Source organism: Peromyscus eremicus, chromosome 2, assembly GCF_949786415.1.
Source record: "Peromyscus eremicus chromosome 2, PerEre_H2_v1, whole genome shotgun sequence".
Lineage (NCBI taxonomy): Eukaryota > Metazoa > Chordata > Mammalia > Rodentia > Cricetidae > Peromyscus > Peromyscus eremicus.
In genome coordinates, this window is record NC_081417.1 from 26,810,902 (window position 1) to 26,881,769 (window position 70,868).

The 70,868-nt window shown below is 41.5% G+C and overlaps 1 protein-coding gene across 3 annotated transcripts; it reads left to right on the forward strand.

Moving 5' to 3' along the window:
- The first annotated feature begins 28,371 nt into the window (after positions 1 to 28,371).
- On the forward strand, positions 28,372 to 48,416 carry Snx16 (sorting nexin 16). Of its 3 annotated transcripts, XM_059253933.1 has the most exons (10): positions 28,372 to 28,538; positions 29,454 to 29,569; positions 30,148 to 30,394; positions 30,482 to 30,621; positions 33,402 to 33,488; positions 34,465 to 34,613; positions 40,192 to 40,261; positions 46,395 to 46,531; positions 46,980 to 47,099; positions 48,156 to 48,416. In XM_059253933.1, the coding sequence occupies exons 3-10, from the start codon at positions 30,247 to 30,249 to the stop codon at positions 48,265 to 48,267; spliced, it is 963 nt and encodes a 320-aa protein (XP_059109916.1). In that variant the 5' UTR covers positions 28,372 to 28,538; positions 29,454 to 29,569; positions 30,148 to 30,246; the 3' UTR covers positions 48,268 to 48,416. The 3 variants fall into 3 exon arrangements, with proteins under 3 accessions (XP_059109916.1, XP_059109915.1, XP_059109917.1); XM_059253932.1 differs by having other exon boundaries at positions 30,148 to 30,621; XM_059253934.1 differs by lacking the exon at positions 46,980 to 47,099 and having other exon boundaries at positions 30,148 to 30,621.
- The last annotated feature ends 22,452 nt before the right edge of the window (positions 48,417 to 70,868 follow it).

Consider the following 70,868-nt stretch of genomic DNA (forward strand, 5'->3'; position numbering starts at 1 on the left):
CTGGTATTGTAAAATTGGGCCCTACAAGAAGATAAGGTGAGAGACAACGAAGTAGGAAAGGAGAAAGCAGAAGGAATTCAGGAAGGAGGGAGGGAAGGAGAGAATGGATTTGCCTATCTTCCAATGCTAGTATTATTTTGATTTTTGTAAGCATGGCTTTTGTGTTTATTCATAGAATACTAGACTGTGTTAAAGAACATGAACTAAAATCTCTGTGACTTTCTCATGAGTCCATGGGAGCTCCAGTACTGAGCCTTCCACTGCCACACCAATCACAGAGCACATGAGATGCCATTTTCAAGCACTTTCACTGTAAGCATCTAAACTCACTTCCCTGTGACTACAACGGTGCTACTCTGAGCAACCCAGAAGTAACAGTCACTCTACTCCACAACTGATTTCTGTGTGAAATCAACCTAGTCACTTGACAAGAATTCATTGACTGTCTGATATGATCTAGACCCTCATAAGTGTTGTCAGCATAGAAAGATGAACCAAATTAGACAAGTATCTTTCTGGAGTAAAGCAGCCAGTATCTGTGTAGAAGGGGGTAGTAAGTATCAACACATGTACAAAAAATAACATCATTTAAATAATAATCGATGTACTTGAATAGTACAAAAATCAAGGTAAAAATTCATCAAGTGATTTGTAAATCCTGCACTCAGAGAGCTTCAATAATAAATTCTGAACTCAGCTGTGCATTTAATTGCTCTTGCTTACTTTTTCAATAATTCCTTTGAAATCTTACTGGTTCTAACACATTCTTTCACACTGTCTGATCAAGTAGCAAGCACATAAAATTAGAGATGCCTATGTCTGCTTGCTGGCCAGAGCTAGACATATGCATGCTGAGCCACCTAGTGATCACAGGCCTTGCCTTCAAGACTTCCAGCCAAGGTCACCAATCCTAAGCCACAGAGACAGGTCACCCCTGTCCAAATGACTCACCCATAATATCCACAAGCACCAAAAATGACTATTGTAAGGACTAGTATAAAGACTCAATAAAATCAGAATAAGGACAGTGTTGGGAGAGTTGTTTGAAAGGTTAACTGAGGCAATACGAGGTGTTTGGTACAATTCAAAAGCACACTGAAAATTCTAAATAAACAGGTTACATTTCCATGTTATCCCATCGCAAAGCCTGTCCACTTTGCTACATCCAACATCTTTTTGCTGCCTCCCCTTTGCATCTCAAAGGTAGGAAAGTCTGGTCCCAACAGATATGGTGTCACATGCCTGTGATTCCAGCACACATGTGAATGAGTTAAAAAGATGAAGACTTCAAACCATCCTGGGCCACAGAATAAGAAACTGTCTAAAATAAAAACAAAGTCCAACCCCATTCTGAAACTGTACCCCTTGAAGAGTAAGAGAAGTAAAGATTATAGAATCAAACAAGCTCTCATTAAATAAGCATGAACCCTGAAGGTAGACTAACAGATGATAGGATAGACACAGTAGCCACAAGTGGACAAAAAGGACAATTTTCTAACAAGCCTGATTTCTGTTTCCCATTGTCATATAAGCCAGTACATCTCACACACACACACACACACACACACACACACACACACACGAGTTGTCATTTGAAGGGTCCATGGATGTGATAAGAAATCACGCTGATCGGTATTTGGAATAGGAGCTTGAACCTTCCCTCTCTGTGCATGCCTCTATTCCTCCCTCTTTTCATCCCTCTCTCTCTCTGTTTCCCCATCTACCCACTCTATCCCTCCATCCTTTCCATCCTTCACCGAATAGACATTGACTTAGTACTTTGTCCACACCAGGTGCTGTGACTACAAATTATCCATTAGCACAGTCTACATAGTCAGTGGCCTTTATGGCAGAGGAAAGCATGCATGTGTTAGTTAACATTGACTGGATAAAAAAAAAAAAAAAAAAAAAAAAAAAAAAAAAAAAAAAAAAAAAAAAAAAACGTTAAGTGAGTAAATATCCAATCAATGTCTTGTGTAAGCAGAAACACACAGTTTGTTCCACTTCAGTCATTAGCTTTGCAACAAGTCAAATCTTTTTGTTTTTATTATTTTTTAAATAATATCTCACTATGTTACCCAAGCTAACCCAGAGCGCTTATGTTCAGGGACTCCTCTTGTCTCAGCCTGTTGAGCAGCTAGAACTTCAGCCCTGTCCCAGCCTGGCTGACACCACCCTTTCAAAAAAGATTGACTTTTATGTGTATGAATGTTTTGCCTGCATGTGTGTGCGTGCACTATGTGCATGCCTCCTTCCCTCACCAGCAGAGGGCATCATATCCCCTGGAACTGGAGTTACAGACAGTTGTGAGTCACCATGTGGGTGCTGGGAAACAAACCCAGGTCCTCTTCAAGAACAGTAAGCACTCTTAACTGCTGATTCATCTCTCCAGCTCAACACCATCTTTTAATTGATGAATTTAAATATTTCAACTTATGTCCTAGCTTCTACTGCCTCAATTCTTATTTTGTTTCTAAGTCTAGTCTCCACATAGGGACAAAAGGAAATTTGTTTTTAGTAAATTTGAAAAATCAAAAGTGAGGCCTCTGCATCCAGGAAGAAGAGGTAAGTGTGGTTTTCCCTATTGCCTCTGTTAAATAAACAAAATTCCCTGGGTACCATGAGCAAATACAGGAAGAATCAAAGGTAGAAAGAATAACAATAAGACACAAGAAATAAGTCAGAAGAAATTGTCCCAACTTTTCTGTATATCTTATATATCCTGCTAAGTTAAATAACCAAGGGGCCTTTAACTGAGGCTGTCTCCAAACTTTGAATTCTAGCGTCCCAAACTTCAATTGAACTTAGGGGTTTAACAAATAGTTGAGCTTTGGCCAATCACAGGCAGCAACAGATTACACGATGCCCAAATAAAGCAGATAGAGCCAGCTGTGACCTGTCTGTGACAATCTGTGACTTGCTACTTTGCTTCTGTGTTTGGCCTGTGAGAAGCCTGTTATACACAGTGCTGGGAAGTGCTCCCTGAATTTCCTTTGGGTCTCAGTGTTACTTGATTATTATTATTTTTTTTTTTTTTTAGTTCAAATCATTTTAGCTACTCTGACTTTCTCTAAAAGCCCTCGTTTAGCAATCTAAGATTGGGAGTAGATGGAGTTGGCAACCCAGTAACACCAACAACCACAAGTAAAAGTTGAGGAGAAAGATGAAGGAATGAGAAGCCCAAGGGAAAGGAGATGCGGAGCACTCCGGGAGCACTTCTGGCTAATTTCAGACTTCAGTGGAGAAGGAAGCAAGAGTTATCCAAACGTGTGGCCACCTCTACCTCAGTCCCAGTGCATGCTCACTAAGTTGCAAATTCACAGTTATATTCAAATAATGAGACTTTTTGAAAAATATGGCAACTGTAGATGGAAAGACTTTGAAAATTGTAGATTAAAACAACAGCAACAATAATATAATATTTTATATATGCATAAATATAATCATATAGTTCAGTAATCATACTGTGTGGTTATTTTACAACATTAATACATTTTACTTTATTGTCCAATTGATTTCTTTTAGAGTGGCTTGTATTTTTTATTTTGAAAAAATATGCTAGATTTTGCCACTAGGTGGCTCTTCTTATATCTTTTTTTTTCATTTGAAGACCTTTTTTATTTAAATTTTTTCCCATTTTCCATACCAACCACAGTTCTCACTCCCTCTCCTCCTCCTGCTCACTCCTACCTTCCCCCACAACCCCATCCAGTCCTCAGGGAGGGTAAGTCCTCCCATGGGGAGTCAACAAAGTCTGGCATATCAAGTTGAGGCAGGACAAAGCCCCTTACCCTTGTATCAAGGCTGAGCAAGGTATCCCTCCATAGGGAATGGGCTCCAAAAAGCCAGTTCATGCATTAGCGATAAGTCCTGGCCCCACAGCCTATGGCCCCACGAACAGCCCAAGCTACACAATTGTCACCCACATTCAAAGGGCCTAGTTAAGTCCCATGCAGGTTTCCTAGTTGTCAGTCCAGGATCAGTAAGCTCCAACTAGCTCAAGTCAGCTGTCTCTGTGGGCTTCCCCATCATGAACTTGACCTCTTTTCTCATATAATCCCTCCTCCCTCTCTTTGACTAGACTCACAGAGCTCCACCGGTGCTTAGCTGTGGATCTCTGCATCTGCTTCCATCAGTTACTAGATGAAGGTTCTATGATGACAATTAGGTTAGACATTGATCTGATTACAGAAGGCTAGTTCAGGTACCCTCACCACTATTGCTTGGAGTCTTAGCTGGGTTCAACCTTGTGGGTTCCTGGGAATTTCCCTAGCACCAGGTTTCTCCCTAACCTCATAATGGCTCCCCCATCAAGATATCTCTTTCCTTGCTCTCCCTCTCTGTTCCTCCCCCAACTCGACCATCCCATTCCCTCATGTTCTCTTGCCACCTCCCCTTACCTCCTCCCCCTTCCATCCCTATGCTCTCAATTTACTCAGGAGATCTTGTATATGTCCCCTTCCTAGGGGGATCTATGCATGTCTCTCTTAGGGTCCTCCTTGTTACCTAGCTTCTCTGGGGTTGTGGATTTTAGTCTGGTTATCATTTGCTTTACATCTAACATCCACTTATGAGTGTGTACATACCGTGTTTGTCTTTCTGGATCTGGGTTACCTCACTCGCGATGGTTTTTTTCTAGTTCCATCCATTTGCCTGCAAATTCCATGATGTCATTGTTCTTTACTGCTGAGTAGCGCTCCATTGTGTAAATGTACCACATTTTCCTTATCAATTCTTCTTTGGTTGAGGGGCATCTAGGTTGTTTCCAGGTTTTGGCTATTACAAATAATGTTGCTATGAGCATGGCTGAGCAAGTGACCTTGTGGTATGATTGAGAACCCTTTGAGTATATTCCCAAGAGAAGTATAGCTGGATCTTGTGGTAGATTGATTCCCAGTTTTCTGAGAAACCCTCCACACTGACTTCCAAAGTAGCTGTACAAGTTTGCCCTCTCACCAACAAGGGAGGCATTTTCTCCTTGCTCCTCATCCTCAGCAGCATAAATTGTCACTTGTGTTTTTGTTCTTAGCCATTCTGACAGGTGTAAGGTGTAATCTCAAAGTAGTTTTGATTTGCATTTCCCTGATGACTAAGGATGTTGAGCAATTCTTTAAGTTACTTTCAGCCATTTGTGATTCTTCTGTTGAGAATTCTCTGTTTAGGTCTGTACACAATTTTTAATTGGATTATTTGGTATTTTGATGTCTAGTTTCTTGAGTTCTTTATATATTTAGGAGATCAGCCCTCTGTCAGAAATGGGGTTGGTGAAGATCTTTTCCCATTCTGTAGGATGCTGTTTTGTCTTGTTTACTGTGTCCTTTGCCTTACAGAAGCTTCTCAGTTCTAGGAGGTCCCATTTCTTACTTGTCGCTCTCAGTGTCTGTTCCACTGGTGTTATATTTAGGAAGCTGTCTCCTGTGCCAATGCTCTCAAGGCTACTTCCCACTTTCTCTTCTATCGAGTTCAGTGTAACTGGATTTATGTTCAGGTTCTTGATCCACTTGGACTTGAGTTTTGTGCATGGTGATAGATAGGAATCTATTTGCATTCTTCTACACACCACCATCCAGTTATGCCAGCACCACTTGTTGGAGATGCTTTCTTTTTTCCATTGTATATTTTTGGCTTCTTTGTAAAAAATCAGGTGTGTGGATTAATGTCAATGTCTTTGATTCAATTCCATTGATCCACGTGTCTGTTTTTATACCAATACCAAAATGTTTCTATTATTATAGCTCTGTAGTAGAGCTTGAGGTCAGGGATGGTGATGCCTTCAGAGGTTCCTTTATTACACAGGATTGTTTTGGCTATCCTGGCTTTTTCATTTTTTCATATGAAGTTGAGTATTGTTCTTTCAAGGTCTGTGAAGAATTGTGTTCGGATTTTGATGGGGATTGCATTGAATCTGTAGCTTGCTTTTAGTAAGATTGGCATTTTTGCTATGTTGATTCTACCTATTCAAGAGCATAGGGAATCTTTCCATTTTCTGATATCTTCTTCAATTTCTTCCTTCAAAGACTTAAAGTTCTTGTCATACAAGCCTTTCAGTTGTTTGATTAAAGTTATCCCAAGGTATTTTATATTATTTGTGGCTATTGTAAAGGGTGATGCTTTCCTGATTTCTCTTTCAGTTCATTTTTATAATTTGTATATAGGAGAGCTATTGATTTTTTTTTGAGTTAATCTTATATCCTGCCACATTGTTAAAGGTAGTTATCATCTGCAGGAGCTCCCTGGTAGAATTTTTGGGGTCACTTATGTATACTGTCATATCGTCTGGAAATAGCAAAAGTTTGACTTCTTCCTTTCCAATTTGTATCCCATTGATCTCCTTTATTGCTTGTTGTCTTATTGCTCTAGCTAGAACTTCAAGTACTATATTGAATAGATATGGAGAGTGGACAACCTTGTCTTGTTTCTGATTTTAGTGGGATTGTTTTGATTTCTCTCTGTTTAGTTTGATGTTGGCTGTCGGCTTGCTATATATTGTTTTTATTATGTTTGGGTATGTTCCTTGTATTCCTGATCTCTCCAAGACCTTTATCATAAAGGGCTATTGGATTTTGTCAAAGGCTTTTTCAGCATCTAATGAGATGATCATGTGGGGGTTTTTTTCTTTGTTTATATGATGGATTATATTGACAGATTTTCATATGTTGAACCATCCTTACATCCCTGGGATGAAGCCTACTTGATCATGGTGGATGATTTTTTGATATGTTCTTGGATTCGGTTTGCCAGTATTTTCAGTATTTTTGCATCAATGTTCATGAGGGAGATTGGTCTGTAATTCTCTTTCTTTGTTGCATCTTTGTGTGGTTTGGGTATCAGGGTGACTGTAGCCTCATAAAAAGAGTTTGGCAGTGTAACTTCTGTTTCTATTGTGTGGAAGAATTTGAGGAGTATTGGTATTAGTTCTTCTTTGAAAATCTGGTAGAATTCTGCACTGAAATGATCTGGCCTTGGGCTTTTTTTGGTTGGGATACTTTTAATGACTGTTTCTATTTCCTTAGGGGTTATAGGTCTATTTAAATTGTTTATCTGGTCTTGATTTAATTTTAGTAAGTGGTATCCATCCAGATCATTTCTTTTAGATGTTCCATTTTTGTGGAGTACAGGTTTTTGAAGTATGACCAGATGATTCTCTGGATTTCCTCATTGTCTGTTGTTATGTCCACCTTTTCATTTCTGATTTTGTTAATTTGGATATTCTCTCTCTGCCTTTTGGTTAATTTGGATAAGGACTTGTCTATCTTGTTGATTTTCTCAAAGAGCCAACTCTTTGTTTCATTGATTCTTTGTATTGTTCTCTTTGTTTCAATTTTATTGATTTCAGCGCTGAGTTTGATTATTTTCTACTGTCTACTCCTCCTGGGGGTATTTGCTTCTTTTTGTTCTAGAGCTTTCAGGTGTGCTGTTAAGTCACTTGTGTGACATTTCTCCAAATTCTTATTTAGGCAAGTAATGCTATGAACTTTCCTCTTAGCACTGCTTTTATTGTGTCCCATAAGTTTGGGTATGTTGTACATTCATTCTCATTGAATGCTAAGAAGTCTTTAATTTCTTTCTTTATTTGAGAGTTGTTGAGTTTCCCTGAGTGTGTAGGCTTTTTGTAGTTTGTGTTGTTGTTGAACTCTAACGTTAGTCCATGGTGGGCCAGTAAGATACAGGTGACTATTCAAATTTTTTGTATCTACTGATATTTGCCTGTGGTCAAGTTTAGAAAAGGTTCCATGAGGTGCTGAGAAGAAGGTATATTCTTTTGTGTTTGGGTGGACTGTTCTATAGATGTCTATTAGTTCCCTTGTTTCCTACTAAGTTTCTGTCTAGTGGTGAGAGTGGGGTGTTGAAGTCTGAGGTAATGTCTGTATTTGAAGTTGAGGTATGTTTCTTGTATGCAGCAGAAGGATGAATCCTGTTTTCGTATCCATCCTGTTAACCTGTGTCTTTTTATTGGTGAATTGATATTAAGAGATGTTATCAACCAGTGATTTTTATTAATTCCTGTTATCTTTTGGTTTTCATGGTTGGGATGGTAGTGTGTGTCTGTTTCCCTTCTTTGGGTTTTGCTGTAGTGAGGTTGTCCATGGCCTGTGTTTTCATGGATGTAACTGAGTTCTTTGGGTTGGAGTTTTCCTTCTAGTACTTTCTGTAGGGCTGGATTTGTGGATAGGTATTGTTTAAATCTGGTTTTGTCATGAAATACCTTGTTTTCTCCATCTATGTTGATTGAAAGTTTTGCTGGGTATAATTGTCTGGGCTGGCATCTGTGGTCCCTTAGTGTCTGTAAAACATCTGTCCAGGACCTTCTGACTTTCAGAGTCTCCATTGAGAAGTCAGGTGTTATTCTAATAGGTCTGCCTTTATATGTTACTTGGCCTTTTTCCTTTGCAGCTCTTAAAATTCTTTATTTTGTATGTTTAATATTTCGGTTATTATGTGGCAAGGGGACTTTTTTGGGGGTGGGGGTACAGCCTATTTGGTGTTATGTAAGCTTCTTGTACCTTTATAGGCATGTCCTTCTTTAGGTTCAGAAAGTTTTCTTCTGATTTTGTTGAATATATTTTCTGTGCCTTTGAGCTGGGATTCTTCTCCTTCTATCACTATTATTAGGTTTGGTCTTTTCATGGTGTCCCAGATTTCCTGGATGTTTTGTGTTAGGAATTTATTGGATTTAACATTTTCTTTGATCAGTGAATCTATTTCCTCTATCATATCTTCAATGCCTGAGATTCTTTCTTCTATATCTTGTATTCTACTAGAGATGCTTGCATCTATAGTTCCTGTTCACTTCCCCAGTTTTTACATTTCCAGCATTCCCTCGGTTTGCATTTTCTTTATTGTTTCTATTTCAGTTTTCAAGTCTTGAACTGTTTTCTTCACCTGTTTGATTCTTTTTCTTGGCTTTCTTTGATTTCTTTAAGGGATTTATTGATTTCTTCTAATTTTTTGTTTGTCTTTTCCTTGACTTCTTTTTTTAAGATTTATTTATTTATTATATATACAATGTTCTGCCTTCATGTGTCCCTGCAAGCCAGAATATAGCATCAGATTTTATTACAGGTGGTTGTGAGCCATCATGTGGTTGCTGGGAACTGAACTCAGGACCTCTGGAAGAGCAGTCAGTGCTCTTAATCCTTGAGCCATCTCCCCAACCCCTTCCTTGACTCCTTTAGGGAAATTTTTCGTTTCCCCTTTAAGAGCCTCTTTCATCTTTTTAAAGTAATTTTTAAGCTCATGTTCTTGTGTTTCAGCTGCATTGGAAACACATTCAGGTTTGGCTGTTGTAGGATCATTGGGTTCTGGTGGTGCCATACTGCTGTTTAGGTTGTTGAGTGTATCCTTACAGTGGCATTTACTCGTGTTTTATTCCACTGGTGTGGCTTGTGCCTTTGCCTGTTCTTCCAGCTGTTGTGTTTTGAACCTGTAGTCTGCTGTTTTTCCAATTGGTGTGGTTTGCGCCTTTTCCTATGTAGTCTGCTGGGGTTGCTGGGGAGGGTTGGCCATGGAAAGGGTGTTCCAGTGCTTGGGGTTGGGGGTCTTGGTGGGACGATGCCCAGTGGGTGGCTGGTGGGGATTGCACCAGGGAAGTGGAGTTCCTGGCTCTTCTTATATTCTATCGTGTGAACAGCTCAAACAAATTTTTGCCATAGAGAATATATGATTCCTTTAAAGTTTTTTTAAATAAATACACTACTGTTTATTTGAAATAAACAAATATGAATAAATAAGTAGATACTTCCACCATGAATGAAGACAGTTTAAGAAAATTGGGGAAACTCTAAGGGGTGTATATGGATAAGAGAGAGGAAGGCTCTTATAACTCATCTCTTAGAAGATGGTCATGCTCTCATAAAAGCAGGATGATTATAGAAAGGGAAGGGGTCAACAGGGGAAATAGGAAAGAGGACTTGGAGAGGACAATAAATAAGGACAAAGTATGGAAATGCCATCATAAACTCAATGACTTTATATGATAATTTAAGAAGACTAATCAAAAGGAAAGGACCCTCCACATTCCCAAGTAACTAATGCCGAATACAGGACTAAAGCAACTCTGTAGCAGAAGCCATCTAAAACAGGATCTCTCACCACTTACTGGAAAACTGGGATTTCACCTCCAGTTTCACAAAATAGCATACCCTCTATTCAATGTCTGGAGGCATTTGAAATTATTCATTCAAGAGACAGCTTTGTGAAATTGCACCCCTTCCCCCTGGGCTCCATACTAGGGGCAACAGCCATGGCAGCCTTACAGGAGGCAAGGCTGGTCCTAGGAACTCCAGGTAAGGCATTGCCCACTGCCCACAAAACCCCATTAAGCCTGCCTAACAATCCCAGACTGCACACCATCTCCATAACCTGTTCTACAAGTTCTCAAGAAGACTTCTGCTTTACTAGAGGCAATTCCAATAAAATCAGGACCAAGACAAGGTTTTCCATTCTCTCCATACCTATTCAATATAGTACTTGAAGTTCTAGCTAGAGCAATAAGACAACTAAAGGAAATCAAGAGGATACAAATTGGAAATGAAGACGTCAAAGTATCACTAGTCATAAATGACATGATAGTATACATAAGTGGACCAAAAAAATCTATCAGTGAACTTCTATAGCTGATAAACACCTTTAGTCAAGTGGCTAGATACCAAATTAACTTTAAAAAATCAGTAGCCCTCCTACATACTGACAATCAACAGGTTGAGAAAGAAATCAGAGAATCAACATCCTTTACAGTAGCCTCATATAATATAAAATATATTGGGGTAACTCTAACCAAGCAAGCAAAAGATCTGTACAACAAGAACTTCAAGTCTTTGAAGAAATAAATTGAAGAAGATATCAGAAAATGGAAAGATCTCCCATGCTCATGGATCAGTAGGATTAACATAGCAAAAATGGCCTTCTTACCAAAAGCAATCTACAGATTCAATGCAATCCCCATTAAAATTCCAACACAATTATTTACAGACCTTGAAAGAACAATATTCAACTTCATATGGAAAAACAAAAAACTCAGGATAGCTAAAACAGTCCTGAACAATAAAAGGCACCACCATCCCTGATTTCAAGCTCTACTACAGAGCTATAGTAATAAAATCAGCATGATATTGGCATGAAACAGACACATTGATCAATGGAATTGAATAGAAGACCCAGACATAAATCACACACCTCTGGACACCAGATTTTTGACAAAGAAGCCAAAATTGTACAATGGAAAGAAAGAAAACATCTTCAACAAATAGTGCTGGTCTAACTGGGTGTTAGCATGTAGAAGAAGGCAAATAGATCCCTGTCTATCACCCTCCACAAAACAGAAGTCCAAATGGATCAAAGACCTAAACATAAAATCAGATACACTAAACCTTATAGAAAAGAAAGTGGGAAATAATCTCGAATACATTGGCAGAGGAGATAACTTCCTGAACAGAACACTGATAGCACAGATGTAAAGACCGACAATAAATGGGACCTCATGAAATTGAAGTTTCTTTAAGGCAAATAATACCACCAATAGGAAAAAATGGCAGTCTGCAGAATAGGAAAAGATCTTCACCAACCCCACATCCTACAGAGAGCTGATTTCCAAAGCATATAAAGAGCTCAAAAAACTAGACATCAACAAACCAAATGATCCAATTAAAAAAACAGGATACAGATATAAACAGAGAATTCCTAACAGAAGAATCTCAAATGGCCAAGAAACACTTGAGATGTTTGACATCCTCAAGCCATCAGGGAAATGCAATTCAAAACAACTCTGAGATTCCATCTTACACCTGTCAGAATGGCTAAAAACAAAAACACAAGTGACAGTTTATGCTGGAAAGAATGTAGAGGAAAGGGAGCACTCCTCCACTGCTGGTAGGAATGCAAACTTGTACAGCCACTTTGAAAGTCAGTGTGGCGGTTTCTCAGAAAACTGGGAATCTACCACAAGATCCAGTTATACCTCTCTTGGGCATATACTCAAAGGGTGCTCAATCATACCACAAGGTCACTTGCTCAACTATGTTCACAGCAGCTTTATTTATAATAGCCAGAATGTGAAAACAACCTAGATGCCCCTCAACAGAAGAATGGATAAAGAAAATGTGGTACATATACAAAATGGAGTATTACTCACCTGTTAAAAACAAGGACACCAGGAAATTTGAAGGCAAATGGATGGAACTAGAAAAAAAAAAAAACACCCTGAGTGAAGTAACTAAGTCCCAGAAAGACAAACATGGTATGTACTCACTCATAAGTGGATATTAGCTGTAAAATAAGGGATAACTATGCTTCAATCCACAGATCCAGAGAGACTAGGTAACAAGGAGGCTTCATGGGAAGATGCCCGGATCTCCCTGGGAAGGGGAAATAGAAGAGATTTCAAGAGTGTCATGAGGGAGGGTGAGTATGGGAACATGAGTGATCAGGTTCAGAGTGTGGGGATGGAGGGAGAGAGTACTGAGAGAGACTACTGGAAGTGGGGTCATTTAGGGGTCAGGTAAAAACCTGATGCAAGGGAATCTCCCAGGAATCTGCAACGATGACTCCAGCTAAGACTCCTAGCAATAGCAGACACATAGCCTGAACTAGCCATTTCCTGTGACCAGATTGGTGCCTAGCCCAATTGTCATCAGAGAGACTTCATACATCAACTAATGGAAATAGATGCAGACATACAGCCAAACATTAGGTGGAGTTCAGGGAATCCTGCAAAAGAGGGGGATAAAGGATTGTAGATGCCAGAGAGGTCAAAGACATCATAAGAAAACTCACAGAATTCACTAACCTGAGTTCATAGGGGCTCACAGAGACTGAACCTACAACCAGGGGGCCTGCATGGGACTGACCTAGGCACTCTGTATATATGTGACAGTTGTGTAGCTTGGTCTTCTTGTGGGACTCCTACAGTGGAAATAGGGGCTGTTTCTGACTCTGTTACTGACGTTTGGGACATTATTCCTCATAATGGGTCACCTTGCCCAGTCTTAATACAAGGAGAGGAGCTTTGTTCTACTGCAACTGGATATGCTATGTTTTGTTGATATCCCTGGAAGGCCTGACTTTTTATGAATAGAAATGGAGGAGTGGGTGGTGGGGCAGGGTAGAGGTCGGGGGAAGAATGGTAGGAGAGGAGGGAAGGGAAAATGTGGCCAGGACGTAAAATTAATTAATTAATTAATTAGTTAATTAATTAATGTTTAAAAAAAGAAAGAAAGGAACAGCTTTACTAGCATTTGAGGAAAACTGAAAGAACAAAACAGCCATTCATTCCAGCAGGGTATACTTTCCCAGACTATATTTCATCCACAGTAGACAGTAGAGCAGGGAGGGTAATCATTTTAAATCCAGCATCAACCATTTAAACCCAGCACCTACTGGGTGTGGTGGCACACACCTTTAATCCCAGCACTCAAAAGGCACAGACAGATGGATCTGTGAGTTCCAGAATGGCCAGGGCTGTGTAAAGAGATCCTGTCTCAAAAGTAATAATAAAATAAACAAATCAGCACCCACGCTGGCATGCCTGATGAGTAGCATAGAGTGCCATCAAGGGTAGTTAGAAAAAAATGACAGAACTTCAAAGCCATCCTCCCTGTCTCTTACACGTGGAGCCCATTTATTGTTTTTACGAGGACACAAGGAAAAATCGTGTGGTTGCTCTGCCAAGAAGACTCAGCTAAAGGCTCCAAGAATGCTGCTATATGAGCATCAGTTTATAGACATGCAGATGATGGAGTCCACGGAGATCCAAGTCCCCAGTCTCCAAGCCACCTCAGCCATGGCAATGGAAAACAGAACAGAGTTGAGCCTGCCAGGCAAGATATAAAAACAAAATGGTTTTTATTGCCAACTTTATCTGTGGTTAGTCACACACAGACAAACACCACAACCCACACAAAATAAAAGAACCACTTAAAGAGCAGTGTGGCCTACTACAAAGTGAAGTATTATCTACTGAGAAAAGGGTGGCCTTTGAATCTAGAGAGCAGGGTACCAGTCCTCTGTGTTTGCTTTCAAGCACACCTACTATTTCTTGTCTACATTTGGAATTTCTGATGTATCATTTTCAAAGACACTCCATTGGTACCCAAATCTGAAGATGCTGGTGTCACTAATACAAAATGGCACAGTAAAAATGGGACTGGGTTCAGTGGTAGGGTACTATACCCCAGGTTTAATCTCTAGCATCACACCAAAGATAATAATAGAGAATATGTTAACTGCATATAACTTATGTAATCCTTGTGTGGACTTTAAATCATCTCTAGATTACTTACATTTAATAGACAGTTGGTATACTAAAATAATGCTTAGAAAATAATAACAATGGAGAAAGCCAGCTTTCTCCAGAATGGCTTCAAGGACTTTTTTTTTTTTTTTTAGTATATTTTATCTAAGGTTGGTTTAATCCATGAATGAAAGCATGTAGACACTGAGGACTGACTGGAATAGCTGCTATTGAATGATGGCAGCCCCCCCCCTCCCAAGCCCCCTCTCTGCCTTCAGTCTCGTCTCCTTCTATTTACTCTGGACACACCCTGCTGCAATGCTAGTCTCACTCTAGTTTCCCCCCTTATTTTCCTCTTCTTGGTGGTGTTTGGGACTTTTGGTTTCTTTAGGGTCTCATAAGGATGTGATTAAACTCACCACAGAGGATTTAATAATAATAAGCAAATACTTGACACTGAGTGACAACCCCAGTTTCCCCTCCCTGCCTTCTTACCACCCATAAGTAGTTCTAAACCCTTTACCCTTGCTTTCAGAGACTTTATGACCTAGTCCTCCTTTGCCTTTTCCTCCATCCCCAGAAGACAAGCTGTGGGGTTGGCGCTGTCAACTTTTTCTACTTCATTTTACATTACCTTCTAAAATTCAAGTAATTTGAATTGAATCAAATTCCTCAGAATCCAGTATCTGTTGGTACCCCAGCCATAGCTCATGAATCTGTCCCTGAATGTTTGACTGGGTGGAGTAGATCTGAAAAGCAGAATTCTTAAAGATAGTACTGTAACGGTACAGAGTTCCTGTAGAATGTTCCTAAGCATCTCCATCTAATGCTCTTTTTCCCAAAGGTCTCCCACCCTAAGCATCCCACAGATGGTCTGGATTTTGCTCTCTGCTCATGGAGGAATCCCCCACCCATGCAAAATCCTCTGGTACCAGGCTCCCAATTAGGCCTAAACTATTCTGGAGTGGCCTAGGAGAGACAAGCAGCAGATCCAGGCCCAGGACTTCCGTATGCTATCAAAAGGAAATCACACAGAGATTTTCCTGGGAAAACAGACACTCTATGTCTGTTGCTGAGAGGGGAAAATAAGCAAGGGGAAGAAGGGAAGGAGAGAGAGAGAGAGAGAGAGAGAGAGAGAGAGAGAGAGAGAGAGAGAGAGAATCCATGGAATACTAGGTTATCCAAAAGTCCTAGTCAACTCAATGAACATTTGACCTTGAAAATCAAGGATATATAGGAAATTATATGTATTTGTGTAGGCATAATGTGTTGCCTCTAAAGCATGTGACTCCACCAAGCTAGTTTTCATTTCCAGACTGGAAAAATACCACACACACACACACACACACACACACACACACACACACACACACGATCCCTTCACCTCATCCTTCAGGTTGACCTTAGATGTCATTTCCTTCTGGAATCTTCTGCTGCTTCTGCACTCCACAGCCTGGGTTGGTACCCCTCCTCTGTGTGAGCTGCCTGGAGCTTACCAGTTATGCTTGGTGCCTGCTTGGTCTGTCTCCTCCCGACCCCACTATGAGCAGCGTGAAGATAACAATTAATTCCATTTAGGTCATCACTGTTTCACGTACAGTACAGCAGCCATTTGTGTTCAGTAAGTACTGCTGATGGTAAAACAATGAACAAGCTAACATATACAAGGTGACAAGCGGTGAACCTGACATGATCCCCAACTCCACGTAAATTTGTTTCTCTCTTCTTTCTGCTGCTCATGGACCTTATGGCAACTTCCATCTTAGTATCCAGAATGCTTTCATATTTATTAATTTAAATGCCTATCTCTACCCAAATGCTGACTGAGGCCAACAAGTATAAAGTACTCATTTTGATGCAGCCAGGACCCCTGCACACATGCAAAGTGTTGAAGACGTGTAGGCTGACAGAATGAATGGGGAGGCTGACAGGGAAACAATTCCAGTTCAGTATGATAAAGGCCAAAACCACACAAAAGACAAACAGAGTCATTGAAGAAGAAATGCCAGATAAGCTACAAAACACCATTTTAGAGGGAGACAGAGAGAGAGATTTGAAATGTGAGCATTGGTTCAACAAGACAACTCAATGGGCAAAGCCCTTGCAATGCCAGCCTGGAACCTGAGTTCCCTAAAAATCACAGAAGGTGGAAGTGGATAATCAGCTTCACGAAATTGCCTGATGACCTCCACAGGAGCATGATGACACACACACAGTCATGTGTATATACACACACAATAATAATAATAATTAAAATTTTCAAACCTTAAAAATACAAATAAATAAAATATGAGCACCATGAATGGATTTTTTTCAAAGGAAAGGGAAGAAACTGCATGAACCAGGTAAAGAGTAATATTACATGTATAGTAAATGATTCATCTGGGCCTGGAGTAAGGAGAGAGTAAAAGAAATTAGGGATGATGAGGCTAGAAAGGGAGGCAAGACCATATCGTCAAGTTCATGGGTGTAACATAAATAATAATGAATTTTGATAAGATGAATTATAACACAGGTAGATGCTCACTCTAGTAACAAAGGGGATGTACAGTGTCAAGAACTGAGTGTGGCTGGGCATGGTGGCGCACGCCTTTAATCCCAGCACTTAGAAGGCAGAGGCAGAATCTCTGAGAGTTCAAGGCCAGCCTGGTCTACAGAGTGAGTTCCAGGACAGCCAGGACAGTTGCATAGAGAAACCCTATCTTGAAACAAAACAAAACAAAAGAACAACAAAAAAAACTTTGTGTGAGTGACTAAGGATTGTACTTACATTGAAATAGGAGAGAAGGCATCATGGAATATATTTAGTAAACAATTGACAGAGATTGCTCCTGACAAGAAGGAAGGAATGGAAGAAGGGAAATTGATTGATGTAATATCAACTTTTGATTTTGGGTGACCTGGTAGGTAGTAACATTATAGCTGACAAGAAAGAAAGAAAGAAAGAAAGAAAGAAAGAAAGAAAGAAAGAAAGAAAGAAAGAAAGAAAGAAAGAAAGAAAGAAAGAAAGGAAAGAAAGAAAGGAAAGGAAAGAAAGAAAGAAAGAAAGAAAGAAAGAAAGAAAGAAAGAAAGAAAGAAAGAAAGAAAGAGAGAGAGAGAGAGGGAGGGAGGGAGGGAGGGAGGGAGGGAGGGAGGGAGGGAGGGAAGGAAGGAAGGAAGGAAGGAAGGAAGGAAGGAAGGAAGGAAGGAGGGAAGGAAGGAGGGAAGGAAGGGATGTACACCTCCAGGGATAGGAAAGTGACGCTAAAGAATTGATGCCTTTAAAACATGAATGGTCATGCAAGTTGAACCTTCAGCCAACCTTTGGACATAAGCTTGGGCTGCCTTTGCCTTCTTCATAGAGCACAACGCTCTCTGAGAAAGAGAAGGCAGTGGGTGAGGCCAGCTTTACCATTTCTCTAGCTGGGCAGCTGTCTGCAGGCAGGAGTTCTTCATCACTAAGAGCATGATGCTGTCAGCACTTCTACCAGTAGGTGTGAGAGGGACACACATGTCCTCTGCGTGCTCCAGACACTACCTCCCCTGACTTCCTGTGTACAAATGAGCACAGTCTCAATGAAAATGCAAGAAAGCTATTGTTGAGGACAAATCTTCAAAGTTATCACAAGCTCTAGACACTGCATATCTTTACCTGTTCCCTGGAGAATTGTCCAATCTTCGTCCATTAACCTAGGATCCAACTGGTTCCCCCATGATTAATTGCCCTCATGAGTTCACTTTCCCTCCTTAGAGAAGATATTACTGATTGTGCCTCATCATCTGTGGTCTGTGCCCCCTCCTAACAGTTTTCATATTTCACTTCAGGTATCCATCTACATACCCATGAATGTGATGGTTTGAAAGAAAATGGCCTCCTAAGGGAGTGGCACTATTTGGAGGTGGTATGGTCTTGTTGGAGGAAATATGTCACTGTGGAGGTCTCACATATGTGTAGCATGAACTCTAATTGGTCTTAATAATAAAAACCCAGAGTCAGATATTGGGGTAAATGCTGAAAGATCAGAGAAGTAAAGAAGCAGCCAAAGTCACCTCTTACCTCCACAACTCCTCAGACCAGAAACGGCCCAGTCTCCTGTCTCCATCCACCTTATATTCCTCTCTCCACCCCTGTCTCCTTTCTGTACAGACCTCCAGACCTCTATGGTGAACTAATGGCTAGCTCCACCCTCTAATCTTCAGGCAAGCTTTGTTTGTTAGAGTACAAACAAAATATCACCACATATATGCTCAAGCCGTGCCCAGTATTTCAGTTCATTTCCTGTTGCCATGGAATCAAGATGTAAGGACTCTCAGCTCCAGCACCACGTCTGCCTGTATGCTGCCTTGCTTCTCACCATGATGATAATGGACTAAACCTCTCAAATATAAACAAGCCACCCCAATCAAATGTTTTCCTTTATAAGAGTTTCTGTGGTCATAACGTCTCTTCACAGAAACAGAAACCCTAAGACTCCATGCAATATGGGATAAAGTTGACTCAAAGTCTCTAAACATGGGGATAGATCCTGAGTGACATAAGAAGACAAAAGTATTCTGTTCTGACACAGTCACTAATGTATTATTGGGTATACGACAAACAGTTCAACCAGGATAAACAATAGGATTCTTAGTTGGAACACTCTGATAGAATTCCATTCTGATGCCAGAGTATACAGGGAAATGAAACACTGGAAGAGTCCCAGTAGCCGTTCCACACCTACACAGCCAAGCAGACAAACGTCGCAAGCGGAACAGAACCATTAAGGCTTCAACTCACCCTTTCCTGAAACCTCTACCATGTCTGCATTTTCAAGTAATTGAGACCATAGATTTTCTGATTTATATTTCAGCAATAATTTAATATTTGCCCAACACTGTGGTTCAGACTAGCATATGAAAAGGTCTGAAAGAAGCACAGGTTAGGCACATCTCAGGCTGAGTAGGTGGCCATCCTCAGCATAAAGGTGAACCGATGCTGGGTAAACTATTGGCTGCAGTGGGAAAGAAAGAGCCTAAGGGACCCCCTCCCTCCTCTCTCCTCAGGCCTCTTCTGACAGAACCGAGTGGGCTTGGGGATTAGGGCAGTCCTCTGAACTAGCACCCCTCAATATAAGGATCTCAGGGACACTATAGGCCAGGGAGATGGCTCAGCAGGTAAAGATACTTGCTGCCAAGCTGGCAATCTGGGTTTCATTTCCTAGAGCCACATGGTGGAAAGAGAAAAAGTCAACTCCCACAGTTGTGTTTTGACCTCCACGCTCATCAGGGAACAGCAGCACTCGTGTGTGTGTGTGTGTGTGTGTGTGTGTGTGTGTGTGTGTGTGTGTGTTATGTGAGTACCACAGCATGGGTCTGGAAGATCTTGCCTTCTACCATGTCCATCCTGGGGATGGAGTCCAGGTTGGCAGGCTTGTCAGCAAGTGCTTTAAGCCACTGAGCCGTCTTCCTGGCCCTAGATGCGTATCTTTATGTCTAGATCTATGCCTATAACCATTTCTATAGCCAGAGTTGTACCAATATCTATATGTACCTCCACATATATGCCTCTATACAATCTATATTATCTCTATCTGCTTATGTCTATAAAGAGTATGCACATGCAGATGCATAGATAATACTTTTATTAGGTTTATTGTAGTGACAGAGTCATTCATTAATACATTAGTATTCAATAAATATTTGTTGAATGACTGTAAAGAAATCCCTGTAACGTTTTAAGTTCTGGGAAAGGCTAGGTGTTGTGTCTTATATTTACTGTTGTAAAGCTAATATCAACAGAAAATCCAGCATTAAACTTGCTTGTCACTAGGAAATGCATTTTCTCAGTTATTTCAATTTCAGCAGCAGAGTAGAACTGAGGCTCAATGGTGTCGCCCGAAGGCTTTGTCCTGCTTCCCTCTGTCATCCTGGTACTGGCTTCACTTCAGACTGACTCTCCCAGGCTATCAGAATCTGTGTTTCCTCGTTTATGTGCCCTCAGGGGGCCATAAGTCTCTCCTCTTGGTCTTTCTCTTGGCTTGTTTCTTCACATCACTAGGAGGCAAGCACTGTCCAATTTACAAAAGAAAAATGATATTGTAGTAAAGATACTAACTAGCACGTATAAATTCTAGAAAATTGGGACAATATAGCCAGGAGCAACCCTTAGGGCAAACCTCAAAACTCCTGAGCATTCGTCCCTGTATCCCAGATACCTATGAAGAAGGCATCCTCAATGGCTCATCTGATCAGAAGTGCTCATAAGGCCTGAGGAGGCAAGGGCCTTTGGGATGTCCAGCCATGGGCTCAGACCTCCTGTGAGTCATAGGGCAGCAGTGACTTAGACACAAAGAGACTCAGAGAGTGGGCATCCAGGAAGGCCCACTACACGCCTGCTCAAGACTTTTTCCCATATGAGCCACCCACGTGGCACGTAGCTCCCTGGAAAACAAAACTGAAAGGGTTGACTCACCACTCTGCAATGCTTGAGGACTCCAGCTGAAGAGAAGGAAGCTGCTTCGTTATAATTATCAGCTGCCCACTGCTCCATAGATCTCCCTCACGGGGGCGGGGCGGGGGCGGGGGAGGGGGGTCTGCTAGCACGGCTGGCGGAGCTCCAGCTTGCAGCCCTGTGGGGTTGAAGTCAAGAGACAGGGCACATCTAACTCCTGTCAGGGCGAAGGCCACTGTAGAGCCGGCAAGGCGAGCGGGACTCGGCCAGCAGCAAGCCCAATGACAGCAGTCCATCTAACAACAGTGGCAGGCAGCAATAACCAGAACAGGTTCCCTGGAGCACTGGACGGCACCCCCAGGGGTGCTGCAAAAAACGCTAGGAAGGGAAAATTTATGTGGTGGGGATTCCTTAACAAGCAAGCGAAGATTTAGAAGCAGCAGGTACTAATGTTTTTAAAAAAGCAAAAAAAGCATATCTCAGGGGGCATGCGGACCACATTTGTGATTAGAGAAATGCCTGTCACCTTTCCTGGACTGGAAACGACACTAAGAAGGAAAATAGAGGCTTTGCTAATTAGCTTGTTTCCTTTCTTCTCCGAGGACACCTGTGAGACTGCTTGTCTGCAGGCTTGACCTCCAGATTTTTCCAAGACTGTTTTCTTACAGACTTGAAATCTCAGCAATCCAGGACATTTCCCCTCAGAAAAGTTGGCAGTACAACAGAGGACTGCTTCACTTCCTCTGCCACTTTGACTATACTGCTCGGTTTTATTATCTTCCAAGAATATAAGTCTAGCTAAATTCTCAAAACTCATTTCATATACTTATTGACTACCCCTGCACACATAGTCACAGGAACGTGACTTCCATGAGCACAAGGACCTTGCCTATCCTGTTAGTGGATCCTCCAGGCTTAGAGCAATAACCACTGCACATGGCAGCCACTCGACCAGTATAGGTAGATGAAAATTAAGACATGGCTCCTCACAGAGCTTGAAACATTTTATATATGCTCAGATGAAAATTCAGGCGGGGTGACAAACGCCTATAATCCCAGCACACATTTCTACATAATCACCTTTGTCTAGTCCTGCCTGGGGTAGTTGTCTATCTAACTAAGCCCCCAAACTCTACTTCAGAAACACTTTTCATCTGGTAAGCCACTTCCCCATCTTCCAGTTTTCCTGGTTCATTCAATTTTTCAACAAGGAAAATGAAAAAAGTACCATTAGACACACGCCAGAGAATAAGTCAAGATAAAAGCTAAAGGCTGAGGACAGAGCAGGCCCAGGGTAACGGTGGTCTGGAGGGACAAGAATTTTAGGGGCCATAGCTAAGATGGTAAATTAGGTCAGAACTATCTAACGGTTCGTGAGAAAGAAAGAGATGCGAAATCAGTTTTCCCTAGATATTATGTAAATTATACGATTATACAACTCCTGTAACGATGTTAATTTTCAACCAATGTCTGGCCAGTGTGCTGTATGAAAGTCCGATTCCATCCCCAATTCCTGCAGTGATTCATAACTGCATAGTAACGTGGGAATCTGAGAATGCAGGATGGAGGCGGAACTAGGTGGAATACCAACATACCAACAGGTTCACCTTTCAGAATAACATTCCCATCAACACACACACACACACACACACACACACACACACACACACACGGTCTGTAAAGTACCATCTACAGTAACAATGGTGTCTAAGAAATTATTGTGAGAATTAGGGAAATTAATGCAATGTGTTCACTACCTTTATTGAGGCAAGCATTTCCTAATACATACAAATCACCACATAGTATACTTTAAATGTATACAGTTTGTCAGCCTTATTCAATAAAGGAGAGAGAGAGAGAGAGAGAGAGAGAGAGAGAGAGAGAGAGAGAGAGCACTCTAACTAGACATCACTAAAGAAAAAAGAGAGAAAACACAATTAATGTACATGAAACATGAAGCCAATACAGCAGTTCTCTGTAGAGGTTCCCAATATCCATTCATTCAACATATGTCGAAGTACATTATTACTGCTGCTGTCCACACATTTGAAAAGCCGCTGCCTCGATGCCCCGGAAACAGCCGTGGGAGCTACTGTTCCTTTTGTCAGGATTAAGCCCTTCGAAGGCATGATCATTTCAACTCTCACATTAACCGAGTGGAGGACTAGTACTGCACCACATTTATGTGCAATAGTGAGGAAGTCCCTGACGAGACTCCCTGGAAGATGTCCAGCTCCTCTAGGAAACAAGCAACAATCACAGTGTTGACCGACAGGAGCTGGTCCTTCCAAGTCTTAGCTTCTTACCCTATAGGATTTTTAATCCCCTTTTTGGAAGAATGTTTTACCAACTGAGATGTTGAAAATGCTGACACTGTGAGGAACTTAGAGATTTCATTATTTAGTCATATGCCAGGAGCATTTCTCAAAGCAGCTTGAGACCGTCAAAGTGCAATACAGTCTGATTCCCTGGTCTGGTTAAGTTCAGAAGTTTGGCTTCCTGGTTTTCAATTTATTTTTGCTCTCCTAAGGCTTCTCATGGACCTCAGCGCTGCTAACTGGACTATGGTGCTTGTTCTGCCATCCAGTTCTGACTCCAAGTAACATACACTGGAAGTGTGAGTCTGAAGTAGAGCTTACCAGTCCCCTGGCCAGTCCACTGGCTTACAATTAACTACCCTTAGTAATTAGCAGTGTTCATTCTCCTCAACCACAGTTGTTCTGATTTTGTTCTTATAGCTTCCACATGTTTCTTCAAAACAAAATTCCACTGAGAAGGTGTGGCTGTTAGAATCACTAACCAGAAGAATAAAAAACGAAAATGTCATCACTTATTTACATTCATTCATTCGTTCAACTTAGCCCTACAGAACTTAGCTGGAGGTTCTGTCAACCAGTGGAGAAGAAAACCCACCTTTCTTGCCCTGGAGGTGTTTACATTCTGGTCCAAGAGGCTGACACAGAGATAACCTCATCTGATGGAGATGGGTGTAAAGCCACACAGGGGTTGTCAAAAGGAATGTGTGCACTGTTGTAAAGAGTTTGACTGAGCCCCTTAACTGGGATGCAGGACACAGGAAAATCAGAGGCAAAAGCGTCAACAAATCATATAAGAAAAAACCTGAGCACTCAGAGTGTCCAATAATTGGTCCAGCTGGCCTTTGAGGTTCATTTCCTATGACAGGTTTCCAGGAAGTAGCTGATTAATTGATCAGCTGACTGACTGTTCTGGGGGTAAAATAAACTTCATGATAGAGCTCATAGGTCTCTGAACAATATGTGAATTTTGTCTTGCAAATTATAACTAGGAGGTACAAATGTCAAAATGATCTTGTGAAAATGTGAATGTATAAAAAGGGCTAGGTATAAATAAAAAATGTAATTGTGTAGACTACTCCTCATGTAGTGTTAAGGCTCTGTGGGCAGATAGCTATCTAATACATAATCCAGTCCCCAAGGCTGAACAAGTAAGCACTTATGCTACGATATGATGTCAGCCTCCGTTCACGAACCAAGAACAATAAGGTAACAGAGGTGGCTTCCTGAATTCCATCTTGGGTGAGCAGGAGGGCATTACTGATAAGGTCACATTTGAGATCATCTAAAGGACAATCAGACGCTCATCTCTACGTCCAGTGACACCCTACAAACACCCTTCAGTTCTACCAGGCTGTCCCTAACCTCCCCTCAACACCCCACACTTGGTGCAGTGTCTTCTCTCAAGCCTTTCACTGTGTGTAGAGAGACCACCTTCCCTCTTTTAACAATTCCTTCTAGCCCCTGAAGGCCCAATGCAGACATTCCTCATACATAAGATCCATGGAAATCTCCCAAACAACAGCTGTAGCAGCAGCAGCTAACCATCAGAAAGTCAAGGACACCTAGGGAAGGACAGAGTGTGGCTGCACTGGGAGAAGGAGGAAGTATGAATTGGCTGTCTGAGCTCAAGAAAATGGCCAGGATCCTTCTCAGTAAAAGAAAGGCTTTTCCTCATAGAGAGCATTCATGCTCTCAGGTCTAAGACTATGAATCTGATTTTGAGGAAAAATTTGTATCACTTTGATACGTTCCCAGTAGGATGTCCACACAGCATGAAAAATAACCAATGACAGTAGCCATCTCTGTACTAGTCCGAGTATCAGACAACTGTCACTGTGAATGGAAGACTTTGGAGAGGTCACAGATTCGTGGGGATAGATTCAGGTGTCACAGTCGCCACGCTGCTGCTTTGCTGACCTCCCAGCTCTCCAGATATAGATCGCCCGTGGTTCTTTCTCTAGACTCAATGTCTGGACAGTGAAGAAAGAGAGCAAGTGGAGTGTAGATCCTAAAGAGCAAGATGACAGGAATGCCACCTATGAAGAACAAGCATGAACCAGGGAACTCATTTTTTAAAACTTAATGCGGTTATTGCATGGGGTTTTTGTTGTTGTTGTTGTTGTTGTTGTTGTTGTTGTTGTTGTTGTTGTTATAAATTACTGGGGAATTGTTTTCCTACACTATAAACATCAGCTCGCTATATAGAGGCATCAGAGGAACGGACTAATAATGTTCCATTATGAAGGACCTCACTTTATTTTAAAATCATATATTTAAATTATTGTCTGTATATGTTTGTATGTGGTATGCATGATTGCAAGTGTGTTCACACATGTGTGTGCACAAGATGCTTGTACACATGTATGCAGGTCAGGCATGTATCATCCTTCATCCTTGATTTCCTTTTACTGAGGCAGTCTGTCACTGAACCTAGAATTAATCTAGTTGAGGTAGCCTAGATCCAGGGATCCCCCATGTCCACCTCCCAAGAACTGGAATGACACACACACACACACACACACACACACACACACACACACACACTCGCACACACATGTGCATGCATGCATGTGTATACTGGGGATCTGAACTCTGGTCCTCCCACTTGTCCAGCAAGGGCTTTATCCTTTGAGCCATCTCTTCAGCCCAATTCAAATGTTTGTAAGACTTTTCTCGGCATCTGCTATTCATTTTCAGTTTGCCTGTCTTACTTGCACTTTGAGTTTTACACTAAAGAACTAACTTTGACCAGATTTAGGTAAAAAGCTAATATGTTGGGAAAACCCATTGGGCTATTTCATAGAGTTCAAGGAAAGTCAAGAAGGGGGAAGGAACTGATAGATTTTAGAGAAATTGGCAGTGAAACTTTGAGAGACTCCTCACCCCAGATACTCCTTTCACATTAGTTCCTGTGACATCAACCTTATGGATTTCCTCAACTCCACTTCCATTTTAGTTCTCTGGAAAGAGCTCCTGTTGGACACAAGTTAGATCAAATATTCTACTTGAAAAAAAAACCTTTTAATAAAAATATGTATTAATGGGGATATAAGCCTAGCCACTGGAGAAGCCAAATGTACAGAAAATAGAGCAATTTCTTAAAGGGGGAAACCTGCTTAACTAATAAGCCACTTGGGAAAATACCTTTCCATTTCAAATACCTCTTTTCTGATGTAGTTTTACCTCTTATTCCTTCACACCTCACTACCACCTCAGGCTGATAAGAGCCAAACACCTTATGTGACAATATCCTGGGTGAGCTCAAATGCCATTCTCTCTCTCTCTCTCTCTCTCTCTCTCTCTCTGTCTCTCTCTGTCACACACACACACAGACACACAAACACACAGACACACATACACACACACACACATATATATATGTGTGTGTGTGTGTGTGTGTGTCAGAAAAATAATCTTATTCTGTAAGTTGTGAAAACAATTCAGTTCAATTGTGGACTGTAGTAGCTCTTATCTTGACTACACATGATGTTCTTCCTTGGTTACTAAAGCCATTTAGCTATTTCTTGAAAGTAAAATCTAGACATTTATCAATACCAGAAAATATGTGATGTGATGAGTGTGTGTGTGTGTGTGTGTGTGTGTGTGTGTGTGTGTGTGTTCTGTTATGCTCCATTCAATCATCTGTAAAAAAAAATTACTCTTGGTCAAGTCCAACCACCTTGCCAAGATCATCTTTCTTCACATTATGGCACCTGCACACTCTTATTTCTTGAAAGTTTTGATTTCTTTGGCCCTTGTAACCCTGTTCATACTGAGGAAACTATTCCAAGGCTCATTTTTCTTTGTTTTGCTTTTTTCTTCTCCTTATTCAACAACATTACTTGCAGACAAAACTTCCAATTTCATCCTGAAAACTACCTTCCTGTTTTCAAAGAATTCTATTTCATTCATACTTAAAGAGTAGTATTTCTCCAATAAAAAACTACAATTATGTCAGAAATCATATAATCATTTTGGAATTACCGCTATCAATTTGCCCCTTCTTGGTGTTAGGTTTCAACCCTGGGACAAATGGCTGAAGTGTCTGTTGTAATGCCTATTCTTGGTTGTCAGCCTGACTATATTTGGAATCAACTATAATCCAGAAATGGAGGGCACACTTGTGATCCGGATCTTGAGGCAGGAAGACAACATGCCTTTGATCTGGATCTTGAGGCTGGATGACACTCTCCTTTGATCCAGACCGTGAAGCTGGAAGGCACACCTTTAATCTGGGCCACACCTTCTGTCAGAAGCCTATATAAGGACAATGGAAGAGGGAACAGTGTGCTCTTCACCTACTTGCCCTCACAAGTCAGCACATCCATTCCTTCTTGGAGATCCCAGCAGACCAGCTGAGACACCCAGCCGCATGGGACTGAGTAGCTACTAGATTCTTGGACTTTCCATTCATAATGAGCCATTGTTGGACTGCAGCCTGTAAATCATTCCAATAAATTCATATATACATATACATATATATATGGAGAGAAAGAGAGAGAGAGAGAGAGAGAGAGAGAGAGAGAGAGAGAGAGAGAGAGAGATTTTCATTCAATAAGTTCTGTGACTCTAGAGAACCCTGACTTGTTTAACACATCAAATCGGACCTGCTGCACCTGGTTCCCCTTTGTGCCCTCTCCCTTCCCCAGACTGGCCTCTCCTGGGTATCCCTGTGTCTGTCTCTACCTATGCTCTCCCACATATTTATAGTAAACCTTCTCCTCCACCATACCTAGGGGCAGTCATGTTTCCTTTCCTTTTCCTTTTTATTTCTTTTTTCATTCATTCATTCGTTATTGCTCCAAAGCCCTAGAAATCATGAAGTGATCTTTAAATCAGATTGCACAATTCTACTGGTCCTGTAAACGTTGATATATAACCATCAAATAATAGTGTTACTGAAACATTATATGTTTTCAAATGAGCAGACCTAAGCAGCCCAATATTGTTATCACTTGGGATAAATTACTAAGAAATTTAGAAATCTTTGTCAGAGAAAAGTCCTAAATTGCATGGGACGAATACACAATAAAATAGTGTTCTACCTGCCTATTTTTCAAATCACTTTCCATCCATCAAAGAGCTGCTAATTATGGAAAATGACTAATAACCTTTTAGAGCCCCCAAACCAGTGTTAACTACAAGTCCCATGATGCAAAGCTCGAGCCTGAACCTAGGTTACCCACAGTGCCTCCTGGGAATTGAAGTGTTTTTTTGGTCCCCCACTTGGCAAACTAGATGTCGTAGCCCCACTTCTCAGAAAGTCACTTTTAATAATAAAGTCTGTGAAAAACCATCGATTCCCTGCGAGGAAATTAGATTTGTTCTGGCTCCTGCGGAGACGGGGACCAACAACTCGCGTGCGAGCCTCCGGGGGCGGCGGCGAGGTGTGACGTCACTTCCTGGAGCGGCTCCCCTCCCTCCGGTTCGCGGGAACCGGGCTGGGTGTCCGAGCTGGGGCGCAGAGCGGCTGCTCTCGGGCGGAAGGTCACGTGCGCCGGCCCGGGTCCCGGGAAGGAGGCGACCCGCCGCAGTCGCAGAGGAGCCGCCTCCCTGCGGCCGGACGCGCGGGGCCGCTCCGAGGTAGGGCGCGGGGGACACCTGCCGCCGCGACGGCTGGCGGGAGGGTGCGGGGACGCTGCAGGGGTCCCCGCCGCGCCCCCTGGCCGCCCCTGGCCTTCGGTCGCCCCGGAGGGCCGGAGGCGGCGGAGCGGGGTCCGAGGGGTCCGCGCCGACCACACCTCCCCGCCGGGTCCCCCGGGGCCTGCCTTCCGCCGCCACCTCGCTGTCACCCGCCTCACCTGTCCGAGTGAGACAGCTAGCCCTGGAGCATCCTCCTGGGGACACACGGCAGGCGACCCCGCAGAATGCGACACGCCCTCCCTCCGCACCCTCGGCAGGCAGCTCCCGGGTGAAATTCCCCGGGCACACTTAGGCCGCCTTCCGCAGCCCCGGGCCTCAGGTGGCAGATGTCAAAGGCCAGCTCGCGGGCGCTGAGAAGTCATGCTCAGTTATTCTTTCTTTTTTTTTTTGGGGGGGGGGGGTGCGTCTGAAAGAACGCAAGAGGTGAATCAGCAACTCCAGGTTCTTGAATATTCGACTCCAAGGAAGGTTCACTGGCCACGTGAGGTTAAAAAAAAATCCTGTTTCAGCATCTTCCCCAGGGCAGTAGAGTTGAGCAAATGAAGTTGGGCTGGTAGATCCCCCGTTGTGTATAGACCTGTCATTTCTAGTGGTCGGCACCTAAAATTTTAGTTTATGCCTTCAGGATGGAGTGGTAAATGGTAAATCATTACATCTTTATAGTACAAAATTATTCTGACACAACCATCTTTTGGACCCTAGATTATGGAGAATTAATAATCTACAAACTAAAATAAAATTTAATCGTTTAATTTTGACTGTGAATCTTGACCACATCTTCATCAAGATTCATTCACTTGATCAAGTTTACTTTTGATGTATTTGATGCCAAGTTTTATAAAATGTTGCTTTCAGAACACTTGTTGCTGGGTTGGTGGTGCAGGTGTGTATCCCTGCCACCGGAGGCTGCAGGAGAAGATAAAAGTTCAAGCCTATCTGGGCTACTTAGCAGGCTCACAGGCAGCACCTTGGTAAGTTATCCAGACCCTGTCTAAAAATTAAAAACATCATTTTTTAAGAAGAGAGGGGTAGAGTACCTGCCTTAGTATTTCCAAGTCTCTATCAAGATAAAAGAGCACGCCTTAATACATACCACCTAAGTTTCTGGTTGACTATGATTAGCATATTTAAGTCCTTGGTATATAAAAAGGCAATGTGAATGATTTTTCCTTTCTGTTCCTATACTCAACCTGTAGCACTATCAGGATGACAGAACTTCTTATTCTTCCTCTTTGGGGGGAGGGCGGGGTATGTTTGTATGTTAGCATTGAATCCATTTGAAATGAACATTGCAGAAATAAAGGAATTAAAGTAGGCAAAAAAAAAGAATGCTGTGTATTATGAGTGTTAAGAAAAGAAATATAGAATAAGTTCGTTCTCTTCACCTTGCAAACAAGAGTCCACCAAGATAATTTAGATGAAAGGAAGGTGTTAGAAGTATGTCTTTATAAACTAATTGAGTGTCAGAAATTCAAAAGAACATTTTGTTTCTTTTGGATTATGTTCTAGGTAAAAGACTAACGCTTCAGTGTTTCCTTCTCATTTTTAGATAGTGAGTTCCTAAGAAGAAAATAATGAACTGCATATTGGTTGTTCTTTAAGTGTTTGGAGTCAAGAGTACACAGGTCTGTTGCCAAGGCCGAAGAAGATGGCAACCCCCTACGTCCCAGTTCCTATGCCAATAGGAAACTCTGCTTCCAGTTTTACAACCAACAGAAATCAAAGGAGTTCTTCTTTTGGTAGTGTCTCAACAAGCTCAAACTCTTCCAAAGGCCAATTAGAAGACTCAAATACGGGTAATTTTAAGCAGACGAATGTTCAGGATCGGATGGACAGTACATCATCGGTCTGTGGTAGTCCTCTCATTAGGACTAAATTTACAGGTACAGATTCATCCATTGAATATTCTACTAGACCAAGAGACACTGAAGAGCAGCATCCTGACACAGTGAACTGGGAAGATAGACCTTCTACACCTACAATTCTGGGCTATGAAGTTATGGAAGAGCGAGCCAAATTTACCGTAAGTATTGGCTTCTGCTGCATGCCAGTAACAAGTAAAAGACCTGTGTACTTAAGTGCGTCCTGATTAAGGCAAGCCTGTACTTCAAATTCTTGGCCATAAAATTCTGTGGCTATTACCCAATGAGTTCTGCTATGCTTTTGCAAACTCTTATTTTACCACCAGACATACTTCTGTAATTAGCACATAGATAGAAAAAGAACATCATAGAACATTCCATGCTCCCTGACAGTCAGTACCACTTACCCAATATTTTTCTGCTAGCCTTGGTTAATTTTGCCCCTTTTTGTACATGACATAAATGTGGTTATTGAGCACATACTCTTTGGGATCCAGTTTCATTTCAGCATTAGGCTTGTAAGAGTCACCTTTAATCTTGCCTAAGATTTAGGCAAGCTTTTTAGGTAGCTCGTTTTTTATTGCTGATAATGCTTGTTTTTTCAGGTTCTTTCAGACACTACTGCTGTGATCACTTAGTACTGATCACTTGGGAAACACATGTACACGTTTCCATTTGCAGTCTCATGAGGAGTAAAGTTGCTAGTTCAGAGGCCCAGTCTTGGAAGTGAGCCATGCTCTATAGGCGTCATGCCCCTGCAGTGTGGGATTTCCACTCATTCCACACCTTCCTAGTGTGTCACCTTTTTCCTACCTTCTTAATTCATGTATTCTGGTTTATATAAAACGGGAGTTTTCTTAATAACTAATTACATTAAAGCATTCAAAACCTAGCCAGGAAGTGGTGGCGCATGCCTTTAATCCCAGCACTTGGGAGAAAGAGGCAGGTCGATCTCGAAGTTCAAGACCAACCTGGTTTACAGAACAAGTTCCAGGACATCCAGGGCTACACCAAGAAACCCTGTCTCAAAAAACAAAAACAAACATTCAAAACCTTTTTGGCTATTTGAATATTCTCTTATACATCTCCATTTTGCAGTTTTCTGCATTCTAGACACAAGTCCTTTTTCAGATACATGTGTTGTAACTGTTTTCACCTTTCCTTAGTGCATGCGATAAACATAGCCTTAACATGGCCCAGTTTGTTATTCTCTTTTATTACTAATACTCTTCCCTCTTGTCTCTTCTTTTAAGATGGGGTCTCACTGTGTAACCTGGGCTTTTCTCAGACGTTCCATTCTACTGCCTCTGCTTCTCAAATGCTAGGATTGGACATGTCTACCACACTTGGCTCTGGCTAGCACTTTTTTATAATCTTTGCCTCCTCTAATGTTGTAAAGGTGTTGTCTGTGTTTTTGTCCAGCAGTTTTTTGTTAGATCTTTCACATTTATATCAGCAGACCATCCAGGAGTGATTCTCATGTCCATGTTATGATGAAAGGCCAAGCCATTTGTATTTTTCTACAAAATCTCTTAATTAGGCTTTTATTTAAACGCGCTCTTCATTTCCTATGTTGCTTATGACATAATTAATAAAGGTGAATCTCCTATGCTCCATTTTTCTGTCTTTACCAGTTCCACAACCCTAGTTAGTACAGTGTTTAATAGGCCTTGATCCCCAGTAGTTTCAGCACTCCAGCTCTGTTGTTTCTCGGGATGACCTTTGCTGTTCTCTGCTCTGTGCACTGGGTTTGTTAGATCTACAAGTCACTGGAGAGACCCTTCACCTTCACAGTACTGTCTTCAGCTATCTGAGGAACCCACTGATTAAGTCTTTAATTCCTCCTAATAATGTTTTGTAGTTGCTGGTGGGGGTCTTGTGGTCAGATTTGTCTGGTACAGCTGTTTCATACTCTTTGAAGAGATCTGTAGTTATTTGTTTTCTATTTATTAACTACTATTTACAAAATCTGTCCAGTTTTAATATTTTTAGGTTTTGTTTTGGTTTGCTTGTTTGTTTTTTAGTGTTTTGAGACAGGGTTTCTCTATGTAGCCCTGGCTGTCCCTGGAACTCACTGTGTAGACCAGGCTGGCCTTGCATTCATACAGATCTGTCGGTTTCTGCCTCCCAATTGTTGAGATTATAGGCAGGGGCCACCACACCCCACCTAGTTTACATTCTTTAATATTGTGTGTTTATGTATATTGGCCTGTATGTGTTTACCATTAACCCTGCTAAAGTCACATTAAGTTGAAGAGTTTATTTTTGGATTTTCTTGCAGTAAAGTTTTTATGTTTACTCTAATGTTTCATGCTGTTAACTTCTGCCTGGAGGAGAGGACCTCCAAGGAAAACTGTTGACATCATTTTTGAAGAAACAGTCTAGGATAGGATGCAGGTATCATACCACTGGGATAAGATGTGAATCTGTGTGAAACCATCATTTAGAACGTTTCACCAATTATAACCTGATGGCTGTTTCTTTATATTGACCTACCCATTTTAAGAAAGAATGTGTACTCATTAAGAGTCTGCTACGGTGTGAGTGTTTTTGTCCGCCGAGAGCCACAGGTTGAAGCCTAACCTCCACGATGATGCTACTAAGAGGTAGGACCGAGCTGGTGAGATGGCTCAGTGAGACGGCCTTAGCTCATTCCTAGGACTCTCATGGTAGAAGGAGACAGCAGTTCCTGGATGTTGCTATCGATGTCCACACATGTACTGTGGCATTTTATCTTGGTCATATTTTTAAAAATTATTTTGGTGTCTCCCATCTCCATATATTTGATTATCTAAATGACTTTATATTTCTTGCATGAAAATTGCTTGATATATCAAGTTTTCAGAAATGTTTGACCTCTTTTCTTTGTCTTCCTTCTCTTTCTCCCCCTCCCCTCTCTCAATATCACTTTTCCTGTATCGATCCCTTTCTCTCTTTCTAGGTATATAAAATACTAGTAAAGAAAACCCCAGAAGAAAGCTGGGTAGTTTTCAGAAGGTACACCGACTTCTCTAGGCTTAATGACAAAGTAAGTAGTCAATAAATCCCAAGCTGCCTCTGAGTTGTGAGTTATTAATCTGTTCCCTGTGTCTTTGTGGGTTCATAAGAAAATCAGATTTCATTTCACTATAATAATCTTCAGTGTCATCTCCATGGTTAGCTGCATATTTATGAAAAATTGTTCTAATATAAATATGAAATACTTAATATTTCATATATAATTATATAACCTGAAAAGTTTGAAGAAAATCTACTTAACATCACTTATAATTAAAGGAAAGTGAACAAAAATATGTAATGTTAGTATTAGTTCTATTGCTACCTACACTGTTAAAACTATTAGTGGCCTGGGATGGGGTGTGGGTGCTTTTTAGGGCCAGACAAGCTCACAGTCAGTCTTTTGGCCAGCCTGGACTCTTATCTGGTGTCTCTGGGGAAGAATCAGCTTCCAGACTCATTCAGGTTTTGGTCAGAGTTGAGTTTCTTGATGTTGTAGGGACAAGGCCCTTGTTGGATTATTGCCTGTGAGCCAGAGATCATTCTTAGGGCGTGGATCCATTCTTGATGTGATTCCTCCATCTTCCAAGCTGCAGCCCAACTTTTTTGGTGTTTTTTTTTTTTTTTTCCCCCAATGTCTGGTCCAAAGATAGATAATGCACCAGAGAAGATATGCAAATAGCCAGTTATATAGTATTTAACAGTATTTATGAAATCAGAAATGCAGATTACAGCTGCAGTTAAATCCTACTCCTTTCCCCAGGATGGCTAACAAGAGAAAGTGGAAAATACCATGTGCAGGCACTGGTGTGGAGCAGCAACTGGAGTGTCTGCGTGCACAGCTCTGGAGGCATCAAGACGCAATGCAGAAAAAGGCTTAGCTGGTTTAGTTGTCTTAATGTTTGGTGAATAATTTCACATAGTCAGTGGTACAGAACAGTACTCAATTCCTGTAATTGAGTTTAACGGTTTTGGTTTTTTTTTCCCCCTCTCTCTCTCTTTTTCAGTTAAAAGAGATGTTTCCAGGCTTTCGATTAGCACTTCCTCCTAAACGCTGGTTTAAAGATAATTACAATGCAGACTTTTTAGAAGATAGACAATTAGGATTACAAGCATTTCTCCAAAACTTAGTAGCCCACAAGGACATTGCTAACTGGTATGTAACAAATTAAAATAAGAGATTATAAAATTATTTCAAAACCCAGTTTAAACTGAAGAATAAATTTAGGGCCAACTTCATATCAGAACATAATGGAGGGTGGGAATTGAACTAGTTCTCCCAAATAAATCTCTGCATGGAATTTTCTTGCTTTCTTTCAATTGAGGATTTTATTTAGCATTTTGTTTGTATTAAAGCTTTAAACATGAAGGGAAATTTTCAGTGTACACTGTCCTCAAACTATCCAGCATGTTAGCAATCATTTAGCCAAAATAGCTCACATAATATTCAACTTTTGGTTAATGTAACAATAATTTTAAGGCTAATATTTTTGTATTTCTCCAAAGTAATATAAAAATTAGGAAGTTAGATTAATTCATATAGTAAAGTAAAATTTCTGGAAACATTGAACAGTGTATGAAAAGGATCAACTTTTTTTGCTTTTGAATATAAGAAAATCTCTTAATGAATTATCATATTTGAAGGATTTACATTATTAGAAAAATTAGAACTGTTTTGAAAAACTACAGAGAGCATTTTCAGTGAACAGTAGCATACGGTACATGTCTGAGCTGTTTGCAGTTTTTCAAATAATGGTGGAAAGTAACCAAGAACCCCTCTATCTCTTTTTCTTTCTCTCACTCCATCTTTGCATGTCGCCTTCAACCCTGCGTGAGCCCTGCATGCTCTACCTGAGCATCTGCTCCTCGGTGTGTGCTGCCTCAGCTTAAGAGTCGTCTTCAGACAGTTTTCCCCCAACTTCAGCATTAGTATCTACCCAGACCTACAGCTTTTCACACATCCCTCACTGCTCTAACCCCTTATCTTTCAGGACCACTCAAACTCGTCCCCTTTTCCTGTGGCACGGCCCTCTCCATCCTAGTACAAGCAGCTCCCTGCCATAATTACAGTAGTTTCCTGCTCATCTTCCTCTCCTCATCCCCTCTTCCTTCTATAGCTCACTATGGCCTGATGGTTTTGTGGTGCACTTTGATGAGATTATTCTGGTCCCAGCCTACTTGACTGTCTTTCAGCCATGGATTTGTTACTTCTCCATTCATCCATTCTCTGTACATCAGCTGTATCCATCTCCTCTTTATCTAACATTATCATGCCTCTTGGTCTTCAAGTATATTGCTTCCTAGAAAGGCAGTATTTCAAACTACGCCACTGTAACTCCTATACATCCCAAAAATTTCGACACAAACTTCACTTCATTGGCTTTCTTGACTAGCCCTTTGCCTCTCTACTACAGAAAATAAGGTCTCTCCTTCCTCAGAGTATTTGTAGGAGCCCTTCGATGGTTTGAAAGTTGTCTCCTAGTACTTTAAGACACCTGTGGTTGTAATGAACTTCTCTACTTCTAGGTAGGATGATACTTACTCACTTTGTACCTGTCTTAAGAATTGAGAAGATAACACTTTAGTCATTACCAGTATAATTTAATTTCATGACGTCTCAGTTTTAAAAGGCTGATTGGTACTTGACATTCATCACATTTTGGTTTGCACAGTATATTTGTGATTATTTGGTTTTGTTTCTTTCACCAGATTGTTAGATCTAGTTATGTGGTTATTTCATTTACTGTGCAATGTCTATGCTTAGCGCAGTGCTGACTCAGTCAGCTCTCAGTATCTCTTGAATAAATGTATGGCAAACCTGTTAGTATTCTGTTAGAAAAGAGAAGTTTGTACAAATGAGACAGAATATTTGTGTGTGTGCATATATAAATATAAATATATATATACACATATATATATATATATATATATATATATATATATATATATATACACACACACATATTTTTCAAAATCCAAAAGAAGAAAGATTATCATTAATGCCAGGACAGAAAAAGCAGTAACAAGAACTAGTAAGAACTAGAATCATAGAAAAGGCCTTTGAAATTTATCTTACACTGTACCGTAAAGGAACACTGTAATGAGGAAATCTATACATGCTTTCTCCTGCCCCATATTCAGTAAGCCTGATGTCTTTGTACTGAAAATATGCTAAAGTATACTCTATGGACCACTTTAAGTAACTTGGTTTACAATTTGAATTTTAAGTAGCAAAATGTAACTTACTCAGATGCATCGTTTTTAGAATTACCAGTACTAGATTTCAATCATTAAAAATTAGGCATTGCAGCCAAGTATGGTACAGAAGCCTGGACTACCTGCCCTAGGAAGGTAAAGGCCAGAAGACTGTGAGTTTGAGGCCAGCCTGGGCTACCTACAAAGGTCATCTCAAAAAACAAAATAGATGAAATAAAATAGATCAAATCTACTTATCAGGAAAAAGAAGAAGAAGAAAGATGTAGGTCAGTAAAGAACATATGCCTTGTTTTTGCATCGTCTCTCCACCTTTCAGGACTGTTTCTTCTATAAACAGAAGTGCCTGCTTCTCAGCCTGTCAGAGGCTCAGTTCCTTGCAGCAGTTCTGCTGTCGATGGTACCATTCCTGTGGTGCTCCATGTATGGGATGACCATGGTCTCCTCCATCCCAAGTCACACAGTAGAGGGAAAAGGAATTCACTGTTCAAAGACTTCATTGTGTTTGAAAATATAGGCAAGAAGAGTCTTTCACTTTTTATGCTGAAAAGAGAACAGAGGACGTTCCTCCCAAGGGAAAAAGGAACAGACAAAACTTCTACACCTCTTTACGAAACCCTACTTGCAGATCTCTACAGAGAACTGTATGGTGGTTTACCAGAGACTTTCAGCACACAGGAAATGAGGCATGGGGATCTCAATTTCCAGACCAGCCTGCCCTACACAAGAGATACTGTTTGTCTGACTTGGGGGTGCTGGAGTGTTGGCTCAGGGGTTAACGGCACTGACTGCTTTTCCAAAGGACCCAGTTTCAAGTTCCAGCACCCACCACATGGCAGCTCACAACCATGTGTAATTCCAGCCCCAAGAGGATCTGACACCCTCTTCTCTTCCCCAGGAACACTGTGTGCGTGTAGAGCAAACACACACAGGCACACTCCCATACACAGCAAAATAGCAAAAAACTAAAATTGAGTGTGTCTTTATACGTGTCAATAATCGCTCACGTGTTAAGTCAGTCTTCACTTTCCCTTCTGGTGGATTGTGTGCACTCTCTGATAGCCGGTGCGCCTTACCACACAGCTGTCCACATCACACAGCTGTCCTCATCACACAGCTGTCCTCATCACACAGCTGGAGGCAGCGCTTAGGACTGTTAGAGTTACTCCAGCTGTGACAAGGCAAGAGTGGAGGAAAGATGAAAGGAAATTAAAAAATCCTAGTTTAAAGTACTGAGGATATTGTTTTCAGGTCTATTTGTAAAACACAAAGGAAAAACAAATTGAAACACTATTTCCATGATAGCAGGAATTATTAGAAATTTTACCCTTTCAACACATTTTTATTTAGAGCTTATTGTATGAAAGTATGGCCACACAAAGATGAAATAGGTGCTGGTCCTGTATTAAATCTAAGTGAGGAAATGTGCCCCAGAAGTGATAATAGAAAGAAATATATCTTTTCACTGAGGAAATGTCAGAACTTATGACTGGATGACATTTGAGCTGGTCTCTAAAGAATTAATGATATTTGGACCATGTTTGAGAAAGTGAAGAAGGATTTGCCAGATGAAAGAGAATTTTGTAATCAAACTGCAGAAGTAAAGCCTATGGGTCATATGCTGGGAACATCGTGGTATTTGGTTTGTCAAAGTGAAGTACAGTTATTTGCACAGTCTCATAGTCAAAACACAGCTGTTTTATGCTGTCTCCTACACTGAGATCATTTCACCATCACACCTTAACAGTGTTTAACTCTTCTCTGTTTTCACAAGTATTTCACATCCCATTTCCAGTGACTCACTGATATCTAACTGAAGGGACTTCATAGAAAGAGTGAGTAGGTGGGGTTATAATTCCTACTCCAGAAGACTCTTCTGCTCTGTGCTGTTAGACCAGTTGCAGTATTCTCAGCACCGGAACTTGATAGTCATGCATGCAGATGGAGTGTGTTCAGAGGGAAGTGTCCTACAAAGAAGCATTTGACTAAACCAAGACATAAGACAAAAAAAATTTCAGATAGAAAGGGACACACACACATTTATACTCAGAAGACACATTTAATGTCCTTCTCTACCACTTATACTTTGTTACACTATAATGGTCGTTTTTCTGTCTAGACTTTGATAGCCTTTCTGAGATAGAGAAATAGGTATATTGCCTTGCAGAGCTGCTGCAAGTGTGAAAGCGGTGTGATGCCGTGTGAAAGTGGTAGTGCATTGGCATTGCATCTAGGAAATGAAGCATAGAGGAAGTGGAGTAACAGCCTTACTGCTTGGTGTTGTCGAGTAAAAGACCTGGGATTACCCTGGCTGGTCAGAGAGCTGAAGGAAGACCCCTATGTAGAAGCCTTGGGGAGACAAGTCACCACTTAGTAAAGGAAGTAACTGATTCACCCACAGGTGGTTTCTGTAAAAAACCGAAGTAGAACGGCCCCTGTTGTTGCCTGAAGCTTAGGAGAGACAGAAAGTGTAGCAGGTGGTTCTACATCACGCCGAAGCTCTGCCATGATCATGGACATTTGTCTTTCCTCAGCCTCCCTGAGCATGTGTCTTTCCCCTGTATTGTAAAGACTTGACAGTCTAGGATCTGCTTGCCATCAGCTTCCTTGCTCTGTCTTTGGACTTCCTGTTAGTGTCTTAATACTACTTTTTTATATTCCTATTTTTCTTTTTGAAGAGCTCTCAATATCCACCCTATCTCTTCATGATTACACAGCCTTGTTATTAGAAACCTCTCAGGACTAATATACCCCAAGGCCCATTCTCTTCGATGCAGGGTGGCATCTCCTTTATGTAGTGTATCAATTAGTCATGTTCCTGTCTTTTACAAGGAAAAAACATGTAAGCTGCACATATATGTCGTTATCTCTCAGGCCCAGAATCGCTGTTAGGAAGAGGGGAGTGTTTTATTGTGAGGACGTTGATGATCCACCTTCTTAACCCAATGTTGATGGAAAGTATATACTTCATTATATAAAACATTTAGTAATTAAGAGATGTTCAGAATTTTTCTCTTAATATCTGGGGGAAAATATATATATAAATCATAAAGTAAACATAGTAAGGGCAGTCTTTAAGGTATTTCAGAGTAAAGACTTTTTAGAAGTGTTCCGTGGAGGAGAGAATAAATAAGAGTTGCTTTCCTTCATAGCAAGGTGTCAACTGTTCAGCTACTGGTACTGATGCTTCTCGGAAGGTCAGAGGGAGGTTCACTACTCAGGTTGCTGCTCTCTACCGTTATTCTGAATTGTGTTTATTGCGTCTTATGGTTTGTGTAACAGTAAACTTGCAATTTTTATTTACATTTGTAAGATCCTATGGATAGCATAATACCTTTGTATCTTTTGTAATTTGATATTTGCATGTGGCTACTTACGTGAAGACACATACATAAATTGCTTTTGTTTGTATTGTCTACAAATTTCTTGCCGTACACACTGTATAGCTTCAATGTGCCTTTTGTTTTCTGCTGTCTTGTAAAGTTATTTGTATGCCAGCTAATTTTTTTACCTTTGAAAAGCCTTGCAGTGAGAGAATTTCTTTGTCTGGATGATCCGCCAGGTCCATTTGATAGCCTAGAAGAAAGCAGGGTAAGTCCTCTATTACATGTCACGTGAAAGAGGAATAAATAATACAGTACAATTACTACATTGTTTCTTGATGGACCAGCAGACAGCAAAATATTATCAGTTCAAGTTAGAGTGGTTTTGCTACAGGCAGCTTTTAATGTTTGAATCAAAGGTTTCTTTCATTGAAATACATGGTCCTAGTTTAGTGAAAAGATGAAAATTCATTCATGGCATGTAATAAATAAAAATCTAAAATTAAGTCCTTTCTACTATATTTCTACTGCTTAAAAAAATTAATAAAATGCTACAGGGCTTTACTTCATTTGGCAGTATGATTTTATGGTGATCATTCCTTTTCTGAGGTATCCAAGTGAGGAACCTACTGTTAGATTCAAATTGAACTGATCTTCAGAGGTAGATGGGATTGTCTTGTTAGCAATTCAGCTTGTGTTTGATGGTACTCAAATTACAATAATTGACACATTAAAGTGGCCCATTTCTTGAAGCAATAGGCTAGATTTACAAAACAGATTTGGTAATAATAGATTAGCTGGAATTTTATGCAAGTTTACCCCCAAATGTTTAATGGCATTTAAATGAAACAGATTTAATTGGTAGGCTTGTAGTTTTGTTCAGCTAAACTGTAGCACTTCTTTGTGTTGGGGTAAATGCTGTAGCTTTTAAAAACAGCTTTGTTGAAAGAAAGCCTTCAAAAGCTTTAGTCATTCGTTCTTTTGTCATTTCATTGTTAAATATATAGTGTAGTAGTTTTTAATATTTATACATCTGTGGTACCAGCACCATAATCCAGTTTTAGAGTATTCACATTACCGCAAACATTTTAGTCTGCACTCCCAGCCCAAGACAATCCGTAATCTGCTTCCATTCCCTATAAATTTGCCTTTTCTGTTTGTTTTATATATATAGTGTTTATATCTATAATCCACGTACATAATCTTTCATGTATATGATGTGCATGATAGTTTACATATTTTAATCTTTTCTGCCTTCCTTCACTTAGTGTGTTTACAGGCTATTCCATTTTATAGCCTCAGTTTTTATGCCTCTGTCATTTTTAATGTGTGCACCAACTTACTGTTTCCCCCATCCCCAGCTGAATGATGCTTAGAGTGTTGGCAGTTTTGTACCATCCTAACTCACACTACGGACAACTTCTTCTAAACCCTGGTACATGTATGCTTTCCTCTCTCTTAAGGTGTTTTCTGGGAAAGGAATTATTTTCTTGTGAAGCATCCCAACATCTAACTTGAAAGAAACTTTTTTGAACTAATGGACTATTTTACTGAGTAGTTTCCAGAACACTGGTAGTTTGGGAGAGTTTCTGTTTCTCCATTCCCTCACAAACATTTAACATTGTATACTTCCTTTTCCCCCAGATTGTTTTTCTTTCTTCCCTTCCTAGGATGGGTCATTTCATTGCCTTCTCTGTCAGTCTAAATGAAAAGTCAGCCTTTCCCTTGAGTGCCATTCCCATTGTATGATGGATACCTTTGCTCTGTTTGGAAGAGCTCTGTCTTTGACTTTTACTAATCTGATTGTGATGCATCACCATGCGGCCTCTGTGTTCTTCACACTCCTCTTCACTGAGCTTCCTGGGCTGCTGCTTTACCTCAGATGTGGAGGTTTCTTAAGAAGGCCATTATCTCCTCAAGTAGTTTTCAAGCCCCTCTTCCCTTCTCCCTGGGTCTCCTTGTAATTTTCATTTTGTTGCATAACTCTGAAGTGTTGTTGATTTTTCTCCAATTAATTTTACTCGGTTATTTTTTTTTCTTTGTTTGCAAGATTGGATTATTTTTATTGGTTTGTCTTTGAATTCAGGGATTCACAGTTCTGTCTTGTCAGATCTGCCAGTGAGTATTTCTTACTGATTTGTTTTAAATTTTAGTCCTTGTACTTTTAATTCCAGAATTTTCATTTGCTTCTATTTATCCTTCTTATTAAGATTCACTATTTAGTGAAAAATAAATACACCTTTAGTTTTTTTGGTTTTAGTATATCTAATATACAAGCTGCTTCAAAAATCATTTGTTCTGTATGCCGTTATTTGAGGTCATTGAGAGACAGCTTCTGTTAACGGTTGTTTTTCCCAGTTGTGCTTGGTTTTGGGGGGTTTGTCTGTCTGTTTTCTATTGTTTTGTTAAATACTAGACAGTCAGGATGTGTTTGGCAGCCTTGATCTGGTTTCTGTTCTGTAGATGGTTGTTATTGGTCTCCTCATTTATTAGCTGTGATATTTGTCTCTGCAGCGTCTGTAGTCCCTGGGTTTGGGCTCATTTTGTTATTTTGATCTAGAATGTGTTTGGAAAGTTAAGTTCCATTTTAGGTGGATCTATTGTACTACAGAATAGTTGGCATTACTACTTTTTAGTTCATAAAGCTCATGATTTCTATTCCTTTCAAAAGTGTTCTGCCTTCCTACAAGACAGTTCTTAAACATTTTTAATTTTTACATTTTTCCTTTTTACAAAAACTAAATATTTTTAATTCAAAATATGCACTGGTTGAGTTGGGAAAGAGTGAAGCTGGTTTGAGTTAAGATTTTTGAAAGTCCACACTATTGTATTAGGGACTGGATAATTCTTTGGCAAAGGGAGCTGACCAGTTCATTGCCAAATTGGTTGGGAAAACTAGTTGAATAAATCGCTATAGCTATATTGAACCTATACATTCAACAAGGCAGTGTGAAATGTAGCTCCTAGAAATTTTTCTGTAAAATTAATGTATTTTCTTAAAGCTATATTTGAAAATGAATATTTGTTTAGATAAAAAACTTGAAAAAAATCCACACTGACTCTTCTATTTCAAAACAAAAGAGACTATAGTGGCTTACAGCACCAGCTTGTAGACTTCCTTCAGCAGCTTCTTATTAAAGAAAATGTATAAAACGACAATAATAAACTTCTTTTCAGCTTAAATTAAACTATTCAAAAGATAAGGCTCAATCCAATAAGTCTTATTTCTGCTTTTTCAATGTGCACCCTACTATCTATTGTTTGTTTATTGGTTTTTTAAGACAGGGTTTCTATGTGTAACAGCCCTGGATGTCCTGGAACTCTGTAGACCAGGCTAACCTTGAACTCACAGAGATCTGCCTGCCTCTGCCTCCCAAGTTCTTGATTAAAGGCGTGAGCTACCACACCCATCTTACCTGCACCCTGTTAAAGGGAAACATGTCTGTGCCTCCAAGTGTATGTACTAGAGAGGAAACTCAGATTGGGGATATTAACTTGGTCTGCCACCTTGGGCAGAACCATACCTCTGTGGAAATAACATCATTAGACGAAATGGGGTTGGGCGTACTAACAATAAACCAGTTGTGATTAGAAGTGAGTAATGAGAACCGGGTACTGTGGCACATACCAGTCATCCCAGCACCAGTGGGAGCAGCAGTGCTGGGTTTGACTCATATAAAGACCAATTCTCAACAATCAAGAGTTGTGTTGTGGATTTAAGTTTTTTAAAGGAAAAATTATGACTACAAATAATTAAAACCTAAATCCTTAGACTTTCTACCCCCAACTTAGATACTCTGCAGCTTAGGAACTTAATTTTTCTTGTTCCCAAGTTTGAGAAAACCAGAAAGGCAAGTGAAGAACACCCATGAGTTGTATGACATGTTTTCTAGAAGCTGCTGCTAGTCACAGAAGATTGCATACATCACATTCATCATCATTTAATGTTACAAGTCATTCAGACCGGTTTTGTTTTGGTTGTTTTCTAAGAGCACAAACCATTTGGAGGTCTCATTAATAGGTAAATAGTTCCATCAGCATATTTCTAATGATTATTCTGAAAACGTAGTCTCTAGGGACATTTTTCCTAAGATAATGCTCCCTTGTGGAGATAGGTTTTCATCCTGGAAGAAACCCAAGGGTTTACAGGAAGCTTATTTGTAGGGGTGGAACTATCTGATACTGTGTGTTTTACTCTTCTATTGGTGAAATTATTAAGTCCACTCCACGTAGTTAAAAGGGAGGTTTATTTTGTGGGGTAACTTACAAGTGAAGGGATAGTTTATAGGGTCTGGGAAAGGTGTAGCGCAGTCCGGCTGTTCTCTGGAGAACTCTGCTCAGTTCTACCTTCAGCATCCAGGGTCCAGGAACCAAGAGAGCTGGTGCATCCGGATCTCAGGTCTTCAGCGTCCTCTCTCAGCCCCGCCTTGTAGGCGTGACCATTACCGAAGCCTCAGTGGGGGTTGAAACTTCCAGGTCACAGCTGGAATGGCTGCCCACTACACTCTTCAGCTTCCCACCATTTGTTCTGCCAGTGGACACAGCAGCAGTGTGTTTCCAAGTGCTTCCTGTCGTCACTCACCTATAGTGATATTAGCCTTTTGATTTTAGGCTGATTTTCTTGGTTACCAGCTGCCTTTTCTAGATTAATGGCTACATAGGGCTCTTATACAGCTGCCCGTTACCATACTTCATCGTATTTCCTGTGATTTTTATTTTACTACACTCCAGGACACAAATGTAATCTTCAAATTATATTCTGAGAGTAAAACTTGCTTTTCACACCATGCTTTAATTGACTTAGCTTTTCTTTATGGGTGACTACTCATCCCAATACCACTTATTAAAGTGTCCACCATCCATCACTAGTTAAAAGTTCTCCTGTCTCATGAATCATTCATCTTGTCTGTTTGTAGCCGGTCAGTTCTATTTCAGTTAGTTATCTCCTGACAGTTCTGTATAGTTCATTCTAGTATCTGGAGAAGCTTAGGGTCCCAAGAGCAGAGGTTCTCACCATTTTTGTTTGTTTGTTTGTTTGTTTGTTTGTTTGTTTGTTTTCAAGGTTGGCTTTTCTTCCATGTGAATTTTATAATCAACTCATGAATTCCTTGAAAATCCTATTGCATTTTACTTGGGAATACCCTTCAGTAAAGGTTTCGTTTCTTTTTCTCCTTTAACTTCCAAGACATCATTAACTTTCAATCATTCTGTTAGTAATTGCTGTTTTATAATCTAAATTTTTGTGATTGAATTGTTGGGTTTTGTATGTTTATTTTCCATCCTTACTATATCTTTGTAGATCCTTTTGAATTGCCTATATAGCTAATTGTTTCCTTACAATACTAATATCCACAGTTTTCCCCTACTCATCCTTAATATTGTGCATGGCATTTTCCTGTATTATTGTGCTTGCTAATATATCCTTGGAGCTAAATCAAAACCATCATAGTGGGCATACTTTACCATTCTTCCTAACCTTAAAGAAACCCTGTATCATTGTGAGATGTTTTCCGTAAGCTGTTGATAGTTGTGGTTTCTCACTTGTTATTGTCTCTTTTTGTGAATTAGGAAGTTATTTCTACTAGTTTGCTAGGGTATAGGGTATATGTATCTGTGTCCTACTGGTTGTTTTATTTACATATGTAAGGATAACTTTGTGAGGGGTCTTTAATCAGCACGAAATATATTCATACATTTTCAAATTATAAGGAATTATTTGTGAGAGAAAATGTCATTTTTTAATTGCTGAGTATAGATGATAATGATTTTGTATCAAATTGCTGAGTGTATTGTTTTCCTTTCTATCTATCTCTTGTTGAATCTGGTGTCAGGATTATTCTAGTTTCCTAAGCTCAGGATCATTCCTTTTTCTCTTCTCCTGAGCCACTTGAATACAGTTAATGACTTTTATTACATGAGTCTTCTTAGAACTTGCCTGGAAGACTAATTTGACTGATAATTCCTCTAGTTTATCAGAATATATTAACTGACTCTATCGTTTCTACTAAATGGCTGTAGTTTATTCAGATTATTTATTCTGGGGAAAGGCGGGGTTTTTTTTATAGAAATTGACAACTTTTATAATTTTAAAAAATAAAACCATGTAATACTATTCTTCATTTTCTTACATGATATTCTGTTACTTTATCTGTAATCACATATCTACTTTCAGAGTTTGCTACTGTAGGTATTCTCAAGGAAGAGAATTTACAGGTACCCTTGTGCATGGGAACTGAGTGCCAATTAGCAGTAATCTAAAAAGATAAACACCAAGAACAAATGGTTTGGGTTTTTACACCTATTTCTTTGCTATCTGTGTTCCTGACTCTTTAGTAATGTTTTCTGAGAAAGGTACTGCTTCAGTACATAATTTTTTCTCTGCCTGCATGTTCTCTGTAAAGGCATTCTGTGAGACTTTGGAAGAGACTAACTACCATTTACAGAGAGAACTGCTGGAAAAGCAGAAAGAGGTAGAATCCCTGAAGAAACTGCTCGGGGAAAAGCAGCTTCACATAGACGCACTGGAGAACAGAATGAGGTGGGTCGTGACACTTCTGCCTGTAGTCTGGGCTCAGTGTCCTTTCGATTTGAATGCAACTCTAAGAGTCCTGGGCTCTTGGCCTGCGCCCTTGTAAGCTGATTGGATGTAGGAGGCTGAACATTTGAGGATGAGAAGCCGCAGAAAGATAAAGCTGTAGCTGATGAAAAGTTAAGTGTTTTCATGTTGCCGACATGACATGATACACTAACTTGTGACTACAAAAGCTGGAGTTTGCCTCCCTAGCAGTATATACTGAATGCATGTGGGAAGGATTCTGAATGATTACAGCTGCTGATTTACTGTCGGTCCTCGGTTAGCAGTTTACTAGCCACTTGACTGCATGGACTTAGCGGCTGGAGGCTATGAATGCTGCATGTTTTTGTGACAGTGACGGCACACCTGTCTTGCTCAGAAGAAATAACTTTGTGTTGTAACGTACTTTTAGAACACTGTCCTTAGAACCTGACGCATCACTGTATGTAGCAGGAGCAGAAGGTGGACAGATCCTAAGGGTGGAGTCCTCTGTACTTCAAATCAACCGGGATGTCTTGGATGAAGACTCTAGGTATATAATTGTCGTGGTTAGGGTTACTGTGGCTGTGGTGAAACACCATGACCAAAAGCTACTTGGGGAGGAAAAGGTTTATTTGGCTCACCTGTTCATCATCGAAGGGAGTCAAGACAGGAACTCAAACAGGGCAGGAACCTGCAGCAGGAGCTGATGCAGAGGCCATGGAGTGGAGCTGCTTACTGGGTTGCTTCCTTAGGCTTGCTCAGCTTGCTTCCTTATAGAACCCAGGACCACCATTCCAGAGGTGACACTACCCACAGGGGCCTGGGCACTTCGCTGTGATCACTAATTAGGAAAATGCCTTACAGGCTTGCCTACAGCCCAGTTTTATGGAAGCATTTTCTTAATTGAGGTTCCTCCTCTCAGATGACTAGTTTATGTCAAGTTGACATAAACTATCCAGCACAGTAATGTTTAGTTTACTACAGCCTGCTCATTTAAATCCAAAGAGTGTTCTTTATGAACTTTGTATTACTGTATCATGAATCTGCTCATCAAGAAAAGAAAGATATTAAAGTACCCTAGTTTCTCCCTAAGAAGTGAGTTTGCTGGACCACCAGCCTTTCCTAGTTGGCAAACTCTAGGCCAGTCTGAGACTTTGTCTTGGGAAATTAGGTGGAGGCTGGTGAGGTGGCTCATTGAGTAAAGGTGTTTGCCGCCAAGCCCAGCAACCGACATCCAATTCCTTGGTCCCACCTCAGTGGAAGGAGAAAACCAACTCCCTTGAGTTTTTCTCTGACTTCACACACGTGCTGGGGCGCGCGCGTGTCCACACACACACACACACACACACACACACACTGTAAATAAATGAATGGAACTTTTAAGTGGATAGCATCTAAGGAATGACACCTCAAGTTTACCTTTGATCACCATAAGCATGTGTGTACATGTACATGCACACACAAAGACACAAATAATTTCTGGTTGAATATGTAATTGCTTTACAGTAAATGTATAAGTAGCTCTTCTGTGGAGAGAGAACAGTAAAGTGAGAGCATGTATCTGTCCCCTTGTCCATCTCACTAACATGATCCTCTTTCTTTCCAGAGCTAATAATAAGGCACACTTCAACTCCAGAGAAGCCAGAAGTGTGGCGGCAGCGGCGGCAATCACAGACATAGAAGTCGCACAGTTGGCGTACAGTGTTGAAGATGACTGACACTGTGACAGCTCCCGCCATTCTGACATCTCAGCAGATTTGCGGCAGAGTGGCAGATCCCACCGCAAAGACTGAACCGGAAGAGAGCAAGAGTGCACGTGTACAAAGTTTACATAAAGTCTCTTTAAGTTATTGGAAGAAGAACTGTATTCCCTGCTGCTTTGAACTGTCTTTTGTCCAGCATTGTATTTACTACACTGAAAAACAACAACAACAGACTAGTTAGAATTGTTATCAGGGCCCATATTCTTAAATACTTTACATAAATTATTACAGTGTCTTGCCTGTATATTGCTCCAAACTACTGTGTGCGTGTGTGTATGTGTGTGCTTGTCTTAAAATCACCAGTTATAGTAGGTGAAAACTAATTGCATGTTAGACTCTGGGTAATGTTTCTATCTCAGACATGATACAGGATTAAGTCAGTGAACACCGTAGGGAAGATGAAGATGAATCCAGTGTGAAATGTTGCTGTGTCTATCATCTCTAAATAAAAATGGCTTATTTGAAATGTTAACACTATTTAAAAGATGACTTTCTAGAGCCAAAGATAATGTGCTTTGAAGAGCTGTAATTAGATAGGCAAGCAATAAAATAGCCTTGATTTAAATGATGATTATTAATGTCAAGCTACTTACTGGAAGTGTCCTGATTTATTAATATCTTATATGTGGGTATTTTCTGCATAATCTTCAACTCAATTCTCTACCCATAGATTCAGTGGGGTTTGCCTCATTCAGAACACTACCTCTTTTTGCTAATCAAGGCATAGTCTTTTCAAAATATATTACACTTTTGAGGCAAGTGAGTTACAGAAAAAGAAAACAAAATAAATAACCATATATATTGCAAAATTCCCAAGTAGCTTGACTCCTGGTGTTCCATTTGTATTTCTATGTATGTGAAGATGTTATGCTGTATTATGGCTGATTTTGTTTATAATGTATTTAGCCAACTGATGCACTTTATGATAATTAAACTCTTGTGCCAAGTTCAACTGGTGAGTTTCTTTAGTAAGTGGAGTTAGCTGGAAGAATGATGTAGTGTCTTTACTGTTATTATAGAAGTCGGAGCCAGCCTTGTGAAATATTTATGCTTATTTCAGCTCTGTGTATAGTTGTGAAAATGACTTGTTTCATCCTGACAGTGTGAACCTGTATATTTTCTATTTCCACTGTTTGCATATTTTTATTATTACTGCTCTTTTGAGACAGGGTTTCTCTGTGTAACCGCCTTTTCTGTCCCAGAACTCGCTCTGTACACCAGGCAGGCCTCAAACTCAAAGAAATCCTCCTGCCTCTGCCTCTTGAGTGCTGGGATTAAAAGGTATGCACCACTAATGCCCGGCTGCAAATTATTTTTAATGTGCATTGTAATCACAATAATATCTTGAAATCCCAGTTGGTATTGGGCTACATAAGCTTTCTAAAATCTGAAAGAACCTCCTGGAGAAATGGAATAACATTTTCATTTCTCCTTTATAATCTAAAATGGTATCAGTATCTTAAGATAGATATCAAGATGCAATTGTTTAAAATTCTGCTGACATAAGTCATTACATGCAATGACTCTTGTTAACCTTTGATCTTACAAGGAAAATACTTTTTATTAGAATACTAAAATTAAGTCTTTGTCAGAATACAAAGATATGCTCTGAATCAGAACAGTTTCCACAAAGAGTGTTTAAAATGTGCTTACTTATCCTTGGAGATAGAAAAGAAAATAATAAATTAGTCTGCTCATTCGTGTTAAGCTATTGTAGGCTTTGCAAAAAGCTCGAAAAGACTAATCACTTAAAGTACTCAATACCATTTGACCACAATGATGTTTGCAAATGCATTGTGTTAAAGTATTCCATGTCTGCTTTAAAGGGAACTCCATACAAAAAATCCAGCTTCTCAGATTATTAAAGTTCTAAATGGCTGAGAAAGCCTGTCTTTTAGGTAAACTACTATTATTTATATTTAGAGGCTACATTTTTTACTTTCACAATACATTTTACTCACAAGTATTATCCCCATTTAATAAATGAATTTTCTATTACAAGAGCAGCTGTGTTGCTCAGATGTTGATTACCTGTGCTTTCCCTATCCTCCCTGTTCCCTACAGCTTCCATAAGTCAAATTCCATGTAAGAGCTGTGTTTCACATGAATGGAATGAGCTGATGATTCTTTTTAAGTTTGTGCTTGATAGCCTTGGTATTCTGTACTGTCTTTGTTAATAGTTGCCAAACCTTTTAAAGTAACCAATATTCACTTAAAAATTGGAATGTAGCTGAAACAAAAGGTACTTGTGAATAATCTTACAGCTTCAACTTAAGAATCATGCCACTGATTGCAAAAAGCTCAATTGCTCTCCCTCAGAAACACACCTTAAGGTTAGATCAATGAGTTTGGGTCATACATTTTAGATGCTGGCAATCAGGCCCTTGACCAAAGGACAATATAAAGTTAGGACCATGGGTTGACCACAGTCTCAAATGAGACATACGTTACCTACCAGTTGCTTTTGTCGTTTACACAGATCTGTGTCATCTCTACACAAAGCAAAGAGCAAAGCAGCCAGGGTATGCGTGAGAAGTGAAATGGAATGCTTTGTAATAGATCCTACTGAGGATAAGTTGAGTCTTGCTATGATGTTTCTAGCTGAAGTAATTGTTACCAAGAGGTAGCAGTACTTCACATAGTACTAAAGTCCTTTGAAAAAATGCAACCCAGGTCCCTCCATGGACTCCTGAGTCGGTCTTCCCATCCAAGTTTGTTTCTTTAGACAGCAGCCATTGTCCATGAGCTAAGTCAAAATGGTGAGTGTTTATTTGCACCCCCAGGTATATGTCAGGGATAGCTCTGCATGAAGGTCCAGAAAGGCCATTGCATGAATCTGGAGGGTAAAGCCCAGATTGTGTTGCCGACCCTAAGATGTTGGAGATGCCAGGGTTGTGGGTTACTTGCCAAGGAAAGCTGCAGACTGGATGCAGACAAAGCTGAAAGGAGTTGGAGATGGGAAAAGCACTTTGTCACCAGACATGGAGATGCAGAATTTGGAGTTTGCCCTGCTGGTTTTTGGGCTTGCTCTGGTCCAGTATTTCCTCACTATGCTCTCTTTCCACCCTTTTAGAATGCTAATGGATGTTCTGTGCCACTGTATGTAGGAAGTAATTGTAAGGTTTATTCTGTGTCATTGCATACTGGAAGTGGGTGATCTGCTTTTTTGTTTTGATTTTACAGGGGTTACAGTTAGGAGATTGTCTTGAATCTAGAAGAGACTTTGAACATTGAACTTTTTAAACAGTGTTGAGACTGTTATCGACTATGGGAACTTTTGAAGTTGGACTGACTGCAATTTTGCATTATGATACAGCTACAAGCCTAGGAAGGCCAGGAACTGGAATGTGGTGGTTGGGATAAGAATGGCCCCCATAGGCTCATATGTTTGAATGCTGCTTCACCAGGGAGTGGAACCCTTTGATAGGACCAGAAGAATTAGAGGGTATGGCCTTGTTGGAGGAAGTGTGTCACTGGGGTGGGCTTTGAGGTTTCAAAAGCTCATGCCAGGCCCAGTCTTTTTCTCTCCCCACTTGTGGATCATGGTGTACTCTCAGCTGCTTTCCAACACCATGCTTGCCACTGTGTTCCCTGCCATGATGATAATGGACTGACCTCTGAACTGTAAGCAAGCCCCCAATTAAATGCTTCTTTTTTATAAGAGTTGCCTTGGTCATGGTGTCTCTACACAGCAATAGACACTCCTTTCTCCAGACAAAGTATGTATGATATAGAAAAAATATATGTAACAAGTCTCAGGTTGCTATAGTAAAAGCCACAAACTGGATGGCATAAACAAATTTATTTTCTCATAGGTATGGAGACAAGATATTCAAGCTTGAGGAGCTAGCAGGGTAGGATTCATGTATGTTCAAGGGATCACTTGCTTTGCTCAAGCATTGAGCATGCATCCTGATGCCTCTTTTTTGTTGTTGTTTTTGACAAGTTTGTATGTGATACAGTGAATTATGATCATATTCACCTCCCATTACCCTCTTTTATCCTCCCATTGATGGTCCCCTTCTTCCCAACTTGTCAGCTCATCTCCAGTCTTTTTCTTTTTCTTATCTAATTGCTTGTGGTCATGGTCTTTATCACCGAGAGAAACCCAACTAGGACACATGCCAACTGTTCACTTGCTGCCTGCCTGCTCTCCAGCCTGGCAGACCCCAGTGCCCCCCACCTTACTACATCCCTGGACCATGCTGAAGGACCAATCTCTATGCAGGTGTCTCCCTCTCAAGTCTAATCGAATTATCCTCTGAAAGCATCCTCGCAGCTTCCCACCTCCCAAGCTTACCATCTGCCTTTTCATTGTCTAGTTCACTTGCCTTCCTCCACAGCTGCTTCGGGAAGCAGAGCTTTTCCCATCTCCCTCTGTTCTTTGCCCTGTACCTTGTGCTTAGAAAGGCATCTATCACACAATGCGTATTCAGTTGTTATGGAATGACTGACACCATGAAACCTGAAACTGGATTATTGGAGAAATTAAAAGTCAAAAGCAAGAAATATTTGAAAAGGAAACTTCAGTCCCGAGGGCTGTTACTCTTTAGTCTCATGCTGTGTTGACTGAGAAGGTGGTGGCAGCTCAGACCCACAATCCTGGTTCACTGGAACGTGCTAGGTATTGTTACTGGGCAGTCCAGGTGAAGCTCTCTCGACAGATGCAGTTATCCCAAATAAAGGGGCAAGGCCTGACTTGATAGAACTGAGGTCAGATTAACTGAGAGATACTCGACCTCTCCTTTGTATCTCTCACCCATGCAATGCTGGTCTAGAAGGTGTTAGAGACCCATATGTTAGCAGAACTGAACTAAAGATCAGAAAGACAAGACTCCACATATGCCGTGGTGATGAGTGTCCTGGAAATAATGCCTATAGGGCCCAGGTGTCTCATCCAGTTAATTTGTTTTTCTTTCTTCAAGTAATTGGTTATCACAGAAGATCATGTTTTCCTTCCAGAGAAAAGCAATAATAGCACAGTGCCACACAGTTTCATCTTTGCTTATTTTAATAAAACTTAGTACAGAAAACAAAGTGTAAGAAAAAGACACTCAAATACAGTATGTTTGATCTCATAGTCAGAAGTTCAAGAGAGCCGTGGCCACAGGGTAGGGCGGGTGGCTGCCGGGTTCTGTGAAGGCGTTTCCACTGTAGTGTGTGGGCATGAGCCCTGCATACCTGGTGGACCTAATATGACAACATCCGACTGTCAAAGATGTTTACCGCAGTCTTTCCAGCTGAAAGCATATGCACGGTATGTGAAGTTCGTCTCAGGATGAACAACACACTGTTCACAAGTACTTCAACACCAAGTTCCCGTGTGGACAGGACCATCAGGTTACTGCTGACACACGAGCCTCCTGCATTGACACTTTCCGAGAAGTCACACTGCCAGACAGGAGGAACGGTGCTCATAGTACAGAAAGAAGCAGGCTACGAGCAGCAGGATCTCACCGGCAGAGGTTGAAAGCTATCTGTTCGTGCCTCTCTGCACAAGAAGATCAATAGTCAAACAATGGCTGTAGTATTTTCCGTGAATTATGAAGGAATCTTTTTCTTCTTTTCACATGACTATCTGCCTTAGTTAGGGTTTTCATTGCTGTGAAGAGATACCATGACCACGGCAACTCTTATAAAGGAAGCATTTAATTGGGGTTTAATTTTAATTGGGGTCACTTACAGTTTCAGGGGTTTAATCTATTATGATCATGAAGGGGAGCCTCACAGTGTGCAGGCAGATGTGGTGCTAGAGCTGAGAGTCCTTACATCTTGACTCAGAGGCAACAGGAAGTCAACTGACTCACTGGGCAGTATCCTGAGTATATGAAACCTCAAAGCCCACCCCCACAGTGACACACTTCCTCCAACAAGGCCATACCCACTCCAACAAAGCCTCACCTAATAGTGCTACTACCTATGAGATTATGGGATTGTGGGGGCCAATTACATTCAAACTACCACACTATCTTTTCTCATTTTTCCTAAAGTAAGCATATATTAATTGGTAGCTTTAAAAAAACTTTTATGTGTATGGGTGTTTTGCCTGCATGTATGTCCATGCACATGTGTATGCTTGGTGCCTGTTGAGGTCAGATGCCCTGGAACTGGAGTTACTGACAGTAGCAAGCCATCATGTGGGTGCTAGGAACTGAACCTGGGTCCTCTGAAAGAGCAGAAAGTGCCCTTCGTCACTGAGCCATCTCTCCAGCCTCTGTTAAGCTGTAATTAAAAAAAAAATTTCTAAACAAATAATATACTAATTAATTTAAGCTAGTAATAACTAATGTATATGTAAATATTGCCCTACCATCTATTTCATTTTTAGGAAATTCAGCTAGTCTCCTATAAAAATATGTTGCTACCCAAATTATAGTATTGACCAGTCTAAATGAATCATGAGCAAACTACTCCCCCTAAGCTACAATATGGCAGCTTCTTCTGCACAGGTAGAATGCAGTGTTCATTCTCCTGCACTGAACACCACCCTCAATGGCCACTCAGAAATGTCTCTATGAACATAAAATACAATAGGACTTTATTAAACCAGTTCTGGTGATCAGACCCAATGTTAGTCATTAGCCATGTTATTCTAATCATCTACCCTGCATTTCAATTCCGGGGTTTAAATAAGAACTATCCAGTTTACAAATAGTTTCTGTTCTAACTGGTTTCCAAACTATGCATTCAATAGGTGGTAGTTATCAAATTAAAATGATTTTTAAATCTATAAAATATTGGATGTTTGTGCATTGTTTGAAATGGAATAAAAACAACATTGAATTGGTAATTTACAAGAATAATGCAGTCATATTTTTATCTGGAAACTTGAAGGAAATAGTTTAGTTGGAGCTGAAAGGTAAGTGGACACTTGATGAATTTCAGTGACTCAGGCCAAACACATAGCATAGACACAGGCTGAAAATCTGCTAAAACTGGACAGCTGACCACCTAACCAAACGCACCAAAAACATGGCAGAAGATTGATCCCTGAGGACACCAGTCAATGAGGACAGAGCTATCTGAATCTTCTGTGGGTCCGCATGGGAGGTCCTCTCAGGGTTGGTGGTCCTTGCAGTGCATATTGGATAATGGTATGCCAAAGTCACAGGAACAAAGAAAGCCCTGGCTCCTACTTTCCTGCTGTTTGTGCCATAGACCTGGCAGGGCCATCACAGCCCTGAAAGGCCTGTCCGATGCACAGTGGACACTGTTCAGTTGTTTAGTCTAGCCATCACTAGCTCTGATATTTTGTTTTGTTTTGAGAGAAAAAATATTGTTTAGGATCATGGAGGGTTGTTTTTATAATATATGAACACCTTTTGGGTCAAAGCAAGACCTTGTTGTCTGCACTGAAAGATAAACTAAGACACTGAGAACTGTTCTTCATTCCAGCTGGATGAACTACTCACCTAACGGCTGACCTTACTTACACGGATACATAAACTTTGTAGCTGGGCTATCCCAGAACTCTCTATGTAGACCAGACTGTCCTAGAACCTGTGATGAGTCTCCTGCCTCTGCCTCTGAGTGCTAAGATTACAGATGTGTGCCATCACACCCAGCCTAAACTGGAAAAGGGTTTCTGGCACAGCTGACAAAGGAAGGAATGTGGACTTGCCTCTACTTGAATTAACTGAAGAATGTGCAGTCGAGAAGGGGAAGAAAATGTCCCAACACCATGTGGACTCAAGCATCTCAGATGACAGAAAGATGACCGGGGAACAAAGGCAGCTAGAGCTAAACCAGACGAGGACAGTCTGGTAGACTCGTGTTCTGCGATGTTCCAGGCCTCCATTCTTCACCTGTGTCTGCACTGTGCTCCAAGAAGATAACAGCTCATTTGCTAGGACCTTGGAGGATTGTTTTTATATGTGAGCAATTTTAGGGACAAAGCAAGACCTTTGTTATCTGCAAAAGACATAAACAAAGTAAGACACTGAGAACTGTCTTTCATTTTTCAGCTGGATGAGAACTACTCACCTGAGTGCTGTTCTTACCTACAGGAACACGTAAACAGAAGGTCTGTCCAAACGCCTGAGCTACCTTCCCAGTGCTTTTGTCTGCCAAATGCTTCAGAGTTTGCAACAGGTCTTCCAGCTGCAGAGCCTCTCATGCTTAACCCTACCTCTTGATCTCTTCTAGTTAAGATTGTGCTTCAAAATTATATAGACCGAAGCTCACATTTAGGTTCTGCTTCTTATCAAAGAGGCACCTTCATTTGCTTTCCTGAGCATCTGCAATCGTGTGTAAAGGAGGACTTGGATAGGGTCTACAATGTGCCCAGCAGCATGCTTACAGTCCTTACAGTAGTCTCAGGACCCATCATCACTGACGCTGGGAAGTGGGGACGTCCTGACCATGCTGAGCAGGGTGCTGGCTTCTGTGTTAGGTGATGGTATTATTCTCATCAGACATTTGTGTTTCCCCAGTCTGCTCCACTGTGCTCCCAGAAGGTAACAGCTCCCTGAGAGTCAGGAGCTAAGCAAAGGATGCCACCTAAAGTGATGAGCCAGCCTATTCTACATTCATGGGCCTGCTTCAAGATGCTGGGGCCTCACATTGTCACCAATTGTTTCTAAAGCACCCAACTAGACAATAATGGGAGCTTAACCTTTTCAACCTCATCTCCTATTACTTGTCAGAGTCACAGGCCGCAGTGGCCCACTCCTGCTTCTTGAGTGTTCTGAGCACATCCTCAGAACCTTCAAGCACTATTTTCTCCGTATTTCCTCTCTATAGGGAATGTCTAGACACAGCCAAGGAAATTCCAAATTCCCACCTTCATGTTTCATTATATGATGTTATGAATTGTTTTTATAAGCACTGAAGATTAAAATAAACTTTCCCCATAAATGTATCAGGTTTACAGAGGGATTACTTATGGGTGCACAGAAATCAGAAAACAAAAGGTAACCTGTTCAGGATCAAGTTTCAGTTCCCTCTACGTTTTTCTTGGAAGCTTTCTTTTCCTTTTGGCTCAGTCTTCTCTTTCAACTCTGTCAAGGGAATAATAGTGATTCTGTTTGCTGTCAAGACAAAGATACCATACACAGAAGGCACTTCTAAATTTTCAAGGTACAAAATGGTCACCATGATAAAACAATGCTCGTTGAAGGCTGATTCCTCCCATAATTGCATAGGTTAAAAGTGACCATTGCTTGGACCCCCTTTCCATACTTTTCTCCACCAGCTTTCTTCTAAACTTTAGAAAGTTAACTTGAATTGTGATTAAGGTCCCCTCCCATTCACCTCTCCACCCCGAGATCCCCACCTTTTTCCATGGCGTTCTGGAACAGAGGACAGGAGAAGCACCATGTTCACCGGCATGTATCCAGTTCCTGTGTATGAATACAGATGTGTACATGCCACCCTGCCCACATGGAGGTCAGAAGACAACCTCACCTGTCTGTCCTCACCTTCCACCTGTTTGAGACAGAGTCTCTTTGTTATATAAGCTGCATTCACCAGGCCAAGTGGCCAACACACTTCCCTGCTGTTTCTGCCTCCTGTCTCAGCACAGGAGTGCTGGGATTGCGGATGCACACTACCACAGCCTGCTTCATGTGAGCGGAATGCAGGTTCTCACACTTGTATAGCAAGCGCTTTATCCACTGAGCCAGCTCCCCAGTTCCATAGCCCAATATCGTTTACTCTCTGATCTACAAAGATTTCTGGCTGCATGGCAGGACATGTCTTTGACTTGTGCTACAATGGACAGAGACCTTCATAACACTAATACTTCTCCTGTCTCTGCATATGAGTGGTCACCACCAGTCCTCAGCTCTAAACCTGCTTTGTCCCATCTGTCATGTGCTGTTCCTCCCAGAGTGCCCAGGAAGTACCACTACAGTACCATGTTCCTCTTACAGCCTACTTGCCACCTTGAGTTGCATTCATTCATCTAGGTCTGTCCACAATGGTGGGTATGGTGATATTTTATTTGTATTAAAATGTTATTTGTATGTTAATAAATAAAGTTGCCTGGGGGTCAGAGCTATTAGCAAGCCATAGGAAAGCAGGGCCGTGGTGGCGTACGCTTGTAATCTCAGCACTTGGTAGGCAGAGCTAGGTAAGTCTCTGTGTGTTCAAGGAAACAGCCAGTATTGGATACACATGTCTTTAATCTTAATACCAATCATAGAAAACCTGGAGGTCTATACAGACAGGCCGTGACGAGGTGGTCATGTGGTTGGGTTTACAACCAATGAGAAGGCAGAACAGAAACTCTATATAAAGACTTTAACACAGGGGGCTGGAGAGATGGCTCAGAGGTTAAGAGCACTGGCTGTTCTTCTAGAGGTCCTGAGTTCAATTCCCAGCAACCATATGGTGGCTCACAACCATCTGTAATGAGATCTGGCTCCCTCTTCTGGCCTGCAGGGATACATGCAAACAGAATACTGTATATATAATAAGTAAATAAATAAATCTTTAAAAAAAAAAAAAAAAAAAGACTTTAACACAGGAAGTAGCTCTGGTTCGGAGAGGTAGGACCACCACAGGAGGAAGGGTAAGGTTTTAACTCTTAGCTCTGACCTCTTGGCTTTCTTCTTTGCATTGGTTCTGTGTTTCTTATTTAATAAGATGGTTGGTTACATCTACAGGTGAGCTCTAAGGAGCCCTTCACCTGTCCTAGGAACAGGTCGGGACACACTCTGCAGAAGCTCAATACATACTTGTTATCTATGAACAATCCTGAAAAGAGCACTTAGAAATAGACTCTTTGAGGGCTGGAGAGATGGCTCAGTGGTTAAGAGCACTGACTGCTCTTCCAGAGGACCTAGGTTCAATTCGCAGCACCCACATGGCAGCTCACAATGATCTGCAACTCAGTTCCAAGGGATCTGGCATCCTCATACAGACATACGTGCAGACAAAACACCAATGTAGCCGGGTGGTGGTGGCGGCGGCGGCGGCGGCGGCGGCGGCGGCGGCGGCGGCGGCGCACGCCTTTAATCCCAGCACTCGGGAGGCAGAGCCAGGCGGATCTCTGTGAGTTCGAGGCCAGCCTGGGCTACCAAGTGAGTTCCAGGAAAAGGTGCAAAGCTACACAGAGAAACCCTGTCTCGAAAAACAAAAAACAAACAAACAAACAAACAAAAATGTATACAAAATAAAAAGCAAATACTTAAATTAAAACAGAAATAGACTATTTGGAGCCAAATGGAAGGTGTATACCTACCTGTAAGCTAGATTTAGGAGTCTGAGGCAGAAGGGTCACAAGTTCATGCCCAGCCTATGATACATAATGAGTCTCTGACTCAAAAGAAAATAAATAATAAAGAAGTAGTATTTGTGACCCTTAGGCCCCAGCCAATCAATACTTTCTAATCCACTCACAAGTAATAGAACCTAGAAGCTTAATAACCAAAAGTACTTCAGAAAGCAGCTGGACATAGATCCTTCCTGGAAGCTGCCACTTCCATGGATGCTGTGGATGCCAGGAATTCAGGAAGCTCTCCCAGGTTCACAGTAGGGCAGCAGTTTGCAGACCAACTCCACCTAGTTGATTCCAGCCTGAAACCTTATGCCCAAGGGAACCTTCCAAATCTTCCAATCCCACCTGCTCATTTTACAAATGAAGCCTCAACCCAGGAAGGTGATGTAAGACAGAGTGAGAGACACAGCATGATGGAAAACAAGGCTCCTTCGTAATGCTCATGTGTGAGTGCCCCAACAAGACCACCAAGGAGCCAACTTCCGATGCAAAAACAATAGGTTTCCTTTATTCCAGCCTAGACACCACGTTACAGCAGATGAAAGAGGGAAGGTCCTGAGCACTCACTTCAAGGGGTTTATATAGGAAAGGTTTACGTGATTCTTTATTCTCTATGAATTTCTCCTGCATAGAGAGATTATGTCTGGGAAGCTTTCATGGAAGACGGATCATCACAGTTGAAGGGGCCAGAGTACCTAGGGGTGCTCCCCTCTGAGCTCCAGATCAGGCACAGACCACACCCAAACACCAATTTCCAAGCACAAATCAAATGCAAAAAGATCCTTTTCTGTTGTTGTTTTAACTTAATGTTTTTGTTGGTTATTTGGAAATTTCACATAATGCACCCTGATCCCACTCACTTCCCATTCCCCCCAGATCCACCCGCCACCTTTATGACCTCCCTCAAAACAAAGGAAGAAAAAGAAAAAAAAATACCAAGTCCAATTTGCGTTGCCCATACACTCACTGGAGCATGGTCAAACTCCCAGTGGCCAGCCCCTTAAAGAAAACTGAGTCCTTCTCCCGCCCCATCCCCACCGGAAGCCATCAAAGAGATCCTTAATTAAGCAAAGCAAAGAGACAAGGTGGCTAAATCTGAATTGCAAATAGCTTTGCGAGTGTTAATTTTATGAGGGAAAAAGGGGGGTCTGTGTTAGAACGAGCTAGGACGTGTTGGTAAATTCTGATTGGGTATTTTAATTAGTGTAGTCAAAAATAATGATTTTGATTGCTGGACCTTGGTGTTTTGATAGTTGGACCTTGGTGATCAGTCGCAGAAATGAGCCAGTGGCCAGTTAAGGGAATAGGCCTTGTTGCCTAGCTTTAGGAATGAAATCTAAAGGTTTAGCAAGGGGCAGAGGTAAAAGGCAAAACCTGTCAGGGCCATGTTTGCCGTGTTTGGGCCTGTGTTTGCCACAGTCCGGCTCCATAGAGCCCTTCAGCTGTGGTCTGTGAAACACACTTTCACCAGAGCCAGGGAGGGCATAGCGTTCTCCATCTTGGTCCTGATCCCTGGATTCTATGTCTTCTTCATAGGCTAAATTGAGTGTTTTGAATAACATTTTAATACCACCAACCAAGGCAACCTGAGGTAGCTGCAGACACACCTGAGCCGCCTACCTCCTGGCAGGCTGAAAATACTGCCCCACCCAACACTGCCCGTGAAGTCTCTGGCCCCACAGCCACGGGAGGAAGAAGTACCAGAGCCCCTGGAGCAAGTGCTACCTCCTTAAGTCAGGATCACACCACAGATGCTGGGCTCAGCTAGAGGAAGGACAGGAGCCCAAGGGTCTGCAGGTAAAGCGGGCGTCTACCCTGCCCAGAGCTCAAGCAAGACAGGCTGTGATTCCTTGAAGGAATCATAACCCCTTTGGAAGCTTCTCTCCTGCACTGGCTAGTTTTATGTCAACTTGACACAGGCCGGCATCATCGGAGAGGTCTACAGTCATTTGAGAAACTGTTAGATCTGACTGCAGGAAAGCATTTTCTTAATTAGTGATTGATGGGGGAAGAGTCCAGCCCATTGTGGGTGGGGACATCCCTGGATAGTGGTCCTGGGTTCTACAAGAAAGCAGGCTGAGCAAGCCAGTAAGCAGCGCTCCTTCATGACTTCTGCCTCAGCTCCAGCCTCCAGGGTCCTGCCCTGACTTTCTTCTATGATGAACAGTCACACGAATGTGTAAGCAAAATAAACCCTTTCCTCCCCAAGCTGCTTTTGGCCATGGTGTTTCATCACAGCAACGGTAACCCTAACTGAGACCTCTTCCCCCGCCACCCCTGGATCTCTGCTTTCACCTTCAGAATCCGCTCAGTTCCACCGCAGGTTCCATGAAGGATGCTGGCCCTTGCCTCCTTAGCTTCAGCAGCTAAAAGTGAGGCCGATGCTCATCTTCATTCTCTGTGTTCTAGAACATGGCGGAGGAGCACGGGCCCCTGCAGACCCGAAGGAACCCACCAGATGCGGATTCAGGGAGCCACAGCCCCATGAATCCTGACACATGGGGACAGCCAGGACAAACTATTTTTACCCACCAAACTTCAGAGTTTATTTCAGGGCTGCCCAGGCCCCTTGCACTCGGAACGGAAGCATCGCAGCCAATGGTCATGGTAACTTAGTGTGGTTCTCCTTGCTCTAGAGAGGTTTCCTCTTCCTAGTCACAGAATCCATAGTGAGAAGAAAAAGCCACACAGAGTGCGTGGCTGCTTTAGAAATCACAGAACATTGATTTTAAACTCTCCTTCCCTAGACTCTTCCCTGGTACAGTTTCTCCCACAGGGCCAGTGTGACTTGGTCACATTTAACCTGTTTCTGCAACTTCCCTCACTCCAGAGGGAAGAAGCTCGCCTTTCTACCCCTGCATGGCTACCACCTAATAGGATGCCTGGCACACACTAGGAGTTCATTAGGAATCCATGCTTAGAGACGCTGGGAGATATTCCTGTATAGATTGTCGCATGCTTTAATTAATGACAAGAAGTCCTCCACACTCATGCCAGCTCAAAATACTGAACAGAATTATACATGAACCGACTCACAAAGCAAGTGCTGGGTCTGCTTAACTCCCAAATGTCCCATCCTTTGTGCGTGGCTTTGCAGATGTGATGAAATCAAAGGCCTTGGGAGGAGACTACCCTTGACTGTCTGGGTAGCCCCGTGAACCTCTTTTGAAGCAGAGCGCCATCTCCTGGCTATGATCATAAGCTGCAACGTGGTGGCTTTGAAGGCAGAGGAAGGGGCCGGAACACCCGGAAACATTCCCCCAGGAGATCACAGCCCTACTCCACGCCTTCATTGTAGCCTTCTGAGACCCTTGAGTGTCTGACTTCCGGCCTGTAAGATTTAAGGTGTCTCATTGCAAGCCCCCGTATCCTGTGACGATCGGTTAGGTTTATCAGCCACTGGAAACGCACAGAGCCCCAATCCCTGCCCCTCCACAAGCCAGAGTGGGGCTCTCGGAACCTCCACTTCCTCCTTAACAGGAATAGACAACGGACGCTCGAGTAAGTGGATTCCTGCGAGGATGAAAGGCAAGGCTGTGGGACACAGTGCAATGCCTGGACCCTCCCTGTAAGGAAGGCAGTGGTTCCGGCCCTCAGGCTACAGTCCTGAGGTCCTGTCACGAGGTCCTGCCCCTGCAGCGAAGAGGAGTCCGAGCCCCAGGCACCCGAGACTGCTGGTTAGGGTAACCTCTATTCTGATCAAGGTTACTGAGTCTTCTGTAAATTCCTTCCCTAAGCATAGGTATCATATCCCAGTCACTGCGGTCCCAGCCGTCTATAGTAGAAGGTGGGGACGCACCCCCCCCCCAAGTCCCAAATGTCCCTGCCACCTGCGGCCTGACCCCAACCGTCCTGAGGAGAGAAGAAAGAACGCAAACTCCCAAACACTGTAGGCTCTCAGAGACTCCGTTAAACCATATGGTCTGCCCTATTGCCTCGTTTTGAAGCAACTATTTTCATTTACAAAAACCAATTAGTAAAATACAAACTGTTATCAATTTTCTGCAATTAGAGACAGATTTTCGTCAGTGCGCCTTCCTCGCATTTACGACGGGCTTAGAGCGCCGCCTCGTGGCTACTGCGAGTAACAGCACAGGATGACATTCTGCAAAGAAAACTCCCAAGGGGGAATCCGGCTGGCTATGGATTGAAAATCCCAAGGTCTCAGATGACTGATCAGCTCGTATTTCATGGACTTGCCTGACCTAAGGGAGATACATCCCAAGATTTATCTTAGATGACTGACCGATTACCCCAGTTAAGAATGGAACCAGCTGAATCAGTGTGTTCGTTCACTGCATTTACCTCTCAAATAATTTCAACAGTGGATTTTATTCAGAGACTCTCTTGGCAAATTCTTCTCTTTACCATCCGAAGAGAACATAAAATCGGTCCTGCGTGTATCTGTGACCAAAATACCTGAAGGGAAATATTAAAGGGAAAAAACGTATTTTGGCTTCTGCTTTCAGAGCTTTGAGATGGAAGTTCTCGGTTCTGTTTATTCTGAGCTAGTGATGAAGTAGGATAGCAAGAACATGTACAAGAGGAGCAATTCACCTCGTCGGGAAGGAAAGCAGCCAAGTAAGACTGAACCTTCAACGTCTAACCTCTGCCATCTACTTTCCACAAATAACCTACCTAACGGTTCCAGAATCTTCCTGAGAATCAAGAATACACTATATGAACCCATGGGGGAATATATCATATCCAAGCCATAATTTCTTTTTTTACCCTGACTTTTAAAAATCTTTATTTATTTATTATGTATTCTGCCTATAAGCCAGAAGAGGGCACCAGATCTCACTACAGATGGTTGTGAGCCACCATGTGGTGGCTGGGAATTGAACTCACGACCTCTGGAAGGGCAGCTAGTGCTCTTAACCTCTGAGCCAGCTCTCCAGCCCCTACCCTGACTTTCTTTATTTAAAAAAAAGATAATATTTAATATACACGATGCTGAGTTGTTATGTGTGTTTTTAACTTTAATAAATTTTCAATTTACTCATTTCTATTATTTTACTGTTATATTAGATATTTTCCTTGTTGAACAGTCAAATCCCTGACAAAAGTGACTTAGGAAAGGAAGACTTGATGCTGGCTCTACTTGAGGGTCCACTCTTCCATGGAGAGAAGTCATGGTAGTGGGGTTGGATTTGCTGTTCACGGTGTGCCTGGAGCCAGGATGCAGAAAGGGGTGGATGCTGCAGTCCTCCATGGAGAGAAGTCGTGGTACTGGGGTCTGGTTTGTCCACGTTGTACCTGCAGTCAGGATGCAGAAAGGGGTGGCTGTTGCTGCTCTGTTTGCTTCCTCCTTGGTATGTAGTCCACAATCCCACCCCATGGAGTGGTGTGTCCACATCCAGGGGTAGGCCTTTCTACCTCAGCCTAGTCTAGAAACTCCCTCACAGACATGCCCGCTCTGTCGAAGTGGCAATTTGTATTAAACATCACACCTAATTTTCGTGGGATACCAGCCAAGGGATATTGGTGTGTGTCTATTTCTAACAAGCCTATTCTGCCCCAGAATCACTCCCGTATTGTCTGACTATTTTCTGACATTCTCTTTGTTCCTTTGCAAAACTTTACTTATTCTTTAGCTTCAACTAGTCGGTTAAAAATGTTATATATGATTACCATTTGTCATCTTAGTCTGAAAATATGCAACTTGCTGGCCATCTGGACTAGAAACCCCTCCCTCTGACCTCCTTCAGACCCACTGACACTCTCTCTGTTCCCCTTTGTACCACTTTGTCGTCAGGATCCTACATAAAGTCTACCTCTCTAACAATTGTTCTCTATCTATGCAATGCTTTTAATGTCATAAAATGAAAATTTGTCATTTAATATTTCATTGGCTAGGGAAATATATATTATACAAACTGAAATCAAAACTTATACCGTAGCAACTATAATCATAGCAAATAGAGTAGACTTTAAACCAAAAGTTGTTAAGTGGGCTGGAGAGATGGCTCAGAGGTTAAGAGCCAGTGGCTGTTCTTCCAGAGGTCCTGAGTTCAATTCTCAGCAACCATCTAAAATGAGATCTGGTGCCCTCTTCTGGCGCGCAGGCATACATGCAGGCAGAACGTCTTTTTTTAAAAAGCTGTTAAGGCAATCAAAGAATATATTACATTGATAAAAGGGTCAATTAAACAAGATACAACAATTGAAAGCATGCGTGGCCCAACCCAAAACCTTGCAAATACATAAAACAAACATTAAATGTAAAACGGTCAGAAGACACCAATGTAATAGTAATGGAGAACTTCCACACTCTGCTTTCTTCAATGGACAGATCACCCAGACAAGAAAACTGAATGAAGCCGGGCGGTGGTGGCGCACGCCTTTAATCCCAGCACTTGGGAGGCAGAGCCAGGAGGATCTCTGTGAGTTCGAGGCCAGCCTGGTCTACCAAGTGAGCTCCAGGAAAGGCACAAAGCTACACAGAGAAACCCTGTCTCGAAAAAACCAAAAAAAAAAAAAGAAAACTGAATGAAAAAACGTGTGAATTGACCCATGTTTCAGAACACAAGGACCTAGAAGATATTTATAGAACATTGTATGCATCGGCTACAGAATAAGCTTTCTTCTTACTAGCCCATAGGAGAGATCCTATGTTGATCTCACTATCCAAGAGAGATTCTATGTTAGGCCTCAGATCAAGTTAACAGATGTTTAAAAACTGAAGTCATTCCAAATGTATGGATTCGGGGGTTGAGATGACGAGTCAATACCAATAAAAGGAAACAAAGCACACAGACACAGGGAAAATAGACAGCGTGCCCTAAGTGATTGATCAAGCATGGGAGACAGCAAAAGGAAAATTTAAAAACTGAAGTGAATGAAAACAGAACCACACCAGCACACCGTGCTGTGGCAAACAGCAAAAGCCAGGCTGAGAGAGAAGCTTTACAGGGAAAGGCATAGAGCTCTCATGTCATTGACCATGTGATTCAAAGACGTGGAGAGTCAAAAAACAAACAGAACTCTGAGTGAGTAGACAGAATGAATCGTAGACTAAGGCAGAAACGAGCCCTGTTAAACGTGTGCTGTCCTCCTCCTAACCAACACCCACTGGCTTCAAGAAAAGCAGAGCCCAAAGCTTAAGAAACTACAGGTCAATGAAGAAAACAGTGGAAAAGAAAAGCAAAACTGATAAATCTTTAGCTAGACTAACCAACAATAAAATGGGGAAAACCCAAATAAATCAGACACAGTTGGCTGTATCTGCGTCTGTTCCCTGTGCCTTTTCTTGGGCTGTTTTCGTGTTTCATTTGTCCTATTCTGATGTGTTGGTTTTGTTTCATTTACTATATTATATTTTAGTTTATTTTATCTTTATCCCCCAGAAGCCTGGTTGTTTTCTAATGAGAGACAGAAAGGGGGTGGATCTGGATGGGGGGGTGGGAGGAATGAGAGGAGAGAGGGGAACGTTAATCAATATAGTGGATGAAAAAATCTATTTTCAATCAGAGGACCAAGGAACAGAGTTGAAAAGGAGACATTACAACCAACACTACAGGAATAATAAAGATCAAAGGGAGCTACTATAAACTAAAAAACTATATTTTAAAAAAACTAGAAAATCTAGAACAAATGGAGAAGTTCTTGAATGGTTATGAGCTGCCAATATAAACTAAAAGAAATAAAAAAGTTACATTGGTCAAGTGTGTATAATGGAATTGAAGGAATTAAAAATCTCTCATCTGACACATGCTTTTAATCCCAGCACTTGGCAGCAATGGAGGGCCTCTATAAAATGCTCTGAAAGACACAATATGCAGAAACAAGAATGCCACAGACTATAACCCACAGCACTGAACAGCGACAGGGAAGCAGAGAATCGTCCTTCCCGGGGTGGATTCGAACACAAGCTGGAAAGGGACTCTCCAGAAGTGAATACAGCAGAAACACAATTTTGAAAGCAGAATCACGCTTCATGAAGCAGATGCTGGGAACCACCGGGTGCCTGCCAGTCTATCACTTGTTCTGTTGGAGAAAGAGGGAGCAGATTCTGAACTCTAATTAAAGCAATTCTGCAGGAGGGGCAGCCACCAGACCTGGAAAACCACAGAACCACGTGAACATCCCACGGGAGCCTGCAGACAGCTCTAGGTCTGGAAAGACCAGCACATCCAGCCGGAAAGGCAAACAGGAAGATGGGGCTGGTCGCTTAGAGAACCTAGAGGTTGATGCTCATGCAGGGGAAGCTGACCGCCCAGCACAGGAAGAAAGCAGCTGGAAACTACCGTGGGGCAGCACTCCAGTGGAGGACTAGATAACTGCTAAGGGACAGCTGACCTTCCCCCACTGACTTCTGGGCAGAAATTCAATCCAACAGGAACCCCTCTGAGACACGGCACACATAAGGAATCTGATCGAACAGGTTTGGACTGGAGACACCAACAACAGCCCTCCCATTAGCGTTGGCTCTGGAACGCCTCTCAAGGGAGCGACCGATACAGCGCCCATCCCAGGAAGAATCTCCTTTATTTTCGTTTTTCATTCTTTGCTCTTTCGTAACCACATTTTTTAAAGCTTCTGTAAGGCTTAAGTTCCGATTGTTTGGTTTCTGTGCCTCTTCTACTGTGTCCTCTCTACTGTTTCTTACCTAAAATCCATGTGGTTTCCCTCTCATACCCACCTGGAATTCTCTTTCACATTAACCCCACAAATTCGAGGAGCAAGACCACCGACCCAAATCATGGCCAAATTAATTAAAAGCAAGCTTTACTCGTGTGCACAGGCTGTCTCCCCCTAGGGGGCTCAAGAGATCAACATTGATGTGGGAAGGATAAGGTTTTTACAGCTCAGGAGTAAGCAGGTTCCAAACGCTGGATTTGGCGGGTAAATAAGCAAGTGTGGGGGGGGGGGAGTAGGGGGACAGGACACATCAGTCACAGAAGCAGAACATAAGCATAACACGTTGGTCATAACCACCTTCTGAAACTAAGGCATGGTTGCAAAGCGGTTATAACAAGGTATAACTTAAAGTAAGAGCTGTGGAAGCTATGAAAGGGGGGAGACACCAATAATGACATCATGGCGAATTCAATAACTTCTCAATAGTGAGCCAGGAAAGGGAAAGCCAGGAGTTAGGGCTAAGAAAACACGAGAAAGCAAGCAATAAGGGCAAGAAGGAGGAGGGTTTCAAAACAATGCCCAGCGCACGGTCATGTCATCCGTGTTTAACATATGCACATTGCATGGACACATATATGCACGGAATGTGGCCCAAGACCTTCAGAGGATATCTGAAATCATGGGCAGACCAAACCCTGTACAAACATGTTTACATGTGCTTATATACATATAGAGAGCTTATATATTAGACACAGTAAGGACTAAATGGAATCATCCCAACACCATAATACAATAAAATTACATGTACCAGTACTCTTACCCTTTGAGTACATTATTAAGTAAAATAAGGGTTACTTGGTCACAAGTACTGTAATACTGTGACAGTCTGATAATCAAGAAGGCCATTAATTCGTTATTAGGCAGGTAGCATATACAGTGTGGACCCACAGTACAAAATACAAGTCCCATCCCAAGCCAGATGCATAAGGAAGCATAGGATTCCATCAGCAGACTGAGAACAGCACACAACTTACGATTCTGCTTTCTAATTTTTTTTTTTCCTTTGCTGTGTTCAGGTTGTAGTTATCCACAGGTAATGGGAGCCGTGGAAATCAAAACTGAGGGTGAGGTGGAACTTCTGCAGTCAAAATAATAACTACACACATGTCAGCATTCCACAGAGAAGCCTGAATGACGTTTCCCGCTACCGAAAGGGACCGGTTACTCTCCTGCATCATCATAATAGATATATCTCCAGCCTTCAGAAGTGTGTCAGCACCAGAAGCAGAGGATTCCTGTGTGCATGAAGTTTGAGCATGTGCTTTCCGAGTGACACTCTCCTGCTTTGTCCTGGCTTCACACTCTTCACGTTTCCCAGCTTGTTTTCTTCTGAAAAAAAAAAAAAAAAAAAAATAGCTCAAGTGTTCTATATGTAATGTGATAAAACTTCTAGTAAGCCAAGAAACAAATGATGTAAAGTGAGTGTGGAGTTGGGGAAGGATTCCAACTATTTTAAGAAGCACTTTCTCCAAGAGAACCATTCAGGTCCATCCTAAATTGAGGAGATGGGAGAAAGGAAGTGGAGAGAGGAGACAGAAATTGACGAACACATCATCAGTTTATTTCCCGGAGCTGTACTATAATGGTTCCTTATTAGTCTTAGTGTCTCTTGCTTTACTCTTGCTATTGCTTTTCCATACTGTCTAATTTGTTTACCAAGACAGATGCCATTGTGATGTTTAAACTGTTTGCTACTTCAATTTCCACTAAGTAAGCTGGTTCCCTGACTCCGTTTTCCAAGTAGGAAAATGCTACGTTAAAACGGAACTGTTCTCCACTGCAGACTGGACAATTACGGCGGTAGTTGGCATGCTGAAGTTTCAGGCAGGCAGTGGCGTTCCCTCTTCGGCAGGCAAGGTCACCGTGATTACAGCACTTTATCATCCCCCATCTTGCTGTCTCATTTGGGGGTCCAGATGGCTGATCCAGAGGTAACTACATGAGCCAAGTTTGGTCAGTCCGATGTCCTGACACTGGAATAAGACTCCTGGAGAGAATACCTGCTCAGATGATGACAGTGAGTTGTTCCCTGCAGTTGGCCACTGTGCGAGCTTTCTGTCAGCTGTGGCTGCCCGGGGCTCCAGGCCTCTCTGTTCCAGCGTGTTCTTTCCATTTGCATTTTGAGACTCTCCTTTGATTCTCCTCACTAGCCGGGGCGTGTTTTTTTTGGTTTTTTGTTTTGTTTATTATTATTATTATTATCTTGAGTGTATTTCGTATAAAACAAAAGCCTGAGGTCTACCACTCTGATCCTTGATAAAGGATTTACTATTGTAGTAAATGTCCCAGAATGTGTAACTTTAGAGAGTTTTGTTATGCTAAGAATGCTTTGCCACAGAAGCCCAATCTGTCCTCTGTCCTTTGAATTAAGACAGTCTGCCTTTATCAATCCTTCCTTTCACTTTGATTCATTTATTTCACTCCATATTGTCAACAGCAGTGGCATTAAGATTCACTTCAAAGTATTTTTGGTTCTTTACAGTGTAGTTTCTTTCTTTTCTTTCTGTTTTTGTATTTTAGCATTTTAGTGCCTCAACTCATACATTACCTGTACACTGGATGATAGAGAGGAGCTGGTCTTGCCCAGAACTAACCAATGGAAATGTAATGAGACCATAGTCATAGTTTTAAATTTTTCAGGAACTACATGTTTAAAAAAATAAAAAGAAACAGGTAAGCTAAATTTCCGATA

What these genes read in the sequence shown, in the direction of transcription:
- Snx16 (XM_059253932.1), top strand. Translation starts at nt 30,247, where the DNA reads ATGGCAACCCCCTACGTCCCAGTTCCTATGCCAATAGGAAACTCTGCT. An exon ending in AAGAGCGAGCCAAATTTACC is followed by an intron (nt 30,622 to 33,401) that starts GTAAGTATTGGC and finishes CTCTCTTTCTAG; the next exon opens with GTATATAAAATACTAGTAAA. An exon ending in GCACTGGAGAACAGAATGAG is followed by an intron (nt 46,532 to 46,979) that starts GTGGGTCGTGAC and finishes ACGTACTTTTAG; the next exon opens with AACACTGTCCTTAGAACCTG.